The following is a 72089-nucleotide window of genomic DNA, read 5'->3' on the forward strand; positions in this document are numbered from 1 at the left end:
CCACTGTTATCTGTTCTAGGCCATATCCATACCATGAGTCATCTCTTAGACCATTCCTATTCCCATGGACCTGGTCCCCCTAGAGGAAGCAAAGCGTGAACCTACATTCTTGGCTCTGAAAGAGTAGGCTAGCTTTTGGAGATGGCTCAAAGGAAAGAAACAAATGGTTTCCATTTCCAGACTTCTATTTCTTATATAGATTTGAGCCAGATGTGTAATAAAGACAATAAACATGTGTTGACAAGCTGGTGGAGCCCCCACACTGATCAGCTCATGGAAGTTGAGAGCTCACAAGTTCAGAATGTGATTGTGATCTTCCAGACAAGCCACTTAGCCTGGATGTTGGAGAGCACCCAAGAAAGTCCAATAAAAGTAAATTGCTTGCTCTAAAAATGCCAGTGTTCAATTTTTAATGTCATGAAAGAAACAAGTGAATGACTCGGACTATTCTGCCTTTAGAGTGTTTAAGAAACCCAAAATTATTATGACACTAAGCCTTTAAATGAGAATTGAGAATCCTCTGCAAAATCTTTGAGCAAATTAAAATCTTTATTGCTGTGCTCCCAGGGTCCCTAGAAAACAGAGTGAACATAATTAAAGCATGGGTATTGTAACACCAACAGTGCTCATGATTTTGGAGATGATCTTCAGCTCCAGAGACTTCAGAATGCTCCATTTGTATACTGGTTTAATTAAATAGAATAATAAATTTAAACATATCATTCGCAGAAGCTAATATTTCCTGAGGGTAGATCTGATGAACTGAATTTTCAGCAGTTAGAATGAGATTTTCCCTCTTATTGTAAGGAGTGCTTTTCTCATCTAGACAATGATGACGCTTCTTATTATATGAAAAATATAGTAACATGATATTTTAAAATGGAAAAATCAGTATGAACTTTTGGCTTTAAATAACACACATATTTTTAGCTCTATCACTATTAAATTTAGTACCACTGCAACAGTGGCATATTTACTCATCACATCTTTTGATCCCTAACACCATTCTCTACCAAAAGGAGAAAGAACTCCTTGAGCGTACCTGATTCCACGTCTTGGGGCAAGAAAAATAAGAGTGGTTCTGGGACATCATGTCTTGCCAAAAAGCAAGAATGCCTTTAAGGATGCCAGAAGCAGGGCTAAAGGGCAAAGCTACTTGCTTAAACAGTCTCCCACTGTGAAAGAGAGCCCCAGAAAACAGTAAATGTTATTGTTAATATAATTAGGACAAGTTGAATCTATGAAAAAACATGAGTTTAAGATACCCCAAAGGAATTATTAACATAAATCATACAAAAGGTAATTGTAATCCAAAAACAGCGACTATAAAAGGGTACGTTTTATTTGTATTGATTTTAATAAATAAAAGAGAGCATGTGTATTTTTTTTTCATTAAGTTTATACCGATTTATAAAGTAAGGATATATACTTGCTTCTATCCATATGAGTAAAAATAGTGACTACAAGATACTATGAAAAGTTCAAAGAATTGTAGAGATTATACAAAGGCTAGGAATGATTACTCATTCCTACTGGTCACAGACAAAGTGAATATATCATAATGGAAAAACATGTTGTCTAACGCAAGCCATATAGAACTTTAAAAATAAACTCTTTTAAAGCTAGATAGCAAGTTGCAAAAATATCAATGATCTTGAAAAGTTTTACTGAGCTGGTTGACTGTCAGCAAGAAGTTCAACCTGGATGCCCAAGGGCTCAGGTTTGACTCACGGTAAGTCCTGAACTCAGACCAAGAATTAGTCAATACACCATATCATATAAATGGTCTGGTCTAGGGGACATTCTTTTGGGTCTGGTAAGATTGCTGCAATCCTGGGAAAGTATCCAAATAACATTATGAAAACCCTAGGAAGATATCAAAATAGGAATAATCATAACCCAAAAAAAGGTATAAAAACAAGTATAAAAATAATGAAGAAACAAAGTAAGCCCATGAGATTGATGTTTCAGAAATAAGTTAAGTGTAATAGCACAGTTTATAATATTTGTATATGTTTTAACAATTAAAGGATTTGAAGTGTTTTTAAATCAGCACTACTAATACATATGTTTGTAATCACAGTTTAAATTAAGATAATGTAATTAAATTTGATTTTTTAAATGCTCAAGAAAATTTAGTTTCAGACCTTTATTAGATATATGAATTTAACAATCTGGGCATTCAACAAAGTACAAATAGTTGTGAGTATTCTTCTCCATGTTCCAAAGCCCATAAACATTAAAAAATATAAACCACTTTTAGGAGGGGTGACGTGTGGCAGGAGTGATCTGGACTGATGATAGTATTCAGAGGGGAAGGGAGGACTAGGAGGCCTCTTTGGTTCCAAGTTCATTATTTATAATAGGCTTGTGGGCAAATAGGTGTTTATATTATTATACTTCATATATTCTTTTGTGTTGAAATATTTCATAATAAAATGAATTCACAGTTGTACTTGAAGAAAGAGAAACTCTCTGATGGAAAAGATGGTCTTGGTACAAAATGAATGACTAGATTTGTTCAAGTTATATTGAAAAAGTTCAGCGCCTTGTAATCTTACCTCTAAAACAGAATTTTACAAGTTCAACACCATTTTAATAACTGCTCATTTGTTAACTACATTGCAACTAGCCTTAATATTTGATTCTAATTACATTAACCATTAAATATATGTTAATTTATTACATGTCTTAGATTTTCAAGAAACTAACACATTTTCCAGAAATAAAGTCTCGTTTCCTCTGTGGACCTTTGGTTTGCGCTGTACCTTCAAAAACTATACGTATGTGTGGGAAAACATTTCCTGAACTAAGGATATTCTATTTGTTGAGATAACTGAGCAAGTTACCAACAGTAAGTTATTTTTATATTAACTCTGGGAAGCAATAACCATCATGGAAAACAAAAATGCAACTAACTCATAGTAACAAATAAATAATCCCTTAGTGCAATATAATGGATTAACTTCACGAGAGAAGAGAAATATGAAAAATGTATCTCTAGTGATGTTCTGTACCTTATGCATACCTATGCAGTGTTCAAAAGTTATCATGACATGGACTGAAAATTGTACAGTCGAAGTCACATACTGGACCATTGTCACACTGGGAATTTTGTCACAAAGAACCACTTAAAATGGATTCTTCCATAGCAGTATTCAGAGGGGTAGCTCTGTCTAGAAAGCTTTGGCAGGGTTCATGTCTGAACCAAGAACTCAAAATCTCTGGAGTTAACCGTGCTAGAGGAAATGTTCGTTTTCCCCCAGTTGCCTCCTGAGGTTTGGCAGCTGATGGAACTTGAAAGAGTTCTTCGCTCATTTTAGGTGGATTGATTCCAACTGACTATCCTTAGTGCACATATACTGGAACTTTGGGTTAACGTTTCAGTTAATCAATTCTGTATTCGCTGATTCTACACTTACAGAAACTTCAAGCTTTGACATTCGTTATTTGAGTCCAGACTAGCTCTTAAAGATTTTCTTTCTTTTGTAACTTGTACTCTTACCTCTCCATTGTACTTTGTAATAGTTACCTTTCTTTTTACTAAAACTTTTTGCTGAACTCATCTCTAAGACAATGGGGTTTGAGGATACCTCCACTTATTGACATAGTCACTATTTGCTAAGAATAAAAGCAAGGAAATGAAAACATGGCATAGGTGTTCACGGCACCACAGACAGGATGTCTCACCCTTGCAAGGGTCCTGTGGTACCGGGAAGCACCGCCTGCCTGCACAGCCCAGCGCTTGCTGAATTGGGCCTCTGGCTCCTGGTGCTTGCTGGCTGTGACCTTCAGCTGATAATTTCACCTCTCTAGGTGCAGTTTTCTCAATGAAGACGAATTCCTTTATGTTGAATACCTTTTCTATTAGGGATGTTTTACTCAGGGCTATGATTAAGGTGATATGAGTGAGAGGGTTGCACAAGCACAGAGTCAGATTTTTCCTTTACTAAAATTTTTGATATTTGGTTCATCATGGATATTTTGCATTAATTTTGATTTTTAAAATTTTGCATTAAATTATTATTTATCTTGATTACCAAGTTTTTTGGATCCCCCTTAATTTTATGTTTGAGACAAATGTCTCACTGTCCTCACCCTAGAAAGAGCCCTCCCACGTCTAAACAGCCTCCAAGTTTCATGGAATCTACTCTCTCTTTCTCTTATCACACTTCTGCTCTCCATTCCCACAGCCCTGTTTTGATTCATCTCATTACTTCCTTCCAAGATGACTGCAGGAGTCCTAGCTTAGTCAGCCCTAACTAGTCTACCTGTCTTCCTTGCAATGCGTCCTCTAAATCATTGCCAGTGGAATCTCCCTATATGGAAAATCAGATCGCGTCACTCTTCTGTTTTAAACCCTTCAAAAATGTTCACTAGCTATAAGAATACCCAAGTTTATTCTCCAGGTCTTTCATGTCCTGGCAGTGCCTAGTTTTGTGGCCTCATTTCCTGCCATAGCCTACATGGGGCTCTCCCTCCCACATGCATTGTGCTGGTTCCCGCTACCATGCTTTTGCACATGCTGTTCCTTCCCCCTGGAGTTCCCTCCCCACTTCTTTATTCAGCTGACTTGTGTCCATTGAGCTATACTGAGTTCATTGATATACTCACTATATCAGACTGTTACCTCCTTAAGAGCAGGAATCATGACTTTTATCTTTGTATTCTCATCTCCTACAGGAATGTTAGTGAGACTCAGTAAATGTTTAATTACTGAATAAATGAATTACATAAAAGGACATAACAATGCATGGCACATAGTAGGTACTCAAAAGTTTCAGTCTTCCTTTCTTTTGGTAGATTTATTGTTGTCACTCTCAACAACCAGATACTTTTTAAGAACTGATACTTTCTTAAATAAAAGGTCTCAATGTATTCGACAAGCCATTGGTTAGAAGCTTTGTTTGCAGTTATCCAATTTAATTAAGCAAAGTAGGTAATACATTGTGCTGGTCTGGCACACTAAAGGATGGATAAGAAACAATTCCTGCTGTCAAAGAATGTTCATCTAATGTAACTGAGTATGTGAAATACTTGGTTTACACTAAAATAAGGCTTATTGCAATAAAGTGCCACAGAGTGCCATACAAAAAGTTATGGTGGTTACATAACTTGTAGCTGAAGACTCAGTGGGTTGAAGTGTTGGGAGAGAGCACTCCACATGGAGAATGAAGAAGCATGAAGGAAATAGAACATTTGGAAACAGAAAGTAGATTTAATAAGGTACATGCGGGGGAGCTGAGGGAGCAAAACCTGTAAAGATGATTGAGAATATATTGCAGAAGGTCCACAGTACCACACTGAGAGATTTGTGCTTGACCTAAGGAACCAGAAGCTGTAGATCGTTGGTCTGAGGAGTGCCATGCATAGAGACTGCCTAAGAAGGTTACTCTGGTAGTAATGCTATCATGCATGTTTACTATCTGAAAGCAACCATGCCACTGTGAATTACTTAAAAAACAAAAACAAACAAACAAAAAACCTCATGAATACACTGAGAATTGTATTCCTCATTAAAAGGCCATACTATTGTGAGATCCTACACTTAAAAAAAAAAAAAAAAGGAACTATGCACTATATTTGAGTAACCTAAAAGCTTTGAATTTAGAAATATTCGTTGTACAGAATATGTATTTTCTTGAGTTAGAAGGAAAAGTTGGTGGGAGATTGTTGCTTTATGTTAATGTAGTTGGTGATTTTTCTCTTTCAACTACTCAAGGGCAACCTTTGGTCTGGAGGCCTCACTATTTTATTCACCTAGATCTAACAGTCAACACAGAAGCTGGCTAAAACTCATCTCCTCTACTCCACTTCTATCAAGACCCTAAATATGGCAATCTCTGTGGAAGAGATATGCAAGGTGGGTCAATTTCTAGAACCTAGAGTAACCATTTTTCTAGAAAGTGATGTGTTCAAAGTAAAACACTGGTGACGTGTCATCAACTATTTGAAAATGCACACATGTGCCTTACCTTAGAAATGCTGATGTAGAACCTACAAACCTGAAGACATTTAAACAAGGATGTGTTTCTTTGTCTTCACCTACCTTTGCATTTAAGACAATTAGAAAGATATGTAACTTTTCTGGAACAAATGAGTCATGAAAAGCCTAGTTTTTCCATACTATAGCTATCTTAAAAATCTCAGGTTATAAAGAATCAAGTAACACAAGTGTAAGAAAGACACAACTGTAACAGGAAGGGGGAAAACCAGTCAGAAGCCTTGAATTATTATTACTTCTAGGAAAACATCTTCTGGAGCAACAGGGCAGTGGTATTACATGGTTCTCAAACTTTGGTGTAAATTAGAATCATGAAGATAATTTGTAAAAGTGCATATGCCTGGGTTCCATCTCTGGAGATAGTTTCAGTAAGTCTTAGGGAGTGCAGGAGGACCCAGTTATTTTCATTAAACACACACATAGACACACACACACACACGTGCACGCACGATAATTTCAGTACAAACAAAGTTTAGGAACCATTAAGAAAAGGATTACTCTATGTTTCCCAAATCTCCAAGCACCCAACTCTCATCTTTTTATGTTTGTATAGTATTTTCTAATGCAAATACTTGCTTTGACTTCTTCATAATTAGAGTAAAATTGTTTTAGATGGCTGAAATCCCATTATTTTCACATTCTTTCTATCTCTTCTGATGGGCTGACATAGGCCCGTGGAAAGCTAAGAGAAGAGAAATAAAAATGCCATTGGAAGATGCGCTGAGAAGAAGATGCCAAGATAGGATTAAATGTGCAAGGATTTTATTAAAGAAAAAGACTCTATGAGGGAAAGTGGGAAGGGAGCCGAGGAAATCTGGGAGAGCAGTTAACTGGCAGGTAAATCTGACCCGGACTGAAGGAGAGAGAGAGAATGCTGGGTGGAGGCATCTAGACCACTGGATAGCATAGGGAAGATTCAGCTAGGTTGTTAATAAGTCCTCAAGCCAAAATAGATCTTATTTTTCAAAAAGAATTTAGATTTTATTTATAGATTCTTTCTACCTGTGTGATAATGAGAATTTCCATAGAAAATGACCTTGAGAAAGTAATGGCTTGGAAGTTAACTGTATCTTCTAAAGAGATTCTACCAATTATCACTGAGATCTTGGAGTATTTTTTCTGTAATTAATAATTAACACCACTCCTGGAGAAGGAAGAATGAACATCATTCCAATGGCGACGCTTTATCTTTTATTCATTAATTTAACAAAGAAAACAAGGTTCTAGAAACGGTTCCTTAACTATAGAATGTTCTGATATTAAGCATTTTTCATTATTCTATCTATTATTAATATCTTGGATATTCCTGTATATGTCACATATAGTCATTGACTCACAGATAGATCCTAGACAGTGTCAATGACAATAATTACTGGTTAACAGTTACATAGACTAGATCTTTACTGTTGTTTCATTTTTTTCTTGAGCATCCAGTAACATATTAGGAGCTGTTTAATCCCTGCCATTTTGGAGTTTCCTTTCCACAGGGCATCTACTTACCCTCAGATGACATAGTGTTTAATATTTCCATCTGAAGTTTCTAAAGCACTCTATAAAGTAACTAAATGTAACTTGTGTCTAAGAGGAAGGCTTTCCAATAGAAGTGTATACAGGCAGTCCTCACTTGGTACAGTTCCTGTGTGTGTGTGTGTGGATTTCAGTTACTACAGTTTAGATATATTAAACAAAAACTCTCACAGCCGAAAGCTTTTCTAAGAGAAAGGATTTATTAAGTTTATGAAGTCCATGATAAGCAAGATACTGTGGCCTTTGATGTTCAGGTACTCCCTTTAGATAAAAGCTGAAACAGTCACCTGAAAGTTGATTCCAAGTTTCAACACACATTCAGAAATGTAAGTGGGAGTAGGGGGATATATGGAACTCTGTTCAATTATTTTGTAGACCTAAAACTATACTAAAAATTCCATTAATAAGTAAAAATAATTGAATTACAAAAAAAAAAAAGAATGTAAGCAGTTTTTTGTGTCTACCCATAGAAATTAACTGGTTAATGTCCCTTGCCTCTCTCCCCTATTCTCTGGCCTGCTGTAATTAAATTTAGGACACATCAGAAATTTTCTCGTATCAGGTAAATGACACCAGTTCTCCAACAACATGGTTCAAATTTCGGTTACTATACCTTACAAAATGGAGTAATTACTGCTATGTCTTCAGTCTGCAAATTGCTATGTAAATAACAGATGGGCACTGAGATCGGTGACCATCACATCACTTTTTAAAGCCTAGAGCTTATTGGTCAACTGCACAGCTGTTATTCAGTTTATATACAGACAGCAAACGGTAGAATTGTGTAGTCTCTTTGTCTCCCAGTGATAAACTCAAATGACAGTTTACAGAAATGAGTAATAGAAAGAGGGACTTGGCCAACAAAGATGAAAGTGCAGCAAAGGAACAAAAAGTGCAGTGCTCTAAGTGAAATTTGAATACAGTACATGTGAATTATAGGAGATAGAGCTGACAGTGGGAATGGGACCTCGCTCTCCTTAGTGCCTCTAGATGTGCAGCCGGAGCAACTTAGAAAACTCAATGAAATTAGCGATATCAACATGAATGAGGAAAGTGGACGTGATGAAATGAATGAAGATGTCCCAGAGTACGTGAGGCTGGCAAAAAATTCAAACTAAAGGAACTCATAGAGACACTGCACAATACTGAGAGCACAAAGGATAAAATGTTGGAACTTGATTCAACCTTAGACATGAATGTGACAATTCACTAAGGTATAGAAAAGTTGTTAACTCCATACTGCAAGTTATATAAGAAGGCAAGCACTATCCAAACTTATTCTTGATAAGTTTCTTATAAAGAAATAAAACACTTTCATTTTTAATTTTTCTAATGTGTTAAATGATAATATACTAAATGTTAGTTTTGCTATATTTTTCTGTTTTCCTATAGGGAGAGAGTTTTTAATGTTTTGATAAAATTTTTAAAGGTCATGACACAACCGTAATTTTGCCCATTAATAATTAAGATGGCCTCGCATGGTTTCTGCTTACAAGGTCATTTTCACAGTCCTGTGCTAATGTGCAAAGTGAGGACTGCCTATCCACACTTACAGGGGTCAAAATGTCAGGGAACAGAATTACAGAAACTCATGGCTCACTGATGGTCTCCTCTTGTACTAAAACATACTACTTCATTCTACCAATTACGAACTGTCATTTTGAACCTTTCTATTCAAAGCAGCACCTGTTTTAAAATGTTTTCGAGAACAAAATGTAACCACAAACCAAGTTTGACAGAAAAACAACTATTCATTTAGCATCAGAAAAGTCACTCTTGAATATATTTTACCATGATCATCATTGTAAGAATTACTGTATTATGTCAACTTCCCAATTCCTTTTTTTCCTAACAAAGTTTAACATTTACATTCAAACCCCACAAATCCTATGCAGTCAGGATGATAAGTTTCTTAAACAACTTGAGTTTGAAGGTTGCAACCTTTACCTTTCTGGTTTTCTCTCACATGTTCTCTGCCTCCTGTGGAACCTGACTCCTCAAATTTTATCTTCCGCCCTGAGTGCTCACCAGGCCAACATTACTACACTAGCTTAGATAGTCCTGTGATACTTCATTCTTAACATGTCTAAAATTTATATCTTCATTCTTAAAACTCAGCTCCTTACTTATTTTTTCTAATTATTCTTCTGGTTACTCAAATTCCAAAACTCCTCTTTTTCCCTCATGCATAATGTACCATTAAGAATATTTATCCATTGGTAGGCTAACTTAAGCTAATTAAACAACATATTGAATTATGGACATCACTGCACTGAAGACTTAGAGGTGTGCATATTTTATACATGTGTACAGATAAGCATACTTACATAAATGAATACATGAGAAGTAGATAAGGGATGGTGCTTATGGATTGAAGGACAAATGAATTAAAGAGAAAAGCTTTCTGTCTAACATGGCCTTTGTGCTATCAAAGCGGCCAGTGGCTTTGCCAGCATGAGATTCCCATGAGGCACCTGGGATAATTACCCTGAGGTAAAATCCAGAAGGGCGTCCAAGGGATGAGTCAGAGGGGAAAATGGGGATCTGCCTCTCTCTATCCCTCCTCTAAAATACGAAACTGACAATACTTCAGCAGCCAATATGGAACCCCAGGGTTGCCAAGGTACCTGTGGCAGTGAAAATGTGTAACCTTGGCTACATCATCACCCTGGTCTCCTGATGCGAGCATCACTACCTCCTGGAAAGAGCTCCAGATTTTCACATCTCTCCACTTTTGACATGAGCTCACATTCTCTGTGTTCCTTTGTCTACCTGCCTGACTCTCGATCAGGAATCCCTAATCAATAATTTCTCACAAGTTAGCAGTCATTTCCCTGGAAAATTAATAACCACAATAATTAGAGGTTAAGACAATAATGTTCTATAATAAACTGTAACACAGATATGCCTAATGTCTCAACCTTGCAAGAGCTCACTTCCCCTTTTGCCAAAATATGAATAATCTGGGTCTCCATCCTATATTACCAATGGAAGTCCAGTATTTTTATTATTAATAAGAACAAACTTTTATTGAGTACTTGTTGTGTGCCAGGTACTTTGATCTTAGTTTAAACAAGAACACAGACACACAAATATATCTGCACAAATACTCAATAATTTCCAAGGACAGAAAATAGCAAAACTATTTTTAAGGAAGAAACATTATCCTAAAAACATCATAATTTGTAGGGATATAATTTCCACAATGAAGAGAAATGTTGGAAATATTACTCAGAACAGCACAGCATAGTTTCTTGTTTTCTTGGATCTTTTATTATAAAATAGGATCTTTCTTTACTAAAAAGTCCATTAACATGTTTTTCCAAAAACTGAGGAATAAGGAACAGTCTGCCCTCAGAAATAAGTTTAAGCCTTGTCTTTTGGCAACATAAAGTTGAATGTTTAAATTATAAGTTATCTCACAATTTTAAAGATCCCAAGGCTCAGATAATCAGGGTAAATTTATCTAAGTTCCCCTTCCTCAAGTTGGTCTAGAAGTTAGAGCTCCAGCTCAAAAGGTGTATAAACTCTCTTTACCCTTGACTAAGTGAGTCTTTGAAGTATTACCTTTTTTCATTTTTCATAGTCTTAATAGCAAATAACATTAAACATCAAATTTTCTGAGAATATAATTGAAAAAGTTCAGTTGCAATAAAGGTTAAATTATAAACCTAGTATAAAAGCATAATAGTTTTAAAGTGTAGTATTGTATTTAGGAAAAAGTATACTGATGTCTGCAATTTAATTGAAAGTGCACCAAAAAGAAGATAGATCAATGGATGGATAGAGTAATGGATAGCTGGATAGAGACATGATAAAGAAGTATAGTAACATGTTAGTGAATGCAGAATCTAGATGGTAGCTATTCAGGAGTTCATTTCTTTTGAGTTTGCTATAAGTTTAAATTTTTTATTTTTTAAATTTTGTTGTAAATTTAAAAATTAAAGGCGAAGGAATGCACAAGTAGTCGATTAATAGAATCCTTACTCACGGAGATCTCAGAAACATACCCATGAATATATGGGTTCTTGGTTTATGAACAGTAGCAATATAAAGTAGTGGGGAATGATTAACTATTTAATAAATGATGTGGGGAAAGAAGTTTTCCATAAAAAAAATTAGATTCCTACCTCAATTAGCTCTATAGTCTAGTCTTTTCCACCGAGCTATTCCAGCTCTACTTTTTCTCTCTATTGTAGGGCCTCATGCCTACAAAGTCATTAATAAATAGTTGTTGAGTGAAGAATAAAGAAATGGAAGATCCACTGTGGGTTGTGGGATTCCTGTGATCTGTGCTGTTGCCAAGGGTTGTAAGTAAGAGGTGGGTATCTGAGTCCTGAGTCCATCCTTTTTTTCTCCCCTTGTCAACTGAGCTAAAGCAACAGTCATACTGACTCCCAATTATAAATAAGCAGACTCAATGATGAGTGCTATGAGATTGTCCTAACATCAATCAGTGGCTGACAGAGCTCCCCTGAAGACTTTCAGGAACAGACTTTGTGGCTGTTTGCTCTTCTTACTGCTATTACATGGAGGGCAGAGGTATAGGATTTGGGATAAGGGGGTGAGGAGGAAATAATGTAGAAATAAATGATGAACCCAAGTTACAGATTATATATACATAAAATATATATCACAGATGTGTATTATAATGTGTATATATATGCTATATATATATATATATATATATATATATATATATCTGTGTGTAAGTGTGTGAGTGTAAAATGATAGCAAAGAATTCTACTATGAGCTTAGCCAGAACTTATACACATTTTCCTTATAACCTTGAAAAATGAAAACAAGTTATTTCACAGTGAGTCAAATTTAGCAAAAGATACTTTGAACTACTTTCACTTATTGATTCGAAGAGTTTGTAGTCAGGACACACATTGTACTCTGATACTGCTAAGTCATGTGGTTATTCTCAGCATGCCAATGATAAAATAGAAACACTGCATGTAAATTATAGATACCTTGCTTAGACTTTCCATTTGACTTGCTAAATCTATCAAAGCGTGTTTTGTTCCATTTTATCATAAACATTAGTATTGACATTTTAGTGTAGTCTAACATTCTTATGTCTACTTAATCTTGAAAATCATAGAGATAACCCAAATAAAAGTACTCTACATAATAGATACTTAGTTTTCCTCAATTATAACATAAGGTAAAATGGAAACTTGGCAAATATTCTATGTATTACTGTGTATTATGTAGACTGTGTATTTCACAGACAACTATTATATAAAAATATATGCTTCTCACAAAAAGAAGAGAAGCTCATTTTGTCCTTGCTCAGACAAATCAAATTTGAGCATAGTCACTCTTCCCTTTATTTGTACATAAATCCAAATAACCATTAGAGTGAATCAAAGACGTTGAAGTGTTGCCAGTAGAAGAAATGCTTAATAACAAAGATACCTTCTACTTAAAATTTTTGTTTTCATTGCCAATTTGAATGAAATGACACATTTTCCTTCTAGAGGTTTCTTCATTCATCAATAGTCAGACAGGTAAACAAAAGAACACAGAGAATGTGAGGTCATGAATTGCAAATGTACTGAGTACAAATAACTCCTAGAAACGTCAATCATATTCATTTTAATATTGTTAACAAAGATCTTATTTCTAATACTTTCATCTGGCAAACAAGTTATTATAACACTATTTTACTGCCAGCACTATTTAATTACTACCCTTATATGATGCATTTGCAGTTTCGGGGTCTTGAAAAAGACTACAACCCTTATAAAGACTGTGTTCATAAAGCATTGCCATGATAAATAACTTGATTACTTTCTGTATTCGCATAACGTAAACCCGAAGGTGAGGCTACACTTGTCCTGATTAAGCTAGTGCACGCCTGCAAAAGGCTTACCTAGAATAAACGTGTTACAACGTGATTAGGATTAGGATAAGAGAAACTTCACCCTCCTGATTTAAAGAGTCTCCTACTTTAATCCCGTCTATAACTAAAATGCCTATGGTAAAATATCGGACTATATTATTAATAATTATCATACTTCAGGGCCTCCAAAATAGGAGAGAGAAATTTCATTATTTTTCAAAATAGGCTTTTGTCTTGACTTCTTATGGAGTGACAGTAATGAACAGAACTGAAGGGCATGTGGGCGGTGGTGATACATCAAAGTTTGAGGTTTCGAAGTTCTTCAACTTTAAGAAACATACTTAGAATGAGTTTATTATGCCTACGAGTTAGAAAAGTTGAACTCTGGGAAGGTGTTCATTGAAAATGAATTTCAAGTTGTCTGCCTTTCAAGTCAGCTCTTCAGACATTTATTTGTGTTTTGTTTCTGATGAAGAAAAGAGCAGTTGATGGAAGGACAAGGCTTGACAGTTCCTACTATATTAAAAATCAAGTCTTTGCAGAAATAGAAACTATAAAGACTTCTTAAGTGCCTTGTAATGTTAGTGTTATGGACACTGTGATGTGCCATGTAATCTCCAATCCATTTATGACCAAGGCTGATGATGGCTCACAGCCTCCCTGGAAATTGCCCTCCACAGAAGGGAGCTGCCCTACCTAAAGTCATGCTCCTCCTCTAGGGGCAGCCAACATCTTATGACTAGCCCTCTGCCTCTACTAGAACAAATCTGATGGGCTATCCCCGCTCAGAGCTTTGCGATAAAATCAGCTGAGGCTTCTCTTTCAACAGCATTATGGTTTAGCATCTCTGCTCAATACTGTCTCCCTCATCTTCTTGCAGGAAGTATTGTTGAGAGCACATCTCAATTAACCTCCTGTAAACAAATTTCTACTTCAGAGACTTTTCTCCATCAGATCCAACCTAAGACATAGGGCAAGATTCTTTGGTAGGATTTAAAAAAACATTTTTATGTCATTGTAAATTATTGTTCTATTAATTTGATTTGAGCAAATGGACTGGCTTCATTAAAATTCCTGCTGGTTTTCCTGTGGATCAGTCTGCTTAGTCCTAGAGTTATAGACTGTGTATGTATGTCAAGTCTAGTTTTTTAAAAATAGAAGTAACGAGCTTACCAAATCAGAGTAAATACCTGAGTAAATAGGAGAGCTCTTTAGTTCATACTTTCTCAATTACGTACATCCTCCTTATAATCGTTAATAGTGGATGAATGCTAAATAAGCATTAAACCTTGGGCATTGAAGAAATGACCAGGGTGTACTTGGTCAACCCATGTACGTCCAGCCCAATGTTCTTCAGATTTTTTGGAAGATCTTGACTGTCACCCCTGATGTCAACTTCAAAATATCAGGAAGTTTCTTCCAAATATCCATTCTTTGTGCTTCCTGGCACTGCTTTTACAGAACCAATCCCTGTGGTTTATGTTCATTATAACTCCCTTACTAGACTAGGCCTTCCTCAGTGGGAAATTATCCACATTTGTATCCTATCACTCTTGATAGAGTACTATAATTAAGGGGTACTCACTGAATTCTAATTTCAATCAGTACAGGATTTACAAGCACTTATGAGATCCTGAGCACTGAGCTAAACATTGTTGGAGAAAATGAGTCACAGTTACTGTCCTCAAAGAACTTATATTTTGATGGTTATAATATACTTTAACAGATAAAGACAATTTAATGGTGGCCAACTACGTATGACTGAATATTCATTTATCTTTGACATCCCTGGCATTCCACTAAAATAAGAGCCAAGAAATACAATAGTCCTTAAGCCACAGTGTAAAGAAAACTTGAAAGAAGATCATTGGCAAACAAAATTTTAGCAAAATGTTGGAAATATGTAACTGCCTAAATAGACTGGAGAATGCAAAAACCTAAGTTTGCCCAGCAGAAAGCCAAGTCAATTCTTCACAGAGGATATCAGGTAGACTCAGGAATTGCAGATACCAGGAGGCAGGGACAAAGGGTAGAGCTGAAAACGGGAAGATTTAGTTGAAAGTTTATGAAGGGAGCTGTTAAAATGCAATCCCCCACCTCACACACTAAAGTGCCAGAAGATTGTCCCCTCCCCCAGCACAACAGAAGGAAGAACACTCACCCTGGAGAAGCTGGACCAGACGGGCTGTGGATTCAGGGACCCAGACATAGCTGAAGAGAGAGGTGAGTTGCCTTGCTGAAAACAGGGAGATGAAGTCCACAAACTGAAATGTTGAGATCACCCAACCCTCCTCACTGCAAAGAAAACTGGCCACCAGAATTATGTTCGCCTGACAAAAAAATTTAAAGAATTACAACTAGAAAATAACCAGTCAAAAAGAGATGTCAATGTTAAAGGATATTTAGAACGCCCCTAATGAAATTGCTAGTTCCCATCAATCTACAAATGCAATTCACATGCACAGAGCTTCCTCCGGTAAGTGTTTTGAGCCTCTTGCTCAAATACGTTAGAACACCAAGGGCCACCACTATTTGAGGAAATCTTCTAACATGAGTGACAGACACCAAAATGAACCACAGAGAAAATCTAGAAAACTAAGACACAGAACACAACAGATGTTTTGTGTCTTAGTTTTGCATCATTCTCTTATCAGAATAATAGAAGGTATTACTCTATGAAGCAAGAATAAATTTTATTAAAAACATCTATTTAAAGAATAATATTTCAAAAAATTAAATGTAGCTATATCAGGGTAGCAACAGCATATCATATATATTAAACACTGTGCTCTACTTAATACCATACATTAGTTATTTAGAACATATTTTAATGTTATATATATATGTGTGTGTGTATATATATATGTATATATGTATTTGTAGAGAGAGAATAACCAAAAGAAGAGCTGGAAAGAAAGTTGAGAGACTTTCCCCAAAAGTAGAACAAAAATACAAGGCGATAAAAACTAGGAAAGAGAAGTACATATTTTTTATTTTTTTTATTAAAAATTATAGGGGTGACATTGATTAATAAAATCAAATGTTTCAAAGGTACAATTCAACAGGACTGTAATTTTATTTTTAAACTATGAATATGTTACTCTGATAAAAACATTTAAAAATATGTTCTAAAGAATAAATCTATGGTATTAAGTGGAGCACAGGTGTTTTCTATCTAACCTGTGAAATAATTCTATTCTGAAAAACTATTTGCAAAAGGTAGGACATAAGGAAAGATGAATAAGATTTAGATGGGCATAAGGTAGAGATGCACAGGGTAGGACCACACGATCTTAGAATTAGCAAATTTTAAGGGTAGGGGGAATGGTGAAAAAGCTAGTTTCCAAGAGACAAGAAAGTATGCTGTGAAACAGTGGGAAAATTCTACCCACATAAGGGGAAGTTAGATGATGATAGGTCTCCACATCTAAGTAGAGGAATTTGAACTTGTTTGAATAAGAAAGAAGAGAGTTGTAGATTCTTGAGCAATGAAATAATTTCTTTAAAAAGAAACGTTTTAGAAACTTTAATATGAAAATTGCATGCAAAATAGTGGATATGGGAGGAAATTGTTTGTCTTTTTTCATCATCGTATCCCCAGCACCTATCACAGTGCCCAGCTCATGGTAAGAGCTCAACCCGTATTTATTGAATGATAAAGACTGAGAGCTGTAGTAGTAATCAAAGTATGAAGTAGTAAAGTGTTGAACTAGGAAGGGGTAATGGAAATGGAAAGAAACAGGTATCTTTTGTACACATTTGAAAAAAAGAAATATTCTAATTTTTCTATTGGAAATGGCCATTTAAAAAAAAATCATTCCGTATTAAATATAAAGCAAATTTTCTTGTAGTAATAATGTTGTAAACAATAGTTATGTTTTTAGACCCCCCTGCAACTAGAATTCATCTAAAATACAGTCAAATTTAAGTACATCTGTTGTCTATAAGTAGTAGCATTTTACAAGACGATTTTCACCAGTTAAATTTTAAATTCTAAGTTGTGGGTTATTATTCCAGTTATCTACTGGTTTGTAACTAATTTTTGAAAGTGAGCACCTTAAAACAACAATCATTGTATTACATCTCATAATTTGATGAGTCAGGAATTTGAGCAGGCCTCAGCTGGGTGATTTTTCTACTTCAAGAGTGTCACTTGATATTGTTTATCGGTATTCAGCTGGTGGATATGCTGGTCTGGACAGTTGAAGGCGGCTTCCTTCACAAGTCTGGTGCCTGTGCAGGCGTGGCTAAAAGGCGGCATCAGCTAGTACTGTTACCTAGAGTGCCTACATATCTGGCCTCTCAAGCATGGTGTTCTTAGGGCTGTTGGTCTTTGGTGGCTGTTCAGAGCTCCCTGAAAGAGTGTTCTCAGAGACCAAGTGGAAGAAGCTACAGGCTTCTTCTCACCTAGTCTCAGATAGCATGCAGTGTCACACTTCTGCCACATTATACTAGTTACAAGTGAGCCAAAGCCCAGCCTTCAAGGAAAGAGTCCACACAACAGAGTGAATTCAAGTATGGGTGGTTCATTGGAGGACCATATCATCCTTGGTGGCTAACTTCCACAGTAGAGCTTAAATGTTCCAAATCTGTATAGGTGCAAGTACCACTCATATTTTCATCAAAAGTTATGTTAATGAGTCTCAAACTTTATTCTCAAGGAAACCTACTGTGTCACTGCTAGTGTTGAATAATCACAGTTTTTTCTATATTTGGAAGAAAAACTGGGATTAGACAATTGGATTTTTTAAAATCAATTTTTTGTTTCCCTATAAAATATTTCTTAAATCATACTGTGTCATACCACTATTTCTTCCCAGCGTGACAGACAATTTTTAGAAATATTTTGTTTTTCACATAGCATCGTTCTCCTTCCTGGTGCTGTGCCAAGTCAGGCTCTTTGTGTTCCCTTGCCTATTTCAGATCTGAAAGCAAAAGGCTCTTGCAGATACTTCCCTTTCTGGATTTTGTTTTCATAAATCTGAGCCTCCAGAATCTGTTGAGCAGGAAGAAACCAGAGTTGAAAAGCTACCAAATTGCCTAGAGCAGCAGGGGGTCCCAGAGCTTTACTCCTGGGTTCTTCCATCTACCTTTCTCTCCTCATACCCAAGAAATCTCCTGAGCCACTTTTTTCGAACCTCTAGTCTATGGAGTAGAATTTGAAAATAACTGCTCTAGAGCAATGATTCCCCAAATCTTTTGAGTCAGAGAACAAACAGGAATGGTGGGATGGAAGTTGAGGAACCTCAGATACAAGCTACCATGTTCTTCTTTTGCATGTATAGGGAATGAAAGACATAGTGTGACTGAAACTTTTTTAGCCTGAAAGTATGAAAGAATGCTGATTCTAGTCATAAAAAAAAATGGAAAGTTGAGTATTTGAATTAAGTATTAGCAGGGAGTAGAGAATAATTAAGTTTATCTCTGGAATGCTAAATTTGAGGTTAAGGTTGTCAACTTAAGAAATGTCCAAACCTGTAAAGAATTTTGGCAAGAGTTTGTTTGAGCTAAACTGATGACATAGGCTAGGGAATAAGGTCTCAAATGCTACAGAGAATAACAGTTATAGCTTCTTTTATGCATTTGAGATTAAGGATAGGACATAGGAAAGATTGGAGAAAGCAAGGTGAGGATTGGATTACAGGATAGTTAACAAGACCCTGTGCTCTCTTGAGGGTTAAAATCCCCTTCAAGGGAAATTACTTTTGGTATTTCAAGGGTATGCTAACCTAGATGCACAAGAACAGTGGACAGGGCTGGCTTAAAACCTTTCACTAAAGAAGCTATAGGCATGGGGCATGATGACTACCCACCACGACATGCCCAGTTAGGAATTTATGATCAGATCACCCTGTGAGGTTATTTTTATAAAACTCCTTTTTTTTTGTCTACAGGTAGAGCATCATAAACAGGTGGCCTATATAAGCAGCTGGAGAGATGGGAATGTTACATCGGTGAAAAGGTCAGAGTTGCAGATAAGAGATTCCAGCAATTATTGAAGGAGTTCAGAAAGAAAAAAGCAGAAGGCTGAGGGCAGAGCCTTCATGAGATCTTGCTGCAAAGGTTGAAAACTGGTGGCTATCTCGCACAACCTCTTTTTTGAGTTACAGCTGCTTCCTTGCACACTGCAAACTTTGTTCTCTAAAATCATAGACTATCAGAAACTGTTTGAAGTTATATCAGTAAGAATAAAACATCTCACACTTGCCTGGAAGGTCCAAGTCATACAGAAGCAGCCTTGATTGATTTTTAAGCCAGGAACAGAGCTTTGGGACAGGGGTTTCTGAAGATAACACATCTACCTTAACTTTGTAGTCCCAGGGAAACAGGATCTTGGGGCCATTTGTAGTCTGGACCTGATGTCACAGCTCTTCTTTGTTTGTAGGCTATTGTTAAAAGAACAAAATTCAACCAAGTAGATGTGAAGATCTAAATGACTTTATTAAGCGATTCATGAGTCAGGCAACATCCCATCTAGCAATTAGAAGGGTGCTCTGAGGAGTTGTACAAAACAGGATTGTAAAAGAAGGGTAGGCAAGGGAGCTATTAGCGAAAGAAAAGAAAGGATTATTTTTGGGCCACGACTTCTTTTCTTAGAGGGAAGAGAGGGGGAAGTGTTTATATTGTGTAGATTGCCTCTTCTTTCTATAGGGGATGAAGAGGGCCTATGTGACTATCTTACTGGTGCTTGATCAGGAAATTCCACACTGGTTAAGATTGCGTTTCTGGGAGAAGTTAAAACTGCAATTAGATCAGGTATTAAATCTAGATTTGGTATCTTGTGCTTTTTGCACTAGTAACACCATTTTGGGCCTGTATTCTGGAGCAAGGGCTTGCTGCCCAATGTTCATAGAAGCTAACACTGTGGCACTGGCTTTTGAAAAAAGGAAAAGCTTTATTGTGAGGTTGACAGTAAGAGGACAGGAGGCAGAGCTCAGATTTGTCTCCTTGACCCAGGGTTCAGAGAGGTATTTAAGGGGTGGAGGGGAACAGGATGGTATGCAGAAGCACTGGCAGGGCAAGTTGCAATTGGAGAGCTTTGGAACTTGGCCATTTATGATTAGACATGGTAAGGGGCTTCAGCACTGGATCTTCTTAGAAAGTGGACCCTCCACTTCTGAAAGGGTTCCTGGTGTTCAGGTTCTGGTCAACTCTCATCCTTCACTTCTGTGGGAGGCAGGATTCAGGGTGGGGTGAAACTCTGGTTCAAGGTATAATGGGAAGTCAAAATTCTCTCTTCTGCTTCTGCTTGGCTGAATTTCTTGCAGTTTTGTTCTGTTGTCCCAGAAAAACAACTCAATATCTTGTTAGGAACAGGATATACCCAGTTTGAGGTGGTTCTGCAGTTATATCTGTGTTTATTTCTTTAACACTATCAAAACACAACTTCATTTAAATTTTACCAGAACTCCACTCTCCACCCAATACCCTGTAACTTCATCTTTTCTTTTGTTTGGGGAGATGCCCCCACAATTCCTCTGGTGTGAGCTCTCCTTCATTGCAGTGGACCAATAAACCTGAATTTGTTGAATGAAGAACTCGTTTCCAGAGGTTTTAGGATGATTTGGCAAAGACAGAGGGCACTGGAGGTTTCCATAGTCCAATCCTTCATTTTACAAACAAAAACTGGTTCTCTTTCCACAGCATTTCAGAGCAACTTCCGTATGAAGAGCCATTATGGTAACCATCTTCTAAAAGTAGGAGGCAAAATCCAATGTGGTTTACCTTAGATGTGTAATCCACAAATTTATCCAGGCCTTTTAAAATCATCTTTACACTCCAGATCAGTCACTCCTCCAGGGTTGAGCCTGATGAGCTCCATATATTTATTACCAGGAAAGAGAGACCTCCCATTGACTGAGAGCCTTCTCCTACCTCACACTATCCTTCCACATTTTTTCAGCAACCTTCTTCATTTCTTAGAAGAAATTTCCTTTTTCTTTCATATTCCGGTCTCCCAATCCACTCCCTCAAAGAGCGACCTCTTAAGCCAGAGCCATGTTCCACCCTTTATTCAAATCTTCCTTTTTCCGGCAACGAGCTCTGAAAAAGCGGACTAAGAATCAATTTTATCTCCAGACCAAATAGAAAGCAAATACTTCCTTACTGGAATATAATTTATTTACACGAACGACAACATAAAGTAGTTTTAACAAATCCATTCTTCCCTAAAGAGAGCTAGGTGCGTCTGCCTCAGCTCTGGGAAATTCTGCAGCGGGACTGCAGTGTGAGAAGCGGCGGGGTGACCAAAGAAACTTCTGTAAGAAAGCGGCTAGAAAATCTTGAATCTGCGACCGCCGGGCGGCGAGCGGCTGCCGGGCGGCGGAGCGTCCCGGCGCGAGCACCGATTGGTCGCTGGGGCGTCCGGGCCTCCGCGCCTGCGCAGTGGTCCTTGCGCACCGCCCATCCCGCTGTCCCGTTGTGGGTCCGCGGCCTCAGCAGTGACCGAGCGGCAGCCGGCAAGCCGGCAAGCGGACGGGTGAGGAAACGTTGGGGGTAGCCTGTACCCTCTAGGAAGGACTGGGCCACCCTCCCGGTCTCCGGAATCCCTCCAACCCTCGCAGCCTGCATAGGCCAGCGAGGGAGAAGCCGAGGAGCCGCCGACGCTCCACCCGGTGCCGCCGCCGCCATGGCTGCCATGATGGATCGGAAGTGAGCCTCAGGGCGACGGCTGCCGGCGCCGGCGCTTGGTGCCCTGGTTCCCCGGTCGCCCCCGCCTAGGGAAGCGCGACGCGGCAGACCCCTGATTCTGTCGGCTTCGCGACCGTGTAACTTCAGCTCAGGCCCGCTTCCTTCAAGACTGAGCGGCGGGGAGTGGCTCCCGGCCTCCGACCCCGGCAGCGAGAAAGATGGCGGACCCGGCCGAGTGCAACATCAAAGTGATGTGTCGCTTCAGACCTCTCAATGAGTCTGAAGTGAACCGCGGCGATAAATACATCGCCAAGTTTCAGGGAGAAGACACAGTCATGATCGCGGTAGGTGACCTCCCTCCCCCACCTCTCCGTCCCTCTCCTTCGGGCCTGGCTGGGCTGGAGTTCAGGGAAGTGGCGGGGTGCCTAATGTAGAGGGAGCAGTGGTGTCCCTAACCGTCCCTGGTGGAGTTTGCCGGTTCAGATAACCCAGGGCAAGGAGATTGCACATCTCCGCGGTTGTTTCCTGGCTCGCCCCCATCCTGGTTTTCAGTACCGAGAGACGGGAGGCGCCTTAGTCTCAGTCTGGGACACTCCCCAACCTGGGGCGCTGCAGGAACTGTCGGGGAGCAAGTTCAGTATATATTCATTTGCCTGTTTGTGTGTGTGTGTGTGTAATTACTCTTGTTGATGGCTATTGGGTTTTAGACTACCCCCAATTTGTCATTCATAAAATACGTAAGATTAAAGTTAAGCTAGAGACGTTTAGTTACGAGATCAGCCCTACTGTATGTTAAATAGTATAGGTACTTAGTTTTGTAGAAACGTATACAACTACGTGTTGAACTGTAGTGTTTATCTCGGGAGGAGGAAAAACTACGAAACTACAAATATACTTGTACCTCAAATGTTTAACCACCTGCTTTCTGTTAACAATTGAAAAAGACTAATAGAGGACTATAAAAAGAAATAGGTGAGTTTTCTTTGAAATCAGAGTGATCGATTTTGTTTACAGATGGAGCCAATTCTGATTGGGTCATATAAGTGTTTAGAAAGGTTGGTACTTTCACTGGGTTTTGTCGGGTAACAGTCTAGATAAGAGTGTTAATTTTTTGTGTGTACATCAGGCAGAATATTATAAAAAAAAAAAAAAAGATAAAATTTGACCGGTAAACTAGAGTTCATGTTAGTATTAGATTCCCATTTCTACAATTAAGACCTACCTTGAAGAAATTTGATTTTGATAATCCAAAGGATGGTAATATATTGTCCCTTTTTGTAGTATAAAACATAACATAACCAGAGGTAGCTGAAAGAGTACCACGGAGGCCAGAATGTAAGGTTGATTTTTTTTTAGTTCAAGGAGATTAAAATGGATAATAAGATAATGCATACAGAACAGTGAACTGTAACTAAAAATTTCAAAAAAATCTTTCTAGATAATTCCATGTGGCAGAAGTTTTTCCTACATTGTTATCATGGAACAAATTTTTAATGTTAATTTTTATCTAATGGCATATTCCATATTTAACATATTGTTTAGACAGTTTAATTTGTAAATAGGACAAAGGGGTCACAGGAGATACGACATTGATGATTAAAATTAAAAGCATTGGACCTATAAGACAGGACTAAAGTTCTTTAGAGTTTTTATGTTAAAGTTTCCAAATTTCAGGTCTAAAAGTTGTTCCACGCTGCTTGTTAGGCTTTTGGCAAACAAGTCATGAGGTTACTAACAACTGCCAGCTACTACAGTCTGAAGACTGTCAAGCTGGTTCTTTGTTAACAAGTGCACAAGAAAAACTTGCTGTGAATGAGGCGATGACATCATAGTGAGGCCAAGAAGTTAAGCACAGAAGTTGTCAACCTTTTCCTTTAGGATGATATATTTTATGTGTGACCAGAGGAGACTTGCAAGGCCTTGGTTGTTATTTGACAAATTTAAGGCTACTAGTTTTCTCAGTTTTTGTGATGACTCTGCCTTAACGGTGGTTGATGTGTGAAAGCTGTTTTTTCTTTTAGATATTTATTAAGACTATCTCATTCCTTCATATTTTTTTGTGTGTTTACACAAATCTAAATATCACCTAGATTTGTTTTTTGGAATGATAGAATTTAGGATTCACAAAATGTGTTAAGATTAGGTTAGAAGAAGGCAGCCTTCTGATACAGTACAAACATGACAAAATGAAAAGAAAGTTAAAACAAGTAATTACCACAGGAAGCACATATTTATGTTAGGCTGTTTTCTTTGGATAAAGTTATAAGTTCCTTACATGTTTCCTTAGTACTGTAAATAAATTTAAATGATATTATTAGAAATAATGAAAAGATGATTAAGCTTGTGAATCAGGGATAGCAGTTAAGTTGGCCTTTTTTAGGTAAACTGGCAAGGATTTTAGTCTTTTTTTAAATGAATAAGCAAAAATACATTACAGCTAAGTGACAAAGCCTTAAGAAATTGTAAGGCAACATGTTCATTATTTTCAGGAACGAATCTTTTGCATATAGTACATCATTAATTACTCTGAGGTCTCACATTTTTGTTCGGTTTTTAAAATGAAATTTTTTTTAAAGTTTGGTATTTTATCAGGGCTGCTGGGAGAAGTGAACTTAGAAAGTCTCTAGGTAAAAATCTTGGTTTGTTTTGTTTTTACTGAATCTTGATCCTGATTCAAAATAGTTTAAGAAGGAATTGCTGTAATGCAGAATTTAAAATAAAATTATTTAAACATAATTTAAAACTTTGTACACAGTCTTCTAGTTAATCAAAATTTAAAGAATAATTATTTTGGTTTATAATGTTACTGAATTATTAGTATAATCAGTACTTAAGTAGAAAATAATTTTTTAAGGATTCTGATTTTCATCTAATTCGAATTCTAATATTTTGTCCAAATTTTTTTCCTTTTACTTGTGTAATCGGTTATTTTAACATCATGTGATCCCATTGCAGGCAAATCTTGTAATTTTGTTTGTGTTCTGTCTTCTTTCATAGTTTCTTTTTTGTAATTAAGAGCTTGGTGAAGTGCTTTACATATCACATGTGGAGTGAAATAAATGAATTACTTTATGAGAAGTGATACAAATAGAATCTGTTTGATTTAAAAGAGAACTTGATATCCACAAAAGAGAAAAGACAAGGGAAACTCCATATGTAGTTCAGTTAAGTCTACTGACAACAGAAAAATCCATAGAAAAAATTGTTCCCGTATCCATTTATGCATCATAAAAGTGGAACATGTCCATTTGCATTAAGTATTTTTACTAATTATTGTTCCTTACATAGTATACTATAGAGGCTGCCAGAACCAAAAACAGGCTATTGTAGTTCATTGAAATTAGAGAATAAATGTAATTAGATTGTCATCCCCAGTTCCTTGACTACAGCACAACAGTTTCCCTTTTCAAGTGAATGTTGATTTCATGATCCTGATTATCTTTATGGGAGAAAGTTAAGAGTTTAAATAAGCAGCATCATTACATACAATTATGGAATGTTAGCCCACAATGTCCGATGAAATCTAGTATCATATAAGCCCTTGTTATCTGATGGTTACTATTCAGACTTTGTGCCAGAAGGGTCTCATATCCTAATTCGGTGTTCAGCCTTGTCTGTGCAGACTCAAACAGGAACCACTTCACTTAAGGAATCGAAAGTAAGATTGCAGTTCAAATAAACTTATTCCTATTTAGTTTGTTCCCTTGAAGCCTAAGTCAAATGTCACTGCATCTTGTGGTTTGGAAATGTCTTTAAAGATACATAGAAATAAAGAGTCCATAATATGCATTTCAAGTCCAGGAACCAGGTTTTAAAATACAGATGTCTAGATATTGAAGTTTCCTTTGTTTAATTTATTTGAAAGATTATTAGGTCAGAGATGTGCCTTAATTATAGACCATTCGAAATAGGTTTTATATTTTACAGGTCTAGTTTTTCATCCCAGGAAGCCAGGGTCAGTTAGTAACTTTATTGCTAGATCTCTAATCAAAAATTTGCTTTACTTAATAAAATTATAATTTAGTTTCGGAATTCAAAAAGTCTATTTTATCAGCTTAATACTAAGCACTTACGTTCATTTTTTATTTAACAATGGTATAACTTTTTAAAAAATTATTGAATCCCAGCTTAATTATTTTTGTTTGTGTCTTTATAGTCATACTTTAATAAGGTTGTAGAGATAGTTTGCATATTTGGTCAGAGGTGGTGCTATAGTAAACAGCTGCATAATGTACTTCTGAGGTAGGCTTAACAATTACCCGTTATTTTCGCCCTATCTCTTTCTATGTGGTCTACAAGTACTTATTTTTTTATAGATGTAATAATGGAGATAAGGACTTAAAAATCAGTAGTGTTCTTTCTATAAGTGTTTTAATAAACTTTTACTATTTGGCTAATTTTGGAAGGATGCATTTGTCTTCATTTATCTTTTTTCTATTTGTGGCAAGCAAAATTGGAATTGATCATTGTTTAATTGTTGCTTTCATGCAGTTTTTTTAGGTATCGGTTATTGAATGTATATTTTAACTAGCTGCAATCTCTTCACCAGGTTGTGAGTTAAGACTAGAGGCTGTCTCCATTTCAATTCAGTTAACATTACTTGATCCATTTACATTAGATCCATGTACATAGCTTCTTAGCTTGGTATTCAAGACTACCCAGGCTTATCCTCTGTTTTTCTTTGAACACTACCTTCTATTCTTTGAACACTACCTTCTGTACTATTTAAATATTTCTAAAAGTGTTCCTCATTTACAGTATCTGATACCTTATAGGTGCTTTGTTAGGTAATGAAGAGGGAAAATTATTTTCTTTATGCATAGAAATATATTAGCATGATTTATCTCTGAGTGGTTATTATTTTGATTGTGTTTGTTTTCAAAATTGTTTCTCATGACTACGTCTTGAAAAGTAAAATAGTAGGTTGTCTTTTTTAGCCACATTTACAGATTTTAAATGTTAATGTCTCCCTGCATTTTAACAAAAGGACACTTTTATGTTGTTTTAGCCAAAGAATAATCCGTCTTTGAGATGCCTACTTTTAATTGACGCCAAAGTGAGGTCATCTTAGTGTAGCCGTCTGAAATGCTTTCAGCTGCGGAGGGAAAACAAATAACTGATAGTGGTTTAAATAAATGAAAGGTTATTTTTCTTGTAAAGAAAGAAAACTGGAGACTGCTGCTACTTACTGATATGTTATCCTCTGTCTTCATTAGTTATATTGACTTATCACTGTTATTTTTGCAAGGTGGATGTTATAGCTCCAGATACTCATTCCAGAAAGGAGAAAAGGCAGCTTCAGTTGAGTTGGTCCTTTTTATCTTCAGGAAAACAAAACCCTTCTCCAAGGCCTCCCAGCAGACCATCACTTACTTCATAGTATCCAAAACTGGGTCATGTGGCCACTACTTACAAGAAGACTAGGCTAGCAGTTGGCTAGCTTTCCACTGGGAGGTGGCAAGAGAATGGTTTTGGATAGCCCTTTTGGAAGTATCTGCTTCATTGCTACTGTTATTCCAAGCTTTAGGGGAGGGAGATTGTGGGATAACAGGTAAAAAGTAAGGTCTTTTTTGTTCCTTTTTTTGTTCGTTTGTTTTTAGCTAAGATTTAGAAAGTCTTCTATAATGTTAAGAATTTTTTTCTGGAGTCACGATTGCTTTGTATTGTAGGGCTCAGCTTTCTTTAGAAGAGACTTTAAAGAATAGGCACACACTTACCTTCAAATACCCAGAACTCCCTTGCCCGTCTCCTTTCATCTTTAGATGCTTACTTTTCTCGCTTCGATTACTAAATTGTTTAAGTAAGCATTACAACTTGCTCAGGTCCGCCCACCTTAAAAAAATGTCTTTCTTAGACCCACAGCCAGATTTCTGCTGTACTTGGTTACCTTCCATTTTTTTTAACCCATTCCAATCTGACCTTTGTCATTGGCGACTTTTCAGTTTTGCCTTGACCTCTATATTTGACACAGCTATATTTGAAACAACCACTTCCAATATTTGACAAATCTATATTTGACACAATCACTCCCTCTTTGATTTGCATGGACACTATACTCTGATTTTTCATTCTGTGCCTCTGACTCCTCGGAAAACATCAGCAGTTCTCTAAATGCGTCCCCAAGGTGGAGTCCCCAAGATCCTTTTAGGGGTTTCACAAAGTCAAAACTATTTTCAAAATAATTCTGGGTTGTTACTTGCCCCCCTCCTTTCTTTTCTTTTCTTTTCTTTTCTTTCTTTTTTTCACTGTGATGACAATTGCATTGATCTTTGTTCCTTATACTTTAAATTTTACTTCCTTTGGTTTTTTGAATGCTACAATCTCCTTTCTGCATTGGGATTTTTAAGCATCCTATTCCCAATACCTAGACTACTTAGTCACACTCACTGTCCCTCATAACTGATATTGAAGAAAGCGACAATGGGCCAGGTACTATTTATTCTGAAGTTCTTAAACATCCCTTCTCCAGTGTGTTCCTGACATTCTTCACCTTCCCCCAGACTCAGGTTCTCCTGTTAGATGTTCTCGTAGTACTTTCATAACACTGTTGTATGACTCAGAATTCTAGTCACTTAATTATTTATATGTCTGCTCCACTGTTAACTTATGCTTCACTAAAACAGAGTGAATCTGTCTCGGTTATTCTAGCATGGTGTCTAGCATAATAGGCATTCCATACATGTTCGTTAAATGAATGAATGATTGAAAAGCTGTTGTAGTAAAGTTGAAGGAGCCCTGAACTAAAAGACAAGAGATTTGGGTTTTAATTTTAATTTTGTCATTAACAACTTTTGTACCTTTCAGGATTTTAGTTTCTTTATCTACAATATTATATTAGTTTGAAAATACTGTCTCAACACCTGCCAGAGGTAGGCACTCATTAAGTAAAAATTTACTCAGCAATATTTGCGTGCCTACAGTAGGTAGTGCAAATTGCAAATTATAATTCCTGTGCTAGGGCCTGGAAATACAACAAAGACTAAAACAGACATTCTTGTTTTTGTGGAGTTTATTTTAGTGGATTTGTACTTAGTGATCCCTAAATTCCCTTCCACAAAGATTCTGTGACATGAAGTGATGCATAAAAGGTATCCTGTTGTGAAGGTTAAATATGTATCTTTAAAGGAGCTTAGAAATACATTCATCTTTAATTTGTTGAAACCTTTGTTTCTGTTTTTTTTAGACCAAGCCTTATGCATTTGATAGGGTGTTCCAGTCAAACACATCTCAAGAGCAAGTATATAATGACTGTGCAAAGAAGATTGTTAAAGGTAAATATATTTCATCTGTTAAGTTTTCCCAACAATAAGTGAAATTTTGTTTATAATCTTTCCCATTAACCCAAGATTCTTTTTTTTTTCATTTTAATGTCCCATTCTTTTTATTGAAACAACTTTCTCCAGCAATTAACTAATAAAAAGGTCAAATACTGTTAGTAAACATACTTTTACTCGAATTCCATGATCTAATTTATATACAGTAACTGATGAACTTTCTAAGAATTAATAGTGTTACACTGCAGTGTGATTGGAAGATGTATTTTTATTAGATATTCCCAGTAGAGTTTCTAAAGTAGCAATTTTAGAAACATAGTATCATAAGAAGGAAAATAAAATTGCTAAACAGGTTTCTAAAAAGTAGTAGAAAATGGCAGTCTATCATTCTTCCATTTTGTTGTTACTCCTTTCCCAAAGAGTTATCTTGTGTCAGTAGAGGAACCTTTGAGGAATTGAACACGTTGTCAAGGATAAGAAAAGTATGTGAATTCCAGTTAACGCTATTGACTTATACCTAGGATATTTTCAATTTTATATTTTCTAAAATCATAGAAATCGTATCTGGACTTCCAGTTATAGAAATCTCTTTTCTCAAAGGGATTTTACAATTACATAGCCATTACTTTATGATTTATTGCATATGTTGACAGCTATAGTTGTTAAAAAGCACTTCTTCGATTGAGGCAAAATCTATTATCTTGTAGCATTCACCAGGCTGGAGAGGTTGGTATTCACTATAAAAGTGGACCGGTTAAGATTAAGTAGGAGCATAGATAGTTTATCTAGTAACAAGAGGGAAAGTAGAGTTTATGGATAGAAATAGGTTTAAAGATGCGATGAAAGGAAAATGTAGATGTTCTCTTCATATTAATTCCATTTTGTCTATGATATAGGAAGCAGAATTATCACAGAGAACATGGGGGAGGTGGTTCTAGGAAGAGATACGAGATCGGCTGTCCAGCAGTATAGAAGTGAATGGATTAGGAAAATGTGGCAATAGTGCCAGGCAGCATTAAAGGCCCACTTGAGGTTAGCTGCCTGAAGAGTCAAATGTACCCATTTGGCATTTTTCCAGGTGAGTACAAAAGAGGGAAAGAAGGACAAGAGAATTGAGGATGTTGTCAAGGGAGTGATGATAGTGGTGAACCATGGGATCTAAGGTGGGTGAAGGGAAGGAGGAAATGGAGAGGTGTGGATTTGAGGAACAGTGAAGAAAAGATGGTAAGATTAATGTGTTAGAGTCTCACTGGAGTCGAAGGTTTGTTGCATTCAGTACTAGAGTATGACCATGGAGTTGGCATCTGAAGGAGTAAAAGATAAGATCATGGAAAAAATTAGGTCAAGGATCTGAGACCAGGGAATTTTAGTGTGAACAGCTACTATATGGTCATCGAAACCACCAAGTATTAAAACAGGAATAGTATTGATGAGAGACAATGTTCTGGATGCTGAAATCTTCATACAATGAGAACATGTGATTCTGTGAAGGGAAGTTATTTTCTTAATCAACCATAATTGTACTTGGGGTATTTCATAGTCTGGGATATTTTCACTCTACAAAATTAGACTTCAAGCAATTGTTACAATAGGAGCTGTCAACTATTTCTTGCTTCTATGTCAGCATTGTAATTTATATTAGAAAGGTATCACCTGCTTATGACTTTTTCTTTTTATTTTCACCCATACACTCTTTACCATTTTAGAGGAGCCTAGATGTAGTTAGTGGCTAGTGAGTCCAGACTAGCTAAGGGTATGAATGTGGCAGAGCTAACCAATAACAATTAAATAACAGATTTAGGGAGAGATGGGGTAAGGGTAGGTGGTGGGTGTCTGTCTGGTGAGGTGTGAGGAATAAATACATGACAGGTTGAACTTGGGATAGTCATTGGCAAACACATAAAGTGAAAGGCCATGGTTAGAAACTGGTGGTAGGCAAGGATTGGCAAAATATGGGCCAGCTGGTATTTTTTCTGAGTTGTGGATTTGATGAGAAGCTAGCAGGAGTGACCTGAAAGCATCTGGTACACTCTGGGGCCCTGGCAGTCCACCAAGGTTGCATTGTTTCATACATTTCTATGCAAGTCTATAACTTTCTGTAGATTGATTAGATAGATAGTGGGTGGTTTTTTTTTTGTTTGTTTGTTTGTTTTTGGTTTTTTTTTTTTGAACAGGCTTACCCACTTGTATTCTCTTAATTCTGAATCTGAGTGATGTCTGAAAGTCTGTTTCTCCTGTATGAAGTAGTTGTCAGTTATTTAGTACTTGCCTTATGGCAGACATAATACCAGGCCTTCATAAATTCCTCCTAAATTCCTTCATAAATTCCTACCGTGACTACTTGACTTGGATTGTCTGCCACCGAACTGACATTTAATTTTTCCAGATATAGTCTGCCATATATTTATATTAGTTCTTGTGTTCATGGGTAGTGTAGTGATTAGGGGAATGTCTGTGAAGCCAAGACTGAGTTTGGATCCCAGTGGAACTATAGGCAAGTTATAACTTGTCCATTCCTTAATAATGGGACTAAAAAGTACCTTGCATAGGGTGTTGTGAGAAATACATTAATATATGAAAAATTACTAGAGTCTGGCACATTGTATGTTCTCAGATGCTAACAATAATAATTTTATATGATGACTTTTAATTGTTTTCCCCTAAGCACACATTTTGCAAGTGACAATGCTGAAGTTCACAGAGACTGAGGAACTTTTAGAAAGTGATATCCTGTTGTCTCACTTCCTAAATTATTCGCAAATTATGGAAGAATATTTGTGCATAGTTGTCCACCTGTGCCTGTTTCTGACGAGAGTGGCAAAAAGTATATTTCAAAAGGGGAGGAAGGTTTTGAAAAGGCACTGTGTGTTAGTGATGATGATAGTCATTCAGTAAACATTTGAGTTCCTACTAAGTGCCAGGTACTGTGCTAAGAGCTAAACACAGCCTGACCTCCAGTTTACAGTCTGGTTAGGAAGACAGACAAGTAAATTGACAGTTTCAATATACACTGATAAGTATTATGATTAAATGTAGATGCTATAAGAACACTTAGGATGGGGCTTTTACCCAGATTTATTTGGAAGTGTGTTGTGGAGTTTCAGCTGAAGGAAGAAATAAAGCCTGAGCTGGTCTTATAAACAAAGAATAGGGAGAGGGAGGGATGCCTTCCAGGTAGAGAGATGACACATGGACTAATAATGCATGCCCCATATGAGGTAAGTACTACATGTGTGGAGAACAACTTATGGTGTAACTGTGAAGTTTAACCATATGAAATGGTCAGATTTGATCATTTTTACAAATAAAAATGGCATTGTGAGGGGGAGGATGGTAGGAGATAGAGCCGAAAAAGAAACAAGCCAGGTCAAAAAGTGCCCGATTTTATCTGATTACAGATATGTCCCTTCTAGGATTCTCAAATAGATAAGTATTTGTATTTTTTTAAAGATCCGTATTTAAGATAAATATGTTTCATTGTATGTAAATTTTAACTCAGGAATAAAACTGCAGAATACTGAATACTAGTTAATCGTCTATGTAAGGGGAAGTATTTAGGTGGAAATGTATTGAAGTCTGTAGTTTACTTTGAAATACATTAAAAAAATAAGATGGATAGCTAGTAAAATAAAATGTTTATGGTGGAATCTTGGTGGTGATTATAAGGGTGTTCACTAAAACTTACTAAATTTATCTATGTTTAGATTTTTTTTTTTTCAAATAAAATTTTGGGAGTTAAATCACTGTAGAAAGCAAAGTCAAGAATAGATATGAAGGAGGCAAGAAATGATTATTTTCCTAATTGATAAAAATGTTATTGCTTTGGTGACACATGACATTATCTAGAAGTCACCTAATCGGTCATTGCTATGTCCCCTCCACCCAGAGCAAAGCCTGGATCATCACAGGTGTTCAGTAAATATTTGAGACCGTTGAATATCCCATAATGTCTATAATCATAAAAATTTTAAAGTTATACTTAAAGTTCCAAAATGAATGTATTACATACATTTATTATCCTAGGAGCCTTCATATAATATTTCATGTAATACAAATTACTATGATATCATATAGACATAGGCTAATAATGTGATCTCGAGAAAGTCACTCATTCACCTACAAATATTAAGTTCCTATTGTGATGGTAGTTAGGTGATTGGCTCATATGAATGAATCTTTTATAGATCTGACAAATTTTGGAATTTCTGCTTAGATTTTATGTGATTGATTAAAAGATCTTAAGCACAGGGTATGACAGACATACTGCGAACTGTTAGGTATAAAGGAAGTGAATTGGAAAGGGTCTAGTGTTTTTTTCTCCAGATTATTTTTTCTTCAGAGTTGCTGACAGAAGTACTAGCATCCCAAATTATTTTAAATGTGATTCTTGAAATTATTTTGCTTTCCTTCTTAAAACCAAAACGATTTTGAAAAAGTTAAAAATGTTCGAAGTCTCTTAAAATTTTCCCATGGAAGTACTGATGCCTTCTTTTTCTCATTAACAAATATTTCTGCCCAATGAGGGAATCCTTTTTTTTTTTTTTTTTTAAATAACCAATTGAGAAAAAACAAGAATTGGCTTGCTTAATAATTTGTTTTCCACTGTTATCATCTGCTGTTTCTAACAGAGGCTTCTCTTTTTACTTAGAGCTTCTCTAGAGTAGAAAATAGTTTCATAATAGTTTTCTTGTCACCAAAACAGAACATAAGGAATCCCCGAAAACTGGAAATCAAAAGATTACCTTGCTCACTCAGATTCTCTTTTTTCCCCCTTTAACTTAGTAAAGGTAGATAATTACATGTTAACAGTAGATTTGGGGGTACACAAAGGACTAGAAAAGATATTTTTAATTTCACAGGAAATTTTCTGATAATTGATTTAGAGGTAGGACTGGACTTGTTATACTTCAGATAAGGAGTAGTATATGGATTTTTGAGATTTAACCTCCAGTTAACCACCAATGAATAGTCCTATTTCTAAATGCTAATTAATATTTGTATGTAAATTGGCAGAGCATTTTTTTTCTTTTAGGTCACATAAAGCTTTGGCATACAGATGTAAGTTGCATTTGAGATGTATACTGACATATGTGGTGATTATAAACAACAGAATTTAAAATTTGTTTCTTATTAACCACAGAAAGTGGGCTGGGGAGAAAGTAATTGCATCACTAAGAAAATTACTATTATTTATTTCTTTTAATGTGTTTATAAATCTTTCATGCACTAAACTTTGACACTCTTTCATATTATTGTAAAGACAGTCTAAATTTTTCTCTCTGTTCTTCCCACAAATATTTTATTAGATTTGATTATGCATGGATGGGAACAAGATTAATGTGTGCGAGAATTATTTAGTGTTTTCTAACATTCTGAAGTAATTTCCTAAGACTTGTAAGGGAAAAAAGCCCCTAAATATAAAATCTCTTATTTTCTTACAGATGTACTTGAGGGATACAATGGAACAATATTTGCATATGGACAGACATCCTCTGGGAAGACACACACAATGGAGGTAATATTTTATAATCTGTACTTGGATGTAATTTGCAGTACAGACAGTAAATTTAGTCATTATTTGTGAAATTACAGTATTTATATGTAATTTACCACAGGTTTTATGAGTATTTATATACAGTATTTTACTATAACTTACCAAAATATATAGTGGTTAAATTTGTTTTTTTAGATATTTGTAGAGCCATTTTCATCAAAAAATATCAACAATTAAAATTCCTGTCCTCTATTGACTGCAAATTGTACATTGAAAGTTTTGAGTTTTAATTCATACATCAATTTAAAAAGTCTAGTTTTGTTTTCTGTTTAGGGTAAACTTCATGATCCGGAAGGCATGGGAATTATTCCAAGAATAGTGCAAGATATTTTTAATTATATTTACTCCATGGATGAAAATTTGGAATTTCATATTAAGGTAAAATCCTTGGGGAAAGATTGTATTTTATGCCTAGAATAAGACTATTTCAAAAAAAAACAATAAATGCTAATTTCCTTTTCAAAAGTATTTTAAGATATTTTGAAAATTATTTTATGGACAGGTATAGTTAAAGTTCATTAGAGTTAGTAAACTTGGATTCTTCATCTGACATTAGATGACCAAATTAAACAAGTTAGCTGCCTTTTGTCTTATCTTCCTTCTTTGTAAAGGAGTTTATTTTACTGTAGAACTGAAAGGTTCTTACTATGCTAAGTAGTCTAATTAATTCATTTTAGATGAAGATATGTAAGGGAAATTGATTTTTAATAAAAGCAGTTTGATGAATTTAACTCTTCCTGTTAGAAACTATGGCTGAATTGTTGGTAACTCTGTCCCCTTATCTAGATAATACTTGGCACTTAGACTCTAGTAAATATTTAATGAATAAATTATTATAATTTTAATTGGTTAATCCTTTTTTCTTTTTTTGCCCTTTAGGTTTCATATTTTGAAATTTATTTGGATAAGATAAGGGACCTATTAGATGGTAAGTTAAATTCTTGCTCTTTGATCATTTTAATACAGGATATGTTACTTTGTTTAGTAGTAAATGTGAGACCATTTCTTAGTAACCAATATGAAATTGACAAGTCGTAGGAAACGGACACTTAAAAATTCATCTTTTAAAGTTTTGGAAGAATGCCTTTTGACACATAGAATAACTTATTTAAAGCAGATATTTATGAATGCTTCTTAAGTAGTAATTAGAGCATCTAACTGAGTTAGCGAACCAGAGTCCTGAGTATCCGGTCTTCTATCAGCTGTCAGTTAGATACATTGTTTATGGACAAATCATCAAATCACTCTGGCTTAATGCTTTTATTTCCAAAATGTGGATGGTAGAGGTTGAACTGGATTTAAGGTTCTATATTGCTGCATTGGTTTCTATGTAAATCTCCTACTATTCTACAGGGTTTTAATAGTGATGTTTTCATGTTTTTAAAGTTTATCTTATTAAATTACTTAGGGAAAGAAACAGTCAATTGAATTCACAGCCAGTGTTGGAATTTAGGAGAGTTGCTAATACTCCTTTTTCTTTTTCAGTTTCAAAGACCAACCTTTCAGTTCATGAAGATAAAAACCGAGTACCATATGTAAAGGTACTTACAAAATAATACTGAAAGAGTGTTTAGAAAAGCCCTCTAATAAAAAATTTTTTAGGATATCGACACACTTTAAAAAATTATTTTACAGGGATGCACAGAGCGTTTTGTATGTAGTCCAGATGAAGTTATGGATACCATAGATGAAGGAAAATCCAACAGACATGTAGCAGTTACAAGTAAGTGGAATATTTATTAACACTAATTAAGGTACAAAACTGTTTCAAAATATCTTTATCAAGTTGTTTAATTTTAAGATTTTTCTTATCAAATAATGCTTTAGAAATTATTAGAAAAGGAAAGCCATGTTTGTTTATAGTTGTTTGTGTAATTTCATTGCAGATATGAATGAACATAGCTCTAGGAGTCACAGTATTTTTCTTATTAATGTAAAACAAGAGAACACGCAAACGGAACAAAAGCTGAGTGGAAAACTTTATCTGGTTGATTTAGCTGGTAGTGAAAAGGTAAAATCTTTATATTCCGATAGATATCTAAGCATTTTTGTGAGTTACAAGCATTGAAGCCAGTGCTTTATGATTATATAAGCTCAATAATTAGTTCCAAATCACTATTACTTGGACCATAGTCCAGTTCAACCAATAGGTATTACCTTTGACATAAGATGTATGTTTTTATTGAGAACTTCTTCCGCTTATGTTGTTATGAATTTAATTAGGTATCCTTTTCCTAATTTTTGGTATCTTTTTATCCATATTTGCAAAGGGCTCCCTGTGAAAAATAGTAACTTATCCTTTAGTCCTTTCTGATTTGGTTGTACTTATTTCCTTTCTTTAGATGATTATTTTATTATTATAGTCTTATATAATCTGACCCTATGTCAAAATAAGTTCAAATGTTTTAATATTGACTATTATGACCATTTTAACTTTTCTCCTAATCTTGTTTCTGCTGATTAGAATGATATACCTATTGCCTTCTCAGACATCTAACATACATCCTTTAAAGCTGGTCTCTAATTTTGCAAATTGAGAGGCCATTTCTTCAGCCAACATTGCTAACATATTGTAATATATGCATTTTGTATTTTATAAAAGAAGCAAGTTTGCTGCTTCTGTGGTTCCATTAACATTATGCTTTAGAAAATTTTAAAAGGTTCATCTTTTTAATGTAGAAAAGGGGAATAACAAATTAGTAAACTATAAATATACGTGTAAATTGGTTATTTTGATGATATCTAACATTGTTAGTGTGCTAGACACAACTTATTTTGAAGAGCACAAACTAAAATAAAATTTCATGTCTCCATCATATTCTTGTCATGCATATAGTTACTTTATGTTCTCAAAAGAGTAATACCCTAGAAATAGTTGTGCCTGAGAGTAAACACTTGGCAAATAAAGTCATAAAGCTTTTCTTCTTTCTTTTTTCTTTCTTTTTTTAAAATCTTATATATAGGTCAGTAAAACTGGAGCTGAAGGTGCTGTGTTGGATGAAGCTAAGAACATCAACAAGTCACTTTCTGCTCTTGGGAATGTCATTTCTGCTTTGGCTGAGGGTAGTGTGAGTATACATGTCTTCTTATGGGGAATTACTTAAATATATGTTTATATATATACACACACACACACCTGTATTTGAGTGTGTGAGAGGTTCACTGTTTTTAAATCAATATGTGTCAATTTATTGTCTTATAGGAGTTTATTTTGTAATATTAGTATGTATATCCTAGTTCCCATCTTAATATTAAACAAAATAACAAATCACTCTGTGATTTATTTAAAATAGCATATTTTCTATAACAGATTTTATTATGTAGAAACCCATTGGTCTTCTGTGTTTTTTGTTTAAATGTAGACATATGTTCCATATCGAGATAGTAAAATGACAAGAATCCTTCAAGATTCATTAGGCGGGAACTGTAGAACCACTATTGTAATTTGCTGCTCTCCATCATCATACAATGAATCTGAAACAAAATCTACACTCCTTTTTGGCCAAAGGTTTGTTAAGAAAATTCAAAGTTGAAATGTAGATAGGCCTTTTTGTTCATTAAATCTAGGAAAAATATCAGTTACATATTATTTCAATCAGTGCATATTGTTAGTGTATTATAGACCCAACTTTTTAATTGAGAGACAGGTAATACAAGTAAGTTATCTTTTAGACTGCTTGGGTTTGAATTAAGTTTTTGTATACCTTAAAGTCAAATGTTAACTCTAGTTAAATTTATATAAGAAGTTTTAATTCAGTATTAAAGAAAATAAGCATTGCATCAGGTAATACAGTACAAGTCTGACAAATATAATCCTATGTTAAAACTGTTGACATAACAGAGTTCAAATAATCTATAGGAGAGGTTAGCCTAGGAAAATATGGCTTTATCTCTGACTTCCAGTGATAATTTCTTTTCTTAATTCAGCCTTGCAATTGAATTGTAAAAATATAGGCCCCTGTGTTTTATCCTCATCAGGTTTTTTTTTTTTTTTTAAGCTCTTCACAAATATTAAGGCTAACTCAAATTTAGTTGGGGTTTAAGTAAACATTGTGCTAAACTAATTACAGCTCTTATTATTTAGTCAGTTAACTGGACAAGAATAGTTAAGTTAAATTACATAGAACGATTAGATATTACATAGAACGATTAGATATCAATTGAAAGTAATTTTAGTCACATTATTTTTTTTCCTCAATCACTTCTTTAGGGCCAAAACAATTAAGAACACAGTTTGTGTTAATGTAGAGTTAACTGCAGAACAATGGAAAAAGAAGTATGAAAGAGAAAAAGAAAAAAATAAGACCCTGCGGAACACCATTCAGTGGCTTGAAAATGAACTCAACCGGTGGCGTAATGGTAATGGCTTAAGAATTTGTCATTTTTAGTTGTTGAATACAGATTTAGAGCTATTTTCTAAATTTGAGATACAGATGTGAATATAAATAAAAATAGCAAAGCATATCCATTTTCACTTTTCAGGCATTAGGGATCATCAAATAAAAATGAGTAAAGCCTTTTACATTTAATTCTTATATTACCTGCAATAATAGAGGTACAAAGGCCAACTAGGAAGCTATAAAAGTTATAAAATGGCAAGATGCCTGGATTTAGGGTGTCAGCAGTAAAAATAAGATTTGGTGACTGGATTTAGAAGATGGGGAGAGTCAAAGCTAATTTTAGCTTTACAAATCTCAAGGACTGAGCAGATTAAGTTGGTAAGAGCAGCTGAAATTAAAATTGAAATTAGCTTTAGACAGTTCAATTTTTGTTAACTATTCTATTGTCTTATTGTAGGAGAGACAGTGCCTATTGATGAACAGTTTGACAAAGAGAAGGCCAACTTGGAAGCTTTCACAGTGGATAAGGATATTACTATTACCAATGATAAACCAGCAACCACGATTGGAGTTACTGGAAACTTTACTGATGCTGAAAGAAGAAAGTGTGAAGAAGAAATTGCTAAATTGTACAAACAACTAGATGACAAGGTAGGTATTGTTCATGTTCTATTTTGTTCTAGAACATTATTTGCAAAGGTGTTTATTTTCTAATGTCAATATTATCGGTCCTCGTGACCAAATATACATCATCTTTGTTTTCTGTTAACCTTTCAAAAATGGTTATGTTAACAAAAAATAGAAAATCACAATTTCTGTTTCTATGCAGAAACTATGTGCAAGGCATATCTCCCCCCCCCCCCCCATTTTTAAGCTAAAGGAACTTTCTAAAGGAAATTAAATCATTGGAGAGCCTTAATGAAATGGCCTCTTAAAATCAGGGATCTGAAAACTAATAAAAAATGATGTAAGAGATTAGATAGTGGGAAGCAGAATGGAGTGAAAATGCTATCTTCCTGCTTTGATAATATTAGTCACTAGTGCGAAAAATCAAATTATGAACCAAATAGGAAGGGGAAAACAGGCGGGAAAGAGACTAGAAGAAACTAGTTCTGGTATTGTTTTTGTTGTATTTTAAGCAGAGATGGCAGGTGTGGCTATATGGCCATTATTTTCAATAATAGCTTCAATCGTGTTAATTATTTTTTAGCATTTAAAGTATTTAATAATAGCTTTTTTTCTTATTGTATGATAAATCTATAAACCTTTTTTCAGCGTGCATGAAAAACTTACAGTTAACAATTGAAAGATTCCATCTATTTCTTCTTAAGATTAAAATAAGCTATGTTGAAATAGTTTTGGAGAAATGATTTTGAAATATTTTGAGCAGGGAGATACTAATCTTACATTTTGTGTTAGGAAACAATTAGATGACCAGGTTGTGAGCTACTTTTACACCTTGTTACTTTAAAATTTTAGGATGAGGAAATTAATCAGCAGAGCCAGTTGGTAGAGAAATTGAAGACACAGATGTTGGATCAGGAAGAAGTAAGTTGATTATTATTTCCAGAAAAACTTTATTATTATCATTTAAACACAAATGATGAAGGAATCTATAGAGCTCTGAATATACTAGGGTGCATCTTGAAATTTTTTGAATATGTGCATGCTTCATTGTGGGTATCGTGATGGATGGATTGAAGCCGAGATTGACTTCATCTTATGATTTGAGTTCTGTCTACTGGAGGGAAGAGAATAACTCATTTTAGTATTTACTCTTTAACATGACATCTGGATTTTTTTGAAACTGCCTTCTGTTTTTTGAAGTACAGTGCTCTTCTGTCTCCTGATTCTCCCCAGAACATTTCTTACTGATCTTGGGGAAAACTTAGACTGGTTTGGAGTATGTAGACTTCCCCTCCATTAATTAAAAGTACAGTATTTACATATGGAAATGAGGGAAGGAATATAAGAAAACACGTTTTATTCTCATTCACTTCAACATACAGGTATAAAATTCATTGTAAAGGGATTATTTAAAAAATACTGATTTCTGAATTTCATCGACTTTGTCTTTAATAATTATATAAGTTGGAGTATGACTTATTGTGAGAAGGAGAATGTCAGTGAATAAAATCATGTTTTACTCTTTACATTTCTACCCTCATCTAACTTGTTGTTCATTTCTGTCATTTTTACTTTCTTCTTAGTTCTTTCAAGTGTCTCTCTAGTTTGTCACCTAGTTTGGACCCTCATTTATCTCACCTGCAAAGCAGGAGGGGGTCATTGAAAAATGGTCCTTTATTTAAGGTTTGTTTGGGGGAAGGGTGGCAAAGACTGCACAGTTTCAATAAGAAAGGGTTACCCACCATCAGCCAAATTAATCCTGGTCAGATTATTTTTATGCTTATTGCAGCTATAGCATTGTTTCTCAAAAGGGAGCTAGTAACATTGCATAATTCTTTATTATATTGTTCTGTCCTGTACATTATAGGACATTTATCATCCCTGGCTTCTGCTTCTAAGTGTCATTAGCATTCTGCACCATTATTAGTATTCCCACACATTTCCATATGCCACTACTTAAAAGCCACTGATATTGGATGATTGCAGTATCTTCCTAAGTAGTCTTCTCTTAGCTTCTCTCCAGGTCAAATTTTATATGCTGATACTAAATTTTCCTGAGGCATAGCTCAGAAGCCACCCCCTGTTGCCCAAAGAAAATCTGAATTTTAAAGCAAATCTTCTAAACATCTACTAATTTCTTTTTCTATGCACACTGTTCATGAGCCTAGAATGCCTTTGCCTTTCTGTTACTTTAATTTGCATATGACTAAAATCTACCTATCCTAGCCACTTCTCCATTTCCTCTCCTTTGTTTATAGAAATAGCTCCCTTTTTCCTATACTAACAAGCACTTTTTTTTTTTGTCATGTCCTGTCCCTCCTTTATAGCTCTTGTTTTCCTTTTATTTATGTACCTATCTTCTTGTCTAGATTCCTCAAGTGCAAAGTTTTTATTTGATATCCTTTCTGTCTCCCACAGTATCTTTCACAGTGCCTACATATAGTAGACATTCAGTAAATTTGTTGAATGAGTTACTGTTACCACACTTAATAGCATCTACATTTCCTCTCTTTGTGCTTAGCAAATAGAATTTTAAATTTAGCAAATAGAATTGGTAAAAATATACTTTCTCACCTAGCTTCTGGCATCTACCAGAAGGGATCAAGACAATTTGCAGGCTGAGCTGAATCGCCTTCAAGCAGAAAACGATGCCTCAAAAGAAGAAGTCAAAGAAGTTTTACAAGCCTTGGAGGAACTTGCTGTTAATTATGATCAGAAGTCTCAAGAAGTTGAAGACAAAACTAAGGAATATGAATTACTTAGTGATGAACTAAATCAGAAATCGGTAGGATACAAGTTATTCTTTAATACTTTAGTACACATATTCTTAATTGAAATATTAACTAAGTATATAGGTAGGTAAAAAAAAAATACACCAACCATCTAGAAAACTGTCAATTCCATTCTAACATAAATTTGCTGAGACTTATGGCAATAAATGAAAAATCAAATTAGTTAATTTGGAAGTTTCTCATTTCTAGGCAGAAAACATTACCCAATCTCAAAAATTTAGTGAAATAATACAAACTACCTGCTCTTAATGGAGCACAGTATGATTACTTTACATTGTATATTAGGTCTAAAATATTTTTAGGCTTGAACTGGGAGCTATCTCAGAACTTAGTAAATAATAGTCAAGAAAATAAAAGCAGAAAATAATGGTTATGTGACTTTAGGTGAAAACTTGAAATAGCTGTCAATATTAAAATTGATTTTTTTTTTTTTTAATGTCTACAGCACCTGAGTTTTCTAGGTGGTCTCCCATCCAAGTACTAACCAGGTCCGACCCTGCTTAGCTTCTGAGATCAAATGGGATTAGGCTTGTTCGGGGTGGCATGGCCATAGACTAAAATTGATCTTTTATTTAATAGATTTAACTACCTTTTATTTTTGAATCTACTAGGCAACTTTAGCAAGTATAGATGCTGAGCTTCAGAAACTGAAGGAGATGACCAACCACCAGAAAAAACGAGCAGCTGAGATGATGGCATCTTTACTAAAAGACCTTGCAGAAATAGGAATTGCTGTAGGAAATAATGACGTAAAGGTAAATATAATAACTAGTTTTTAAGTGTAATTATCTGTATATAGTCTATACTTTTGTTTATTATTTTTATCAAAGGTCTTTTCATACCCATTATCTTTACAATAGTCACATGTAGTAGATGGTATTATCTTCATTTTAAATAGAAAAGAGGAAGAGAATGGGGTACTCAGGTATATGAATGTTCAGTAAGTAGCAGTTATTTGGACCCCATGTTTGGTTCTTTTCCTCTACTGTGTAAAGATTTTTCACTTAGAAATTATGTTAATAAATTACCATACATAATATTTCATAATTGGAACAACAATGAAGATTAGTTCAGGAAGTAAACTTATTAATAAATTAGTCTGTAGTTGCTTTAAAGAGATAAAAGATGAGCACTACTAAATAATCCTTTATTCTTTAAATTTTATGAAAAATTTCAAAGATATAATAGAATACCGTGAACCTCAGAGTTATTAGTTATCAAAATTTGGCCACACTTATTAATGCCTTATTTCTTCTCTAGTGATCGTAATCTTATTAAGGATAATAATATTGGTTATCACTAGGCATGTGATAAAAAAATTTACCATAGTGACGTGGTAGATTTTTAAAGTTAGACCATTCAAATCCACTACAGTTGTTAAAAATAAGTAAAGAAAAGTTAGACCAAAAAAAGCAAAGTAAGATTCAACTACAAAAACATGTATATAGCATGAAAGATTGTTGTAGGTATTTGTTACAGTTACAGAACAAATTTATGCTTAGGTTTATAATTAGAGCATACTAAGAAGCCACGTTAACAAGAGTTGGAAATGAAATAAAGATTTTTGGTTTGGAGCACACATTCCTTCTCTCGAATGTTACTTAGGACTATTTGTTGATGAAGGCAAGGATTCTTATAACCTTCTCAAATGTCATTTCTTAATGTCATCTCACCTCATTGAAAGAAAGGAAATGTTATTGTTAAATATTAGAACAACACTATTTAACCAGCATTCTGAACATTCTGTCCTGTTTTTGTGGTGAAGTAATAGGAAATGCTTAGAACTATATTAGACTCTTGGGATGGAAAAGTAGATTTACTTCATATCACTGAACATTAGAACAGTGTTGTTCAGAATTTGCTTTGTAGATATGCAACTTCTTTTGAGAAAAATCTTTGCATTTCATATTCAAATAATCTACCACTTTTTCGCCTGTGGTAAAGATTGAGAAAATATAGTGGAAAATGGCTTGTGTTTAGTGGCAGAGTGTTACAATACAAGTTCCCTGACTCTTAGACTGCTTTTTCACTATATATATATCCTATTGTAGCATTTTGACAGCAAGTCAGCCTTGCAGATAGCTTTCTTTAAAAAGAAATCTATGGATCCTCAGTATTACCGTTTGCACATAATTCTTTTCTTGTTCACATTATCAGTTAAGCACTACTTGAGCTCCACTTGTTTTGTGGGGGGTTTTTGCATTATGGTTCACTCTCAGCGTGTACAGTTCTATGGATTTTGACTAATGCATAATAAAGATCCACCATTACAGTATCATATAACAGTTTTACTACCTAACAAATATCCTGTGCTTTATGTATTCATCTCTCTCCCTGAATCCCTAGCAACCACTAATCTAAGATCTCTGTAGTGTTGCATTGTCTATAATTTCATACAGTTGGACTCATACAGTGTATAGCCTTTTCTAACTGGCTTCTTTCAGTTAGCAGTGGGCATTTAAGTTTCTTCCATGTTTTATTGTGGCTTGATAGCTCAAATTTTAAAATCATTTAATAGTTTATGGTGTGGATATAGCAGTTTGTTTTTTCCATTTACCTATTGAGGAACATCTTGGTTACTTTCTCAATTTTTAGCAGTTATAAATAAAGCTACTGTGAAAGGTATGAAAAGTCTGTCATAATTCATTGTTTTACATGGGATGGCCAGTTGTTCCACCACATTTGTTGAAAGACTGTCTCTGTTGAATTGCTTTTGCCCCTTTCAGAGATCAGTTGACTGTAGTTGTGCATGTCTATTCCTGGGCTCTATTCTGTCCCATTGACCTGTTTGATTATTGTGCCAATATCACATCGTTTTGATAACTGTAGCTTTATAGTAAATCGTGTAGTTGGGTAGCATTAGTCTTTCAACTATGCTCTTCTTTAGTATTGTGTTGGCTATTCAGGGTCTTTCAGGTTTCCATATAAACTTTAGAATCAGTTTGTCAGCACTCACAAAATAACTTGCTGGAATTTTTGTTGAGATTATATTAAATACATAGAACAAGTTGGCAAGAATTGATATTTTAACAATATTGTCTTTCCATGAATATGGAATATTTCCCTTTTTTTTTTAATGCCTTTCATTAGTATTTTAGGGTTTCCTCATAACATTTATGCCATAGTGTTTTCTTTTTTTTCTTTGGTGCTAATGTAAATGACACTGTTTGGAATTTCAAATTCCACTTGTTTAGTGCTGGTATATAGGAAAGTGATTGACTTGTATGTTAACCTTGTATCCTGCATTGTTACTATAATGGTTTATTAATTCTTGGAATTTTTTAATAGTCATGTCATATGTACACAGTTTTATTCTCAAGCTCCACTTAATTTTTCTAAACAATAAAAATTTAGTATCTTATAGTTCTGGAGGTCAGAAGTCAGAAATGGGTTTTACTGGGCTAAATCAAGAAGTAAGACTTTTCCTTTTAGAGGCTATAGAGGAGAATCCATTTCCTTTTCCAGGTTTTAGAGATTGCCAGTTTTCCTTTAACTTAGGATCTCTTTCCTCCATCTTCCAAATTAGCAACGACAGATTGCGTTTTCACAATAAATCACTCTCCGTCTGACTCTTCTGCCTCACTCTTTCACTTATGAGGACCCTTGTGATTACTTTGGACTTACCTGGATAATTTAAGATAATCACCCAGCTCAGGGTCAGCTGATTAGCAGTCTTCATTCCATCTACAACCTTAATCCCCGCTTGTCGTGAAATATATTCAGAAATTCCAAGGATTAGGATGTGGACATTTTGGGGAACCCTTATTATGACCTACACAAAAATCACAAAATAGCATAAGTTAAAACTGAGAATAATACAACAAAGAAATAAGTTGACTGGGGCATAATGGATCCATAAATTAAGCTAATGGAAAAATGTACAGTTAGTGATGTCTTATGTACCTTCTTTGAGTTCCAAGTCAGTGATTCTTAAACTCTGGATTTAAATCATACTTTTGAATGCTGTAATTTTGGGTGGCGTTCTTGAAGGGATTAAAAGAATCAGAACAAAACTAATCACGTCACCAATAATTATATCACAGTCACTATTCCGGTATAACCCTATCGCCATTAAAACTATCAGAGAACTTGACTATTCTTAAGCACAGTTATTGATTACATAAAGCTCCACTTAATTTTGACATTGATTATTGTACTGAAATTTTATAGTAAAACCTATGAAAGTTTTGGAAAGTACAGTGACCATAATTTTTCCTTTGTGAGGTTAAAGTCATCCTTTCCCTGCCTCCTGAATAGCCTTATTTGTTAAGTTTCAAACAAACTTACACATGATTAACAGTAAACTTCCTAAAGAGGGCCTATGAAGAAGAAATCCAAATACTGAAAGAAGCACAATTCATCAGAGGTTTTTTTCGTTTATTTTTTTGGTTTACATTATTTTTTCCCCTGTAGGCATGTTATTAGTGTTAACTTTTAGAAAGGAAAGCAAAAATTTAGCTCTGTTTACTTACTCTTTATTACCCAGTATTTAATGAAAGAAAAAAGCCCCAGACTTCCTTTGAATACTGAGTAATATTAAAATATATTTAATTTTGTTAGATTTTAGAGTCTAATTGGTTAAACACACATGAATATTTTTTGTCTTTTGTTTTTTATTTTACTTTTTTCTCATAGCAGCCTGAGGGAACTGGCATGATAGATGAAGAATTCACTGTTGCAAGGCTCTATATTAGCAAAATGAAGTCAGAAGTAAAGACAATGGTAAAACGCTGCAAACAGTTGGAGAGCACACAAACTGAGAGCAACAAAAAAATGGAAGAAAATGAAAAGGAGTTAGCAGCATGCCAGCTTCGTATCTCTCAAGTATGTATTACAGAGCAAAGTTTCTTCATGCTTTGAATAGTCTTAAAACTTTTATTTACTGTAAAAGTTTTAAGAAAAATGAACATTCATAGGTTATTTTGAGCACCAAAATAGAAAGGTTAATCAGTTTTTCCTAGTCTAGCTGCTTTATAATACCATGAATGATATAACCAGGTTGTATTAACATGTATGCATTAAGCATACAGATTTACTAGAGAGATGTGATTGATGTGACTATTGAAGATGAATCCAGATGAATTCTGGGGTGGACGAAACTGCAGGGCCAGTTTTCTGGCTTCGGCAGCTGAGTGGATAAGGCCATTTGCCAAATTAGGAATTGTAGAAGGGAAGAGGGTTATGTCATATCGTGATAACAATAAGAATGTTTCATTTTTCAGCTTTCAGTGCCTTTGTTGTAAGTGTTATAAGCTATATAGATGACCGTTTCATTGATGAAGTTCTTCATCATTGTAAATTTGGCCCCTGAACATTTTAGGTTTAAGTATCTTCTTTAAGTATATTACACGTTTATGTATGTTGATAAAACTTGATTATTTTCAAATATTCTGAACAATAAAATATGTGCATGAGAATTTTCCCACTTCACATCAGTATATTTTTCCCAAAAGCATGAAGCCAAAATCAAGTCATTGACTGAATACCTTCAAAATGTGGAACAAAAGAAAAGACAGCTAGAGGAATCTGTTGATTCCCTCAGTGAAGAACTAGTTCAGCTTCGAGCACAAGGTATTAACTTTTGAGTTATTTCTGAGTTATGTTTATATTTGTGCTTACTTTAGTGTAATTGTAGTAAACATAATTCACACTGATAGAGAATTTTAGGAATACTGATAACTTGGAATAGTAAACAAATATGGCCTTTAACGTGGCTTTGAAACTTTTCAAAGTTGTGTTTGAATATGGAAGTAGTCAATCTGGGAATTTCCCACAAAGTTATAAAGTTAATACATAAATGCATGTACATATGTGAAGTGTGTGTGTATATATATACACACATAAATCTTGACATAGGAACTTAAGAAAACTGTTTCATTTCCCTACCATGCGCTAACCCATCTGTTCTGGGATTAGGCAAAGAAAATAAAAGAAACCTTAATATCAATACAAAGGAAATAGCTAAAATGTACCAGTCAACATATCATTGAGCTTGGAAAGCAAGATTTACTATCCGTCATTTGGATATTTTAAAGTCAAGTATTGCTAAGGAACATATGTATTCCTCATAAAACCAATTTATTTCTTAGTTTCTGTGAAGAACTTAAAGGCTTATTTTCTGTCTTGTTTTCTCTTCCTACCCAAATAGAGAAAGTCCATGAAATGGAAAAGGAGCACTTAAATAAGGTTCAGACTGCAAATGAAGTTAAGGCAAGTTTGATGTAACATTGAATTCTACTGGCTTTAGTCCATCATTATTAATCTTTATTAGTCTGACTTAGTGTCCTTTCTCACCAATAATTTTAGCAAGCTGTTGAACAGCAGATCCAAAGCCACAGAGAAACTCATCAGAAACAAATTAGTAGCTTGAGAGATGAAGTTGAGGCAAAGGAAAAACTTATTACTGATCTTCAAGAGTAAGTATACTTTTCTTTCCTCTAAATATTAAAAGCTAAGAAAAATTGACTATTTTAAAGATAAGATGGAATAAGTGGCTATTGGTGGACAATATATTCTTTTTAGATATCTGCCCTTTTCGTTGAAATTATAACTTTCATTTATAATTTACGAGTTCCAGGTGAAGTACTTTTTAGATCTTTTGATGTAACTATTCAGTAAAAAGGAAAAACAAACTTCAGCCATTGTTACAAATAGAAACCTTCTCTAAATCACTTTCTTACTTTCCTTTTAAAAAATATTCTTTATTGAGAAAAACTTTATTGGAAATTGTATTTTTTTTTTTGTTTTTAATAGAAATTCTTCTCTTTGTAAGATATTTTTCTTACTTCCATAAACATTTGTATAGCATAGAATGTGTAAAAATTAGGATGTCTGGAACTAAATCAGAGGTGCGTAAGAAAAAATGATAGCAGAATTTGGGATGCCGGTCTTACTAGTAATACCTAATGGATTCAGGGAGATGAAAGATATAGAATAAAATCATGTTTCGAAGCCAAAATTGGAAAATATTGTATAGCTGGAAGTAGCCAGGTCCGCTTTCCTCCCCTCTTCTCCCCCTCCTTCCCCCCAACCCCATGGCACCCATAGCAGACAGGATCTCAAGAGGCCTTTGGTTGTTTTGAGTGGTGAGATTATAGAATTTAAGACTTTGAAAAATTTTAATGATAACATTTAGAAAACAGTGGTGTTGATATTGTTTGGGGTTCTCCCTGCCCCCCCCCTTTTTTTCTCAGCCAAAACCAGAAAATGATGTTAGAGCAGGAACGTCTGAGAGTTGAACATGAGAAGTTGAAAGTTACAGATCAGGAAAAGAGCAAAAAATTACATGAACTCACGTAAGTAAATGTTTTAATTTAAACTGAAAATTAAAGGATTGCAGACATTACTATTGGATGTATCCAATGGATACATTTTTCACTTTGTATAGGCTAGAGTGTTTTTCTTAAACCCCCTGCATTGGTTTGATTTATACCTAAAAACTCGCAGTATAATCAATCTTGTGCTTTATGAAACAAGGTTTGATATTTCCGTGATGGTCAAGATTCAGATTCATGTTTATCAGACTGTTTCCTGTTTCTGAGCCAACATTTTATGTCAAGATCTGTCAGGAAGATGAACCTAAAATATGGCATTAAGTAATTTAAAAGATTCAGGATCTGCTATAAAAACTGAATTTTTGTCAAAATCGATCTTGCATAAAAGGACATCGGTATGTTAGCCTTGCCTTTTGAACAAATGTTTTCTAATTTACTAAGACTATAGTCAGTCAGTACTCAAAGTTTTTAGAATCTGAGCAGATAGAAGACTCAGAATTATAATTTTTCACATGCCTTGAATTTATGAGAGAAAGTTTGTAAATGAACTGCTATTGTTAGAATGATAACACCATCAGGACCAGGTCAGAGTTGATTTTATAAATATTCTGCTGAATCTCAACCATGATTTTTTTGGAAATAATTTTAAATAAAATATGTAATATACTTTGTTCTTTAGATAATTCATTGTTGCTGTAATTTCCAGGTAATCAGAATTATTTCAGATGAATAACAGGATGCTCTACATGACATATTCTAAATATAAATAAGAACGATTTATTATTATTTGAATTCTGCCACATTTTATCTCTTCTATTGCTATATGAGGAGAGTTATTTCTATTAAGTTATAGATTTAGGAGATTATAAGGCATAAAAATTTCTTTGAAAGACACAACATGAGCAAACTTTAAAAATAAGCATTTTTCATTTATTTGAACTCAAGAATTGATTCTTTCAGATAAAAAAATTGATTCAACTCTTGAGTTAAATAAAACTATAATTTTATAGAATCAAAAGTTAAAAATATGTATGTATGTTTTTCCTCTTTCTAGGGTTATGCAAGATAGACGAGAACAAGCAAGACAAGACTTGAAGGGTTTAGAAGAGACAGTGGTAAGAAAACACTTAAAGATAAATAGAATTGGGGAATGATAATGAGTTTTTTCTTCTTGGTTGTACTAAAATTGAAGTCCGAACTCCAAAAACACTGCTCTTCTTAATTTAAGGCAAAAGAACTTCAGACTTTACATAACCTGCGGAAGCTCTTTGTTCAGGACCTGGCCACCAGAGTTAAAAAGGTAATATAATTATATTTAGATACGGGTATTTATATAAATGGTGCCTTCTATTTATAATTATTTGTATTCATAAGTGAAATAATTTTATAATGTAACAGTTTTTGTTTGGTTAAGTTTAGGGGTTTCTTTGAGCTTTAAATTTTTAACAGTATTCATTGACCTTATTTTCTCAGAGTGCAGAGATCGATTCTGATGACACTGGAGGCAGTGCTGCTCAAAAGCAAAAGATCTCATTTCTTGAAAATAATCTTGAACAACTCACGAAAGTGCACAAGCAGGTAATAAAGAATATATTTTGTGGTACCTACAGCATTGTAAGAATAAAAATTTAAGGAGTGGCAAGTATTTATTTGACTTTTCATACCCTGAGCCATTCCATTATTTATCAAGCATTTATATAAAGAAACTACTACACATTTTTAGGGAAATTAATATTTTTAACAACCCTTATATTAAAAGAGGCCAATGAAAACCTATATTCTTACTTGCTTTCTGAAAGTTCAGGTCAGTTTTCTTAATTTGTTCATGATAATTAAAAAAACTTTTAGGTCTTTGCAACAAAAATACGACTTTTTTGGTCCTTTTACATTTAATGCCCCAGGTATGAAATATATAATATCATGTGGCAGCTCGTATTTTTTTTTAAATGTCATTTTTAATTATGGCTTGATAAATGATTTAATTACAAAAATATTTTTTAGCACCGAATTGTTGCATATCTTTGTTATTGTAAACCTGATGTTTACACTAGATGTTGGCGCCTAGAGTAAGGTTAAAGAAGTTTTATTTAGCCTTTTTGCTTTTAGAACTTCTGAGGGGATTGCTAAATTTATGTGTGCTTGTGGATCTTAGCATGTTTAAAAGGGTATTCATTTCTAAAAGATTAATATCAATGAAGAGACCTAATACTATGTTCTAACTTATTGTCATTGCCTAGTACGGGGTAAGAACAACCCCCTCCAAAAAAATTAAATAAAATTATATTTTTATGAGTAGTACATATGTATAATATGTATGTATGGATGGACGTATTCCTTGCTTGTTGCTGCCTAAATTAAGTTAGTTAATTGGAAAACCTTAGTATAAAATGCAGTTTTACTTTTTTCTGAAGAGAAATTATACAATGTTCATACTTTGTCAAATAATCTTGTTAAAGCTAGAATCCTAATTTTCTTCATGTACTTTCAGTTGGTACGTGATAATGCAGATCTTCGCTGTGAACTTCCTAAGTTGGAAAAGAGACTTAGAGCTACTGCTGAGAGAGTGAAAGCTCTAGAGTCAGCACTGAAAGAAGCCAAAGAAAATGCATCTCGTGATCGCAAACGGTATCAGCAAGAAGTAGATCGTATCAAGGAAGCGGTCAGGTCAAAGAATATGGCCAGAAGAGGACATTCAGCACAAATTGGTTAGTTGAACACATTAAAACCTTTAAACCTTGCTTAGTTTGAACGTTTTCATTTACTTGAAAGCATATTCTGATTCATTAATTATGTGTTGTAATGGTGGTATTCATTTTTACCATGGAGACAAAGACGTTGAGGAATAACCACATTAACAGGACAAGAAGATAAATAGGAACAACACAAGCAAGCAAGAGTGGTCAGGGATAGAGAAAACTATGTTGAGCAATATTTCATGCTTCAGAATAATCATTGATATAGGAGTAGGTATAAGAGGTTAGATTTTATAGGTCCTGGAGGAAAGGATATAACGAAAAAGAGAGCTAGAGGAATTTTCTAAGAAACAAAAAGGCAGAGGAAAACAAAAACACTTGAGGATTTATTGTAAACAAAGAGATCTAAAAAATCGTTATAGTGTATTAGGATTTATTCCAAAGCCAGTTTTTGGTTTTTGTTTTAGCTAAACCTATTCGTCCTGGGCAACATCCAGCAGCTTCTCCAACTCATCCAAGTGCAATTCGTGGAGGAGGTGCATTTACTCAGAACAGCCAGCCAGTGGCAGTACGAGGTGGAGGCGGCAAACAAGTGTAAGGGTTACACCTTACCCACACACAGGTTTGTAGTCTGTATCTGGCTTTTGAATTATAGCTGTAAATGGAAATGTTAAACTAAAGAAAATGTTAAAAAAATTTTTGGATTTTCATATTAATGTCATGGTTTTTTAAATGTATGTAATTGTAAATGTAACTTGGCATGATTTCTTCTAGTCTTTTTTTCATAATTCACATCATGTTATTCAAATTTATGTTATTGTTTTAACCTAACATTGGATCATTTTAAAAAGATCTCGATATTTTAATAGGTATGCTATACTTTATAAATATTCTCTTTTACTAGACATGTAATTAAGTACATTAATTTTTCTGTATTTGAAATTTTCTAAAATTGAAATTTCCATGTAGAAAATTTGAAATGTGAAAAATTGTTTAGACCCACTCACCTATTAAATTATTTCCAGAAGATTCCCAAAAGTGAAATAACAAGAAAATGTGAACATTTTTAAGGCTCTTGATACATATTAACGCTGTCCAGAAAGACTGCACCAAATGGCATATTAGCCAAAGATACTCGCCATTTTGTTGCATCTCTGCCAGCTTATTTTTTGAGCTATTTCTGTGTCCTTTTCCGTTTACCTTTTGCAAGTGATTTTTTGAATAAATTTATTGAGTTCTTATATTTATTAATTTGTTTTTAATTTATAAGTAATATCTGTTTCCTTGTAGGAGATTAAAAAATATCACAAAGTTGAAGATAAAAATCATCTAGAGATACCACCCAATATGTTGTATTTTTCAAGAGCTTTCTTTACATATTATAACTTTTAAATTAAAAGGTTTAAGCTGTTAATAAATATTCTATTAACACACTACCCTATCCTACTTTATAACCTGCTTCTTTATCTTAGTAATATATCCTGTACATTTTCTTCTACAACATGATTGATTAGTTAATAGCTGCCTGATATTTCATCATATGGCAGGAACTCCTCGGATTTTAATTCTTTCAGAAGACCCAAATGTGTAGATGCTTCAGAAACTAAAAATACTAGATAATTATGGGATGGTTGACTGTTGTTTCTGATAAATACTAAAGTCAGTTTATTTTAATCTTTCTTGATTTTACTTTGATGTTTTGCATAACATTGGTTCTCAGTTTAGAGAATGAAGGAGTATTGTGGAGTATTCATATTACAAATAATTTAATATTTTTTGTCACATAGTATAGGATTTAAAAGGTAGCAGTGAAGTGAAAAGAGCAGACTTTGAAAGTTTAAAATTTGAATCCTACTTTATGAACTTGTGCAAGTGACTTTTTTTAAGTTTCTTTTTCATTTTGACTCTAACCATTCATGACCTGTTTAATATCTCTAAAACATTTTTCTTCATAGCCACAATAACATTATCAACAAAATATAGCTAACAATTAGCAACTAAAAATATTTTTTTAATATTACCTAATAATCTGTATTTAGATTTCTTCATTTTAAGTTCTTCACAGCTGATTTATCTAAACCAAAGTATGTATGATTCAAGACCACTGTTTGCTTTTGCTTATATTCCTTAAGTTTCTTTTAATCTAGAATAACCCCCTTTTATAATGACATTGACTTACTGAAGAGAGACTAGGCAAGTTATCTTGGGCATGTGCCACTTTCTAGGTGTGTTGGATTGTTTTTATATGTAGTTGCTTTATTCCTCTATTCTCTATGTATTAAAAGCAATTTTAGATTCAGCATAAACATTCTTACCAAGACCGTATGGTAAGTAATATGTGCTTAATATATTGTCACATTAGTAGACATAAAATATCTAGTTTTCCTTTTCCCTGCCTGTTAGGAATGGCCTCTGTTTCCCTCCTTTGGAGTACTGTAAGTTCTCACTAAATGTCATTGCTAAATTCTGCAACTTTAAGCAAAATGATGTATAATGAAGCCAGTTTGATCATAGGCTAATTGATATAAACATCAATGTTACAACGAAACACCATTGAATAAAACGATGCAATTTGAGGACCTGCTGTATTTACTTTTGAGCCCCTTTATTAGTAAAATGGTAGTCATTCTTGAGAATTACACAAGTTAAGATGTTATTACCTTTTACAGAACGGATTCTTTTCTGCAAGCTGAAGGTGGGCAAGGGCAGTTGAAAGCATAACTGGATATAGGTGAAAGCTTATCCTTTGTGTATATTGTCCTCAGATTAAAATTCCTATGTAAACTTTGAACTGATACATCATTTGCAGAGAAGATAGAGAATGACCTTTGTTAGATGTAGCCAGGTTTTAACTTGAAAGTAGAATGCTGAGCCCAGTGTAATGATAGCACTTTATTAGCACATGAGAGAGATAGCTAACTTAGCTAAACTAGTTTTTTGAGACTTGAAGTAATTATAAAAGTATAAACATTTATAGATTTGTCTCATCACTAGTCCAAAGGATAGTAGGTGTTTTTTGTTTGTTTTTGTTTGTTTGTTTGTTTTTATTCTTGCGTCAGTCAATCTTAAACCATGGTGGAGAGGAGTATATGATCTTAAGTGATAAATTACTAAAAACTTAAATAGTTTAGATAAGAATTTTAAAATTCTTTTAATTATTAAGAAAAGCATTTCATTTTGGGGAAAGATGGCAGTATATTAATATCAATATTAATTTCAATACTCTTACTACCCAGTTTTACATGGTTGGTCTTCTAGCTTGCATAATACTTTGAATGTTGAGTTGACAGTTTAATACAGGGATGCCTCCAGGTAACAGTCACTGATGTTTATTTTCATTGTCATTTTTCTACCATATGTACCTCTTGGGTATCCCTATTTCTCCACCTCTCTTAACCTCCCCCCCCCCCTCTCTCTCTCTTTTTTAATTGCAACATATATAACATTCATGGTTAGTGGTCCTTGGCTTAAGAATGTCACTGACACTGTCTACTGGTTTCCATCTTAAAAAAAAAAAATGATATTATTCATACATCAACTTACTTGTAGCTCTCTTGGGGAGAAATAAAAAATGAATGGCTGACCTTCTAAACATAGTACTGCTCATAATAGCTCTACATAGGAGGTAAGTTTAAAGGAAAAGAAATCAGATCACTTAATGCTGCCTTTTTTTAATTTTGGAGAAAGTGGTCAAAGCTGTTGGCCAAAAGGTTTATAAACTATTGGTGTATTTTATTCCTTTCGTGTTTATCTCAAATGCAAGTTTTATGCAAATAAAAATATTTTCTCTCTGCTTTCTCCCATTTTCAGGTGTTGAAAATGATAGGAGTATGAAGAAGACTTAATATCAAGCAGTCATTCAGTGACTATAACCTTTACCCCTTGGGAATTGTAGAATTATAACTTTTTTAATGTATAAATTATATTTCGCCTGTACAGCTGTTTCCTACCCTCTCTTCTTATAAACTCTGCTGCTTCCCAACACAACTAGAGTGCAATTTTGGCGTCTTAGGAGGAAAAAAATTACAGTTTACAACTGTGGCCCTATTTATTACACAGTTTGTCTTTTGTGTCTTAAATTTAGTTTTCACTGTGCCAAGCTAACTGTACCGTATAGGATCGTGCTTTTTGTACTATTTTTGTTTGTGTTTATTTTTTAATCCCGGTTTAAATTACCTAGCTGCTACCGCTTCTTGTTTTTCTTATTAAAGTGTCTTCCTTATGTTAGGGAAAATGGAACATTTAGGTTAAATGTCTTAAATTTTACCACTTAAACACTACATGTCCACAAAATGTATCAAGTCAGTACTGTACTTCAATATCCCTTGAAATGATTTTAGAGTCAAAATTATTTGTATCGTCTCTGAAGTTTGCTTCTGAAAACTACTACTGTATGTGCACTGAAACCTTAAAACTGCCTAAATAGGCATTTGAGACTGAGTAAGTCTACATAATTATCTCATGAAATGCATGTTGCTGAATTTTCCTGAATAGAAATATTTGACATCAAAAGTAAATCTCAGTTTAAGAAAGAGTTCGAAAAGGAATTGCATTTCTCTTTTTCCCTATTCTATAATCAGCATATCTTGGTGGAATGAAAATACCCTGCTTCATTCTGGTGAACCTGCTAGTTAACATAAGAATTGGACAGATATTAATTTGTCCTCTTAATATAGTGAAATAAATTATAGGATAAAACAATTTTATATTGTTAGTACTATATTGGTTGATCTAAATTTATAGCCTCTGGGGGGGAAAGTGGAAGAACAGGAAAAATAATATGGTGAATTTATAAATACGCAGGTAAATTTGGGTCTGAAATCCCAGAGGTATTTTTAACTTGCTACACTCTTATACATTATAATTTATTTCTTGTTTAACCTAGAAATAGGTCATCATTTGCAAGTCACTAGTAATCCTCAAATTATTTTTTTGGCTATAGCCCTTAATTTTGTAGTTAGTGCTAAGTGTACTTGTTTTTTTGCCACCTCTTCCTCAGATGATTAAACTAAATCAACAGTTTGTTTTAGGAATCTCTAAAAGTAATAGATAAAGAGATTTCAATATTTGCTTCATCAGTGGGGGGAGGGTGGCTGCAATTATGTTAGCAGAAATTTGGGGAGAATGGGGATTTAGGATTATTCAGTCAGTAGAGAAAGAAATTTGGTAAGTTCTGTGTTAGGATCTGGCTGGCAGAATTAACTTTTTGAAAAAGTTTTATACACATATTTGTAATAAATTTGGAGCCATAGTCAGAAGACTCAGATCATAATTGGCTTATTTTTCTATTTCCTTAACTATTGTAATTTTCACTTTTATATAATTTCCATTTAAAAGATAAACTTATTTATTTATTTTTTTAACAGTTAAAAATTTTTGCTGTTGTAGTCTGCAACCTTTAAAATGATTGTGTTGCTTTTAGGATTGATCAAAGGAAACACTCCAAAAATTGAGATGAAACCTTGGCGCAGCAAGATTGAAATAATGCAATTAACTAAAAAACAGTGCTCCAGCCTATTATGATAGTTTTCTAAATGGAGAAATATTTGGCTGCATACACATAAATGTTTATATTTTGTTTCCAATGAAAACTTGCTTCTTTGGCAATATTCATAAATAAAGCAGAATTTTTTTTCTCGTCTAAATATGGTAGTATTCTTATTAGCTGTATCACGGGTATTGGTGCTGTATAACAATGAATTGTAACTAGCATGTAGTTCAGAATACACAATGTTAGGTTTTTTAAAAATTTCTCTGATTCTATTTATAATTTCAAACTTTCACAAAGTGTACAAAGAATTTCATAAATATGTTTTCAGTGAACTCTTTGCTATGGTAGGTTATTAAACAACATTCTTATAAATGAAAATTTCTGATCATCTAGAACATTGGCACTTATTTCAATTTGCAGTGTCTTTTTTTTTTTTTTTGAACCGAATATATTAATGTTCCTTTGACTGGTATTGATAAATGGTTCAGAAGAGAAACGGTGAAATAAAAGTAATATTTATTCACAGTGATCAATTAAATTATTTGCCTAACTTAAGAATACTACTGTGCATAACTCAATTTGACATGAAGTGATAAGAGTCTGAGTCTACCTGTGGAATATGTTGGTTTGTTTTCAGTGCTTGAAGATACATTCAAAGATAATTGGTTTTGGAAGACGCCATATAATTTTAAGTTTTACTTTAACCTGCATGCTGTAAATGTGTTTTATGTTTAAATAAAAAAAATTTTTTGAAATGTATTAACTTTCTTTAAACTTATTTAATGAAGTGTTAGAGTGATTTTATGAGACTCGGTGGCCTTCTGTTTTGACGTAATATTGACTAATATTCATGAATGTTTTGTTGCTGATGTATTGTGTATTTTGACAGTAAGTATTAAATGTAGGCTGAAGGATTAAGAGCTAGAAATGAATTATCAGTCTCAATATATTACTTCACTTTAGTGTGATTTACATGGTTCTGTTCATCTGAACCTGAATTATTAACCTGTGTAAGATATGTTAAAGTTGTTTTTCACTACTTTCTTAATGGTCATTCAAGTCTAGCTGGAGAAAACTAAAGATTTACTAAATAGTAGTGATTGGGTTTTTTTTTGTTTTTATCTTTTTAAACTATTATAGAAATTTTCAATCATATATAAAAGCAGAGAGTAAATAATGAATCTCCGAGTACCATTCAATTTCAACAATTATCAGCTCATGGCTAATCTTGTATCATCCATAACCCCATTTGTGTATACCCCCCTTCATTATTATTTTGAAACAATCCCAGATATGCTTTTATTCATAAAGATTTCAATATGTAAATATACTCCTTAAAACACACATACCAAAATGCCATTATCACCAGAAAAAAAATTTCAGTTTTTGTAAATAATTTGTTTGAATCAAGATCTAATTAAAATCTATGTATTACGTTAGTGTCCCCTCATCTCTTTTTTCCCCCTGCAATTAATTTATGAAGAAAACAGGTTGTCAGGTTTCTCAGATTTTGCTGATTATTCATTCCTTTGATATCACTTAACATACTCCTCTGTCCTTTCAGTATTGTAAATTTGTTTTTGGTCCACAGATTTAATCAGAGTCAGATATTTGGTTCATTTCGAAAGGGGCCAATATTACCCCATAGATGACACAATGTGTAGTTGTCTCTTACTGGGTTATGAGCTGTCACTGATGTTAGTGAAGGCCCAGATTTATCACTTACAGAATGGCAGTATTCCAGTTGTATCATTCCTTCATTTGTTAGCTGCAATGGAAAAACTTGTCATCACTCACTATTTGGTTACATATAGGGAAAACAGTACAAATGCGTTTTTTCCCCATTTTTTTGTGAGTTTCAAAATGAGTTGCTTCCCTACTATTTTCCAGTGTCAACCAGTTGTGCATTGTTTTTCTTTATTGTTTTTCTTCTTTATTATTTGGCTATTTTAAGTGTGCTCTTTGAGCTTCCAAGTTGTTTTTTTCTTTCCTGGAAAATATTAAATGTAAAATAGTCTTAAGATTTATTTATCTCCCACACTGTGGTAACATAATCGAGGCCTCCATTGTATTAGCCATTTCCGGTTTATCCAGTTCAGTACGTTCAAGTGTGTCAATGTGACATCCTGTGGGATGACCAGATGTCCAGATCTCTTCACACTTAGGATTGCAGTAGAGATAATATGGCCCTGGGGCAAAATTGTACATATGTGTTGTCTGTTATATGTGAATGAATTGCTTTTGGTCTTACAAGGAGAAAAGAGCACATCATTTACTGTTTTGGCTGCCAGTGTGAAAAGGAGAGCGTAGCAGTTGGCAGAGGCTTCTGTTTGGCCTCTCGGACAGCCTATAATATCCCAAAGGTAAAAGTGTGGGGAGTCATGACAGTTACTAAGTGTCAATTCTAGTTATAAATACAGAGACAAGAGTGACCACCAGATGGGTCCATAGAGCACGTGCAATTTTAATGTGAGCACTTAGGGCATACACATAACTTGGCCAGCATTCCTTTTATTCCTGTACTCCCCTGATGGTGTTTCAGGTCTGGGCATCAGTGTCTACTTAGACCCTGTTTCCCACAGCCCTCCCTCAAAATGCTTGAGTATTCCCCTTTCTTCAGTGTACAGTTACCTAAGTATAAGCCTATAATTATTCCTGGGGCAGGACCAGGGGGCTTGTTAAAGTCAGTACTTGCTGTGTTGCAAGGAATTTCCTCCTGGGAACCCAACCTCTTCAGTGGGTTTTGGGTTGGAAAACTGACTCAGTTAATGGCAAGGAATCATTTTTTAGATTAAAGCAACTACTCTTAGCTTTTTTTGTTTTCCATCATTGATGATCTGATGGTAAATACTGCACAGTGTAGTTGGCCTATCTATGTTTTCCCTAGATGTGCTTGTCCCGTTAGCCATATCCATACTGTGGGTCCGGTCTCCACTGCTGTTCCAGCCCCGCTGCACATTAGATAACGGTGTCCACCTAGCCTTTATTGATTAAGGGAGTAGAGTTTAATCTCCACTGCTACCACCAAATCTAGTTCTAGAACAGCCTTATCTACCATCAGCCCTGCCTTACTGCTGAACTTTTACGTTACCCAAGTGTTCAAGGTTAACATCAGTGATATATGTGGATATCATGTACCCCAAATATGTGATGAGGGCATATTGCCACTGTTAATCCCACAAACCCGTAACCTCAGTCTAATGAGGAACATGTACAAATAGGATATTGTACAAAATGCCTAACCAGTATTGTTTCCAAAGTGTCAAGGTCATGAAAAACAAGGAAAGACAGTCACAAATCAGACACTAAGACATGACAACTAAATGCAGTGTGAGTGAGATCCTGGAACAATGAAGACAATTGAAAAACTAGTGAAATCTGTTACTAGTAATTTACCAGTTAATTTCTTAGTTTTGACAAAGGTCAGTGGCGATTAGGATGTAAACAGTATAAGGGTATTATCTGCAATTTTTTTGTAAATCTAAAATTCCAAAATAAAGTAACGATAATTTATAAAGTCACAGAACAACAGGAGATGACGACGACAATAACATTTTGGAAATGAGAGCAAAACAGCAGACCTGAGAAACCCGACCGCTAAGCCAACAGTGGAGAATGCCAAGAAGCAGCCCACCCACCACCCCCTGTAGAATCCCCTAATGTTCATGAGTGTGACAGGTACCTCTGGATGTTGGAGTGAAAGTGGGTTGAAAATAGGATTAATTGACAGTCTAGGACCTCAATTTAACCCCCAGACAACCTTTAGTGCTGCACAGCTTGGCAGCTGCACCTCCAACATCCCAGCATAAGCCTGTATGTTTATTCTCTAGAAAGTAAAATAGAGGATCTCTAGACAGGAAAACACCAGGAACAAGTGAGGGTGGGATTCCATACTGAAAACAAGGAGTGTGCCAGTTACCAATTTATTACATCTCATCTTCAAATCTACCTTTCATTGCAATTATAGGTTAAGTTGTGGTCCTCCAAAATTCATATGTTAAAGTCCTAATCCCCAATACCTCAGAATGTGACCTTACTTGGAGACAGGGCCTTTTCAGAAACAAACTGAAGGTCATCAGGGTGGCCTAATCCATTATGACAGGTATCAAAAGATTTGGGCACAGACACAAGATGCTGTGAAGAGACAGAGAGAAGACCATCTACAAGCCAAGAAGAGAGGTCTGGAACAGATCCTTTCCTCACAGCCCTCAGAAGGAACCAACTGCCAACACCCTGCTTTTGGATATCTGGCCTCCATAAATTTCTGTAAGTCACCCTGTGGTACTTTGTTACCACAGCCCTAGGAAACTATTACAGTTGCCTACACCATGATAATAATGACCTGGACCCTCTAAGCATTTCTTTTTCCTCACCTCTGGAATGTTTCATTTTGCTTATTATTACCATCCAGTTGTCAATGGTGTGTGGAAGGGGAGAGAACATCCAGTGGCACTCAGCCCCAGCATACACAGTCCCGTAGTGAGCTAACAGCCCTGGCCTTGGCCCTGTGACCACTTCTCTGGCTGGCAAGTAGGCTCCTGAAGTCCTGACTCCCTCGACAAGCCTGCCCTTCAGCCTTGTGGAGAGGCACTTCCTGCCCACTTTCTGTAGGGGTGTTCCAGCCTTGGCCCACCTGTATCCCAGTGAAGTGTTTTCTTTTTCCCAGTCCCAGCCATGGTTCCCTGCTGCCAGCCTCAGTCTGACTGCTCCCCAGGGGGATGCTTTCTGCTTCCCTGGGACCCCAGGTGACCTAGTAAACTCTGCCAACCATTGGCTACAGCCATGCCTTGACCGACAAGATCTGAATCCCAGACATGGGGAAAGGAACCCCTTTCTAAGTTTGTGCTTTCTTTTGATATTCTCCCTTACCCCTAGAGAGGTATTCTTTAAATTTCTCTGTACTAATTTATAGTTAACCTCTTGGACCTTGACTGATGTAGAGGATAATATGAACGTTTGTAATCAGAATATGTAGAACCTATGCCCTCTTCCAGTCAGCTACTTTGTGGCCCCATCCAAAATAAGTACAAACAGCCAGGGATAACCAGGCATTTGAGGAAAGAATTAAGGTGAAAGGATGAGAGAGAGAGAGGGAGAGAAGAGGGGAGAGGGGAGAGGAGAGAGGAGAGAGGAGAGAAAAGAGAAAGGAAGGAAGGAAGGAAAGGAAGGAAGGAAGGAAAGAAGGAAGGAAGGAAGGAAGGAAGGAAGGAAGGAAGGAAGGAAGGAAGGGAGGAAGGAAATATGGAAATATGGAAAAATATGGAAACATGGAAATATGGAAGAAGGTGGGACTATGAGGTGAAAAAAAGACATTTTAAGTGACCACTGATATCCTCAGGTTCTGAAATAGTAAAAAATTTGACTCCAATAAAAATAAAAAACCAAGGGGCCATAGGAAAGGAATATTCAGAAAACAAAAAATCTTATAAATGAAAATAAAAATGAAAAACAATAGACAACTTAGAAGACAAAGTTGAAGAAACTGTCCACAAAGCAGTAGCCACCCACTCCCCACCACCCAAAAAAAAAAAATTGGAAAATAGGAAAAAAAAGTTAGGAGACCAGAAGAGAAGGCCTGGATCTGAGTAATAAGCATCCCATAAAAGGGAACAGAGGAAACAGAGCAGAGGAAATCATCAGTGAAATAAGTCAAGAAAGTTTAACTGAAAGCCATCAGTTTCCAGTGCCCAGCACAATGAATAAGAATAGACCCACACTAAAGTATATCATTGTGAAATTTCAGTACAAGTAACTAGATTTCATGCAAGGAACTGAGAATCTATCAAATAACATTGGCAATAAGAAAATGGATCAATACCTTCAACATTCTGAAGGAAAATCATCTCCAACTTCAATTGGTATAAAGATGGGTAGAATAAAAAGGTTTCCAGATACACAAATTCTCAAAAATTTTACTTATGTACCTTTTATTGAGAAGCTATTGCTCAACCAAAATGAGGAATTATGCTACAAAGGGAAAGATGTTGAATGTACAAAAGAAGGAAATCACCAAGGTGACAGCGTGAAGAGCCATCAGTCCAGATTAGAGACAGTCAGAAGGCTACCAGAGATATGTTTCCAAGACAAAATAGACAGAGTAATTACTGTGTTTAATATTTTGAGAGGAAATCTATAACTGGTGAGGAATTTAGGGTTGACTAAATAGTACATAAAACACTACCAAAAAAATTACTGATTTAAAAAGATAAGCAAGAAAGGAAAAAGTGCCATAGTATATTAGATGATTCAAATGTGATTGGCATATTTCATTGTCATAGCAGCATAAACATGGACTCACTAAACTCACTATATGACCTTATTGAGAGAAGTTGTTTATGTGTGTATGTTGATGGTAGTGGAAGAGGGTTCAGTCCTCATCTTCAGTAGTGATCAAACAACTAACTGATAATGCTTCAACATGAACAATCATGGAGTAGTAGAAATTTGGAGATTAAAATAAATAAAAGTGGCTGCTTCTGCAGAGTGAGAATGAGGGAGTGAAGTGGAGCAGGTGATCACTTTTTTTGTTTCATTTGTTTTTTGAAATGTTATCTACAGTATGTTTGACTTTTCAGGGCTCAGCTTTCTATCTGTCACCAAGTGGTCTCCCTTTGAAGAAGGCTTTAGATGCGAGTTCCAGGTTCTCGACCTAATCTAGAACTCAACTTGCTCATTTGTAGAACAAAGAACTGTCATTTGAAAATTTTGATGTGACTCATAGGTCTCTTATTGCTCTATAATTCTGTGATGCTGAGTAATCTTTTTTAGAATTATAAATATAACAGGTGGTGCTCACTTTGGTAACACATGTTCTAAAAACTGGAACAATACAGAGAAGATTTAACATAGCCCCTGAACAAGGATAACACACAAATTCATGAAATTTTCCATATTTTTAAGTAAAATGTTTCTCTGCATATATACATAAAACATCTGAAAATCAAACCTTCATAATCACTGACTTTATATGAAAACAAATCCATGAGGTCTCTCAAACTGAAATAAGCAGTAATTAAAGTACTTCTTTCTTCATTTAAGTGAATGCTTTTAAATTTTGAAGATTTAGAAGTGTTTTTCTTTAATTGTAGTAAAATATACATAAAACAAAATTTAACATCTTAACCATTTTTAAGTGTACAGGTCAGTAGTGTTGGAAGAGAAGTGATTTTTATACTAGTTTCAGGTATACAGTACAATGTTAGACATTTATATAATTTTTGAAGTGATCCCCCTGATTACTCTATCACTCATTTGCCTCTACACGTAGCCATTACAATAATATTGACTATATTCCCTATGCTGTATTCTATGTCCCCGTGACTGTTTTGTAACTACTAATTTGTACTTCATCCCTTCACTTGTTTCACGCAGCCTCCCAATCCCCTCCCCTCTGGCAATCATCGGTTCGTTCTCTGCATCTATGAGTCTGTTTTCATGTAATTTGTTCCTTTTTTCCCTTAGATTCCTCATATAAGTGAAATAATATGATATTTATCTTTCTCTGCCTGACTTATTTCACTCAGCATAACACCCTCTAGGTGCATCCATGTCATTGCAAATGGTAAGATTTCATTTTTTGTGGCTGAGTAATATTCCCTTGTTTATATGTACCATTACTTCTTTACCCACTCATTGAACGGGCACTTAAGTTGCTTCCATGTCTTGACTATTGTGAATAACACTGCAGTGAACATAGGGGTTCACTTATCTTTTTGAATTAGTGTTTTGGTTTTCTTTGGATAAATACCCAGAAGTGCAATTGCTGAGTCAAAAGGTAGTTCTATTTTTAATTTTGTGAGGAACCTCCAAACTGCTTCCACAGTGGATGTACCAATTTGTAATCCCACCAACATTACGTGAGGGTTCCCTTTTATTCACACCCTAACCAACACTTGTCTTTTGATTTATTGATGATGGCCATTCTGACATGTATGTATGAGGTGATATCTTATTGTGGTTTAAATTTGCATTTCTCTGATGTTTAGTGATCTTGAGCATCTTTTTATGTCCTCTTTGGAGAAATAACTGTTCAGGTTTTTTGCCCTTTTTAAAAATTGGATTGTTTGTTGTTGAGTTGTATAAGTTCTTTACATATTTTGGATATTAACCCCTTATCAGTTGTATCATAAGCAAATATCTTCTCTCATTCAATACGTTGTCTTTTCATTTTGTTGAGGTTTTTCTTTGCTGTGCAAAATCTTTTTAGTTTGATGTAGTCCCATTTGTTTATTTTTCCTTTTTTTCTCCCCTTGCCCAAGGAGATATATCGGGAAAAAAATTACTAATAGCAATATCAGAGAGTTTACTGTCTATATTTTCTTCTAGAGTTTTTGGTTTGGGGTCTTACATTTAAGTGTTTAATCCATTGAGTTTGTTCTTGTATATGGTGTAAGAAGGTGATCCAGTTTCACTTTTCGCATGTTATCTTTCCAGTTTTCCCAACACTATTTTTTGAAGAGACCATCTTTATCCCATTGTATTTCTTGCCTCCTCTGTCATAGATTAAATGACCATATAGGCATCGATTTATTTCTGGGCTCTTTATTCTGTTCCACTGATCCCTGTGTTTGTTTTTATGCCAGTATCAAGCTGTTTTGATTACTATATCCTTAGATTCCTCATATAAGTATATCCTTAGATTCCTCATATAATTTGATATCATATAGTGTGATGCCTCCAACTTAGTTCTTCTTTCTCATGATTGCCATGGCTATTTAGTGTCTTTTATGGTTTCATATAAATTTTAGGATTATTCTAGTACTCTGAAAATGCTGTTGGTATTTTGATAGGGATTGCATTAAATTTATAGATTGCTTTGGGTAATAAGACCATTTTAACAATGTCGATTCTTCCCATCCATGAGCACGGTATATGCTTCCATTTATTTGCATCTTGGAAGAGAAGTGATTTTTAAAAGACAATGTACACAGAATTAGCCAAGGACTAGATATACTTGTGTCATAATAAACACCAAAATATTTATTTAATGTTCTTCATATTTGCTTGCAAAGATGTAATATTAACATTATAAACTTTCAAATGTTTCTACTGTAGGTAAAATTAGAATTTACAACAATTATTTAAAATATTTATGAAATTAACTCATTTTTTCACCCACTTAAAAGTTGAGAGCCATTTGAAATAATAAATAAAGTAGTGTAACTAAATCTAAGCACTCCCAAATAAGCGCCCATTGTTTCTTGAGCGATAGACAAGACATCGTCAGTATGAACTACAGAAAACACCCACATTAACATCTTGGATATATTATTTTCTTGCTGAATAAAATGTTGGGCACACAGCTTTTCCATACAATAACTGGAATTGTGCACAGTCTCCCTCCACACTGCTCTAAAAATGAACTTTTGTTTTATGCAAATGTAGGCGAATTAGAATGAACAAAAGGCACACATTTTAAGGCTGAGAACATTCAACTGAAAATGAAAAAAGGATTCTTCTTCCGTTAGACAGGGGACTAGATGTAAAAGTTTTGCAGCGGGCAGGTTGGAGGTGGACCTGAAGTCTTGCTGTTACCCCCTCTTTGAAAGTGGCCGTCCACTGGCAGGTACTTTCTAAATGCTCCTGTCAAGAGTCACAACACAGCCTATCTGAAGGAATGAATAGGAAGACCTCAACACCTTTTTCTGGTCTCCTCTGGCCTAGTATGATGATGAGGACCAACTTCCTGCAAACCGCACAACTGTAGTAGCTTGTTAATTTTAAGGTGTGGCACACTTGCTAGAAGATTGGGCCCAGAGAGATCTGATGGGGCTAGGAAACTGCGCAGACCCTTTAACAGAACTTTTCCAGGAGAGGCAGCCTGAAGATCCATTCTCAGGAGGACTGATGAAAAGATACTTGGTTATTATGGAATGTTGAGGTCTAGATTCTTGAGCCTGGACACAGAGGCCACCATCAAAGACTTTTCTTACCCCTCTCTCTGCATACACACTCCAGAAGACTGAATTCACTCTGGTATCTGACAATAGCTCTATTGAGAACTGCAGCCAGCAGACTCCAGGGCTGTGGTCATTTGTCATAGCCCAGAATTATTGCACCTCTGCTCAGGCCACTTCATACTTTCTTCGCCACACTTACCTTTGTCACTTATCTACCCCTTAAACACTGATGTTCCCATTGTTGTTCTGATGATGCGTGCTTTCTGACATGTACTCTTATGATTTCTATTTAACTATTGCCTATATAATGAAAAATCCAAAATCTGCTCCTCCATGCTTAATCTCTCCCATAAATTTCTAACTCATATACCCAACAGCATTCAGGCTATACTTGATGGCGGCTGCAGTTCAACATGTCTAAAAGTGAGTTAAAAAAAACCCAACATGTATATAAAAAAAATCCACAATATCTTACTTGAAATCTTTGGGGACAAATGTTTTATGTAATTTCGAGTTTCCAGAATTTAGAAAATATAACACACTGTATATAAATAACACTACCAGTGAGGTCTAGGCCAATACCTTATAATCAAACACAATTTTTGTTTCTTCAGCAAAATGTAGCACTATTCACATTAACTGGAATATACAAAGGCTAAAAATAGTCTCATGTCATTTGAAATCATGTTTGGTTAGCAAATGAGTTTTCACCAAATTTACAAAAACTTACATTTCGGAGCTTTTTAGATATTGAAATTGTGAATAAATGACTATTGAATTTTATTTGCTACATAATATGGCACTAGCTAATACCCCTAATATGCACAGAGCTCTTAGAAATAATGATAGAAAGAAAGATGAAAACCCAGAAGGAAAATGAACCAAGGACATGACTAGACCATTTAAAGGCACTGAAATATACCATTAGTGAGTTCACATTTATAAAAACATTCAAACAGTTGCCTAGAAAGCACATAGTAAGCTTTATATAAGTGCTTGTTAAATAAATATTGATGGAAGTTAATATTGGCACAAACTTTTGGGAGGACAACTTATCAATATCGGTATCTATTAAATTTTCAATGTATATATCCTGTTATCCAGCATTCTTGAGTCTAGGAATTTATGCTACCAAAATACTCACACATATAAGCAAAGATATGCTGTATGGAAAGATGTTCACTGAATCACTGCAGTGACGGACTCTGGAAACAGCACTGCCATCTTCCTCAGGCTGGGAGGAAGACGGTTGCAGCCGTTCCAGGCAGCCCATTCAGATACATTAATGACCAGAGGGAGAAGAGAGAGAGACTTCTTGTGGCTCTCTTTTGGGAGTGAGAAAACTTCCCGGAAGTCTCCTGGTAGACTTCCCTTCCTTTCTCCCGGGCAGATCTAGGGTACATCAACAGATCCAAGGCAATGGCCAGCAAAGGAAATGGCTTTACTCTAGGCGTGTGGTTCTCAAATTTTTTTTGACCTCGGGAACTATTTAGATGCTTAAAAAGTATTAAGGATCCCAAAGGGCTTTTGTTTATATGGGTTACGTCTATCACTAAAATTCCTAAATAATTATTTATTAATTAAAAATAACTACAATAAACCCATTGCATGTTAACATAAGTAACATTTTCATAAAAAGTAGTTACCTTTTGCAAAGCAAAAGCATTTCTCAAAATAAAAATTGTATCTATATAAGGCGTACAACATGATTTGCTATAGATATACATAGTGAAATGATTACTATGGTCAAACTAATTAACATATCTTCTCACCCAGTTACCACTTTTTGTGTGTGTTGAGGGTACTCTCAACAAATTTCTAGTGTTCAATACAGAATCATTATCTATAGTCATCATTCTATCCATTAGCTCTCTAGATTATTCATCCTGGATAATTGCCACTTTGTACCCTTTGACCAACATCTCCCTGTCTTCCCCACATTCGCGCCCCTGGTAACCACCATTCTACTCTGCTTCTATGTGTTCGACTTTTTTAGATTCTACATATTAGTGAGATTAAGTGTTTCGGGGTTTTTTGTTTTGTTTTTTCCCATGTCTGGCTTATTTCACTTAGCATAATTATCTCCAGATTCATCCATGTTGTTTTAAATGTCAGAATCTCCTTTTCAAAGGCTGAATAATATTCTATTTTGTGTGTGTGTGTGTGTGTGTGTGTGTGTGTGTGTGTGTGTCCAATCATTCGTCAATAGACACTTAGGTCGTTTCCGTGTCTTGGCTCTTGTGAACAATGCTGCATAGGAGTGCAGAGACCTCTTCGAGTTACTGATTTCATTTTCTCTGGTTTTGTATCCAGCAGAGGAATAACTGTATTGTATGGTAGATCTATTTTTAGCCATAGTGAAAGCATTTAATGAGAACAGTGGCATTGCTTTACATTTTTGCAAATCACTTTAATATTTGGCTTAATATAAGGCATCCGAATTTTCATATGCTTTTGCATGAATTCAATCTGTTGGACTCTGTTAGAAGTATATTTTTAGAAAAAACAAATCCAGCCTCACTAAGATATGTAGTTGCAAAAGGGAGAAACTTGCAGACTCCTGAAAATGGTCTCAAAGACCCCAGGGGTTCTCCACCTCATGGTAAGAACATGGAGCAGACCTGGGATCATCTTCTCCTGAAGCATAAGGCTGTTTGGGGAAGGAGTAGATACCTGAAACATATCATGCTCTGCTAGGAAGGAGGAATACCATATAAAATGAATATTGACGAAGGGAGGATACCGACTGGACAAACAGCTATGCCCTTTTTGAAACTTTTCTCTAGAACACATCCAGAGTAAGGTTGGTTTATATTTTTATTTTTATTTTTATTTTTGTTTAATTGTGGTAAAATACACATCACATAAATTTTACCATTTTAACCATTTTTAAGTGTATAGTTCAGTAGCATTAAGTATAGTCCCACAGTTGTGCCACCATCAGCGCCGTAGGTCCACAGAACACTTTTCATCTTGCAGAAATGAAACCGTTTACCCATTTTCCCTGCCTCTAGCCCCTGGCAGCTGCCATTCTACTTTCTGACTCTATGAATTTGACTACTTTAAGTACCACATACAAGGAATCATATAGAATTTGTCTTTTTGTGACTGGCTTATTCCACTTAGCATAAGGTCCTTAAATTTCATTCATGTTGCGCATGTGTCAGGACGTCCTTCTTTTTTAAGACTGAAGAATATTCTGTTGTCTGTATATACCACTTTTTGTTTATCTATCGTGTTAAGGAATATATGGGTTGTTTTCACCTTTTGTCTGTTGCGAATAATGCTATCAACATGGTTGTTCGCGTACCTGATTTCAATTCTTTCAAGTATATACTCAGAAGTGGAATTGCTGGATCGTATGGTAGTTCTATTTTTAGAACTTTCTGAGGAACTGTCATATTGTTTTCCATAGTGGCTGCACCATTTTTTTTTCGGCTGCACCATTTGACATTCCCACTAACAGTGCACAAACTTACAATTTCACCACAGCCTCATCAAGACTTGTAATGTTTTATTTGTTCTGTTCTGTTTTGTTTTATTTTGTTTTGTTTGATAGTGTCCATTCTAATGAAGGTGAAATGGTCAGAGTAAGCTTTTAAAAGCATAAATCAGGTCGTGTTATTTTCTGATAAAATTACGATAGCTCTCAACTGCTTTGTAAAATTAAAACTCAATATTAGAGCTGAGGGGCCTTACTGATCGGGCCCTCCCCTCCCCTCTAACCCCTTCCCTTTACTCATGACTCTCCAGAATATGAACTTTTCTTGTTTTCAAACATGCCAAGGGGTTTCCACCTCTAGGCCTTTGTACATTGTCTTCCCCAGTCTACAGCTTCCCAAGGCGGGCTCTCTTCCCACATTCAGATCTGAGCTTAACTGCAGATGCTTCCTGAGTGCTCCTCCCAATGACTATCATATCTTGTTTTAGACTTCTGACAAAGATTTTATGAGCACATAGTGTAGGAGAGGCCCTATACTAGGTGTTGGGGATTCAGAGATGAATAAAACAGACTGAAATCACTAGTTCTGTGGAGTTTACATTTTAGTCATTGTCTTCAGAGCACTAATCACTACTGCAATTATCTTGTTCATTTTCTCAATGTTTATTTCATTGTCTGGTCATTTTGGTG

At 35.0% G+C, this 72089-nt stretch overlaps 1 protein-coding gene, 1 non-coding gene and 1 pseudogene across 2 annotated transcripts; 2 read left to right on the forward strand and 1 right to left on the reverse strand.

The window, feature by feature from the left end:
* The first annotated feature begins 21825 nt into the window (after window positions 1-21825).
* On the forward strand, window positions 21826-58817 carry KIF5B (kinesin family member 5B). Its single transcript, XM_036228056.1, has 26 exons — window positions 21826-22357; window positions 29197-29284; window positions 34729-34802; window positions 35115-35219; window positions 35721-35769; window positions 36327-36382; window positions 36477-36564; window positions 36728-36852; window positions 37805-37909; window positions 38204-38349; window positions 39052-39200; window positions 39639-39832; window positions 40661-40729; window positions 42387-42593; window positions 43212-43355; window positions 47236-47424; window positions 48054-48171; window positions 48749-48810; window positions 48907-49016; window positions 49794-49895; window positions 50929-50989; window positions 51103-51174; window positions 51348-51452; window positions 52363-52579; window positions 53035-53189; window positions 56378-58817. Exons 1-25 carry the CDS (start codon window positions 22232-22234, stop codon window positions 53163-53165), a joined length of 2892 nt encoding a protein of 963 aa, XP_036083949.1. The 5' UTR covers window positions 21826-22231; the 3' UTR covers window positions 53166-53189; window positions 56378-58817.
* On the reverse strand, window positions 43037-43155 carry LOC118608871 (annotated as a pseudogene).
* A 6029-nt stretch (window positions 58818-64846) lies between the features above and the next one.
* Window positions 64847-64955, forward strand: LOC118608812. Its single transcript, XR_004953191.1, has one exon. It is a non-coding gene; the product is annotated as a U6 spliceosomal RNA (small nuclear RNA).
* The last annotated feature ends 7134 nt before the right edge of the window (window positions 64956-72089 follow it).

Source organism: Rousettus aegyptiacus, unplaced genomic scaffold (assembly GCF_014176215.1).
Source record: "Rousettus aegyptiacus isolate mRouAeg1 unplaced genomic scaffold, mRouAeg1.p scaffold_m13_p_10, whole genome shotgun sequence".
Lineage (NCBI taxonomy): Eukaryota > Metazoa > Chordata > Mammalia > Chiroptera > Pteropodidae > Rousettus > Rousettus aegyptiacus.

What these genes read in the sequence shown, in the direction of transcription:
- KIF5B (XM_036228056.1), top strand. Translation starts at nt 22,232, where the DNA reads ATGGCGGACCCGGCCGAGTGCAACATCAAAGTGATGTGTCGCTTCAGA. An exon ending in TGCAAAGAAGATTGTTAAAG is followed by an intron (nt 29,285 to 34,728) that starts GTAAATATATTT and finishes ATTTTCTTACAG; the next exon opens with ATGTACTTGAGGGATACAAT. An exon ending in AGTTCAGCTTCGAGCACAAG is followed by an intron (nt 48,172 to 48,748) that starts GTATTAACTTTT and finishes CTACCCAAATAG; the next exon opens with AGAAAGTCCATGAAATGGAA.